General features: G+C 36.1%; 1 protein-coding gene and 1 pseudogene across 2 annotated transcripts; both read right to left on the bottom strand.

The window, feature by feature from the left end:
- Window positions 1-32,709: 32,709 nt before the first annotated feature.
- LOC131069130 (glycine-rich RNA-binding protein 4, mitochondrial) lies at window positions 32,710-65,615 on the bottom strand. 2 transcript variants are annotated; one of them, XM_058004465.2, is made up of 4 exons: window positions 65,228-65,615; window positions 33,536-33,604; window positions 33,287-33,393; window positions 32,710-33,191 (listed from the first exon to the last, which is right to left on the bottom strand). In XM_058004465.2, exons 1-4 carry the CDS (start codon window positions 65,349-65,351, stop codon window positions 33,057-33,059), a joined length of 435 nt encoding a protein of 144 aa, XP_057860448.1. In that variant the 5' UTR covers window positions 65,352-65,615; the 3' UTR covers window positions 32,710-33,056. The 2 variants fall into 2 exon arrangements, with proteins under 2 accessions (XP_057860448.1, XP_057860449.1); XM_058004466.2 differs by having other exon boundaries at window positions 33,287-33,366.
- Window positions 50,842-50,960, bottom strand: LOC131069152 (5S ribosomal RNA; annotated as a pseudogene).
- Window positions 65,616-72,089: the final 6,474 nt, after the last annotated feature.

Below are 72,089 nucleotides of genomic sequence, written 5' to 3'. Positions count from 1 at the left end.
ATGAGGCAACTTCTACAAGAAACTAGCATAGATACATCTAGTAGTACAGTGCTTGAAACATCTGCGCAAGAAAACATGGTGACAGATATAGGCTTAACACCAGCAGATGAGGCAAATCCTTGGTTACTATCAATACTTTTGCCAAGGGAAACAACTTCAGCTCCTCCATTTGAGTCAAATGAAGAAAGACTGCAAAGATTGATACTGGGCTTAAGAAGGGTATCCACACTACAAAGAAGATCTGTTGATTTACAACAAACTCAGTTACAAGAACAAGAGCAGATGAGTGAAACAGAATCAGAAAGTGAAACATACATAGAAAGCATCATAGATTCTCATGACTATGAATTTCCATCTAATAATGAAGACAACCCACCACCAATTTATGATGAAGACACGTCATATCATAACCAAGTATGCATGATATCAGGATCTTCTATGATAGTAGGAGACAAAGACTTACCCCTTATGCATCCATGCTTAATTGATTGGGGGGGAAAGGAAAGCCACAATTATATTGGTTTCAAAATGATGAAGCCATAGCTGAATTCTTGGGTGCAAGGGACAGACTCCCTTCTAATGATCAGAAAGTTGGTTATGCAGTAGATTTGGAGAGAACTGCATATTTTGGAGAAGCAAGTTCCTCTCCTAATCACGACAATGATAATAAAGAAGAACACAGAATGGATTCTCTGCCTATTGATAAAGAATAGTCAACATTATTGGTAGAAGAAACTGAGGAAATCAACATCGGTGATGCTGAGAAAGTTCATAACATTCACCTAGCAAAATCCCTAGATCCAATAGAAAAAGAGAAATTTATCAAATTCTTTAATCAAAGCCCAATCAATTTTGCATGGTCTTATGCAGATATGCCTGGATTAGACCCTAAATTGGTCTTACATCACTTGTCATTGCTTCCAAGAGTAAAACCATGTAAGAAGAAGCTCAGGAAGATGCCCCCTCACATAGCCTTGTTAGTCAAAATTGAGCTAAAAAAATTGTTAGATGTGGGTTTCATTAGGCCCATAGACTATGTTGGATGGATTTCAAATCTAGTCCCGATATCCAAGCATACTGGAGGTAGTGGGATCTGCACCGACTTCAAAGATCTCAACAAGGCTTGCCCAAAATTTGACTTTCCACTCCCCAACATAGACATCATAGTGGACTTGACAGCTGGAAATGAAATGCTATCACTCATGGATGGTTTTTCTGGTTATAATCAAATCAAAATTGTACCAGAAGACCAACCTAAAACAACATTCACTTCTCCATGGGGAACATATTGCTGGAATGTGATGCCATTCGGCCTTAAAAATGCAAGTGCCACTTATCAAAGGGCAATAACCACCTTGTTCCATGACATGATACACACAATCATGGAAGATTATGTAGATTACTTGCTAGCAAAGTCCAACACAAGGGATAGTCATCTATACATATAAGCTAAGATCTTTGATAGACTTGAGAAATATAATGTAAGACTCAATCCAAAAAAATGTATCTTTAGAGTAACATCCGGAAAACTCTTGGGCTTCATTGTATCCAATCGCGGCATTGAGATAAATCTAGAGAAAGTGAAAGCTATTTTATACATGTCATCACCTGCTACACTCAAGCAACTCAGAAGTATGCAAGGAAGATTACAGTCAATAAGGCATTTCATTTCCCAATTAACAGAAAAGTGCCAACCATTTCAACATCTTTTAAAGAAAGTTGTTACATTCAAATGGACACAACAATGCCAAGAGGCATTCGAGACACTAAAAGAATATTTTTTTCCACACCAATCTTGGTTCCGCCTGTACATGGGAAACCATTACTCCTGTATATAGTTGCAACAAACTCCTCCTTAGGTGCTCTCCTAACATAGCATGATGAACAAGGAAAAGAGAGAGTTGTGTACTACATCAGTAGAACACTCATTGGGTATGAACTCAACTACACACAAATAGAAAGAGCGTGTCTTGCAGTATTTTTTGCATTACAAAAACTGAGATATTATATTTGAGCCATAAAGTATAGCTCATTGCACAATTTGATCCACTCAAGTACCCGATGAATAGAGCAACATTAATTGGAAGACTTGCAAAGTGGTTCATGATACTCAGTGAATTCGACATCGAATATGTCAATAGAAAAGCCATAAAAGGACAAATCATAGCAGACCAACTTGCAGAAGCACCCTTACAAGATAATATCCAATGGTGATAGATTTTCCAGATGAATCAGTATTTGCACTATCAGTACAAACACACTAGAAATTATTTTTTGATGGTTTGCATACAAATCATGGTGCAGGAGCAAGAAATCTGTTCATAACACCTCAAGGAGATTCAATTCCCAAATAATTTAGGATTAGCTTCCCTTGCACCAATAACATTGTTGAATATGAAGCCCTTATGGTAGGACTACGCACTACACTACAATGGAAGATCAAGGACCTACAGGTCTTTGGAGACTCATAACTTATTATTAATTAAGTCAATGATGATTAATATACAAAAGATGATAAGCTACAACCATACAAATAATTGGTGGAAGAATACAAGAAACACTTCACCAAAGTCACATTTAAACAGATATTGTGGGTGCAAAACAAGGCAGCAGATGCAATGGAAACAGTAGGATCTCTCTTGGATATGCCAAACGATGGAACTCACTTTGAATTTCAAGTGGAACAACTCATTGTCTCGGCCTATGAAATGTCATCCACTGAATATGTATGTGTGATAATAGGACCTGAGTCCCCATGGTACAGAGATCTATATGTGTAGCTTCATGATCAATATATAGCTCTCACTCTTTCACATAATCAAAGAAAGGTACTCATTCGACAATCGTCAAAACATTCAATTATTGCTAACACTTTTTACAGAAAAAGTGTAGATAGTAGCTTACTCATATGCCTTGATGTTGAGGAGGCACAAATCGCCTTAAAAGAATTTCATGATGGCATATGTGGCGCACATTTTTCTAGACCTACTCTAGCAACGAACAAGTTATTATTGGCCTACAATGGAAAATTACGCTTACAAGTATGTCCAAAGATGCAAGCAATGCCAAATACATGGGAATCTCATCCATGCACCTACCCAAGATCTTCAGCCAATAACATCACCATGGCCATTTTCACAATGGGGATTAGATCTTGTAGGGAAAATAAACCCTACCTCCTCCAACAGAAATATGTTTATCCTCACAGCTATAGAATATTTCACAAAATGGGTTGACGCAATCCCGATGACTTCCACAATAGGAAAGCAAATAGCTAAATTCATTTTGAATTATATTATTCGCAGATATGGAGTACCAATGTGCATTGTAACTGATAATGGACGACCCTTCAAAAATCAAGAAGTGAGTGAACTTTGCGAACAATTTAACATCCAACAACATTTTGCAACACCTTACTATCCCCAAAGCAATGGTCAATCTAAGGCAACAAACAAAACTATTTTGAAAATTTTAAAGAAAGTTGTCAATGACAGTGGACAAGATTGGCATCTCCAGCTAATTCTGACTCTCTAGGCTTATCAAACTAGTGTCTGCACGGCAACTAGTACCACACGATTCTCTTTGGTTTATGGTGCAGAAGCTATTTTGCCTATCGAGATAGAATTGCCATCCCTAAGGGTCTCTCTAAAAAACATTATCTCAAAAGAGGACTATAGAGAAGCATGTTTGCAAGAATTAGAATCCCTAGACGAAAAATGACAAAGCAATCTGAATCATTTGCAAGGATACCAAAACAAAATGAGAGGAAGCTGCAACAAAAGAGTCAACCCATGTTTCTTCCAAATAGGAGATATCATTCTTAAAGAAAATCAAAGGAAACGCAAAAAACCAGGAAAATTTGAGCTTAACTAGTCCTTTTGTCATAACGAAAGTAATTGGAAATGGCACTTATCATTTGCAAATGATGGAGGGAGATTCTCTCCCTAATCCCATCAACAAAATGCACCTAAAAAGCTATTACATCTAAGGGTGGGTTCATTTCAATTTCCAGTATTGCATTTGCATATTTCTTTACCGCAATGCATATCATTATTCCATTCTCATATAGTTGCATCAATAATTCAAGATGATTGTCTAAGTCATTCACCTGACTACACTGAAAGGAAAGAAGGTTATCTCGTTTCCTAGATACTTGTTCATGAAGTCTTTAGGAGGTCTTTAGTCATTCATCTTCAACGTCACCTTGTGATTAAGCTTTATCCTTGGTTGGGTAGAAGTTTCACTATCAAGTCTTGTTAATCAAAATTTATCAATTGCTATATCTCACACATTAATCAAAAGCTCCAAGTCATTACAGATACCTAGTTGGTCACGTGGCTAGTGAAAAATCCAATATCCTGCTTCAATGTTGTTGTAATTGTCATACCCAAGTAGGTTTCATTACTTACAAGTCAAGGCAAGAAAATAAGAAGAAAAAAAAGTATTATGCCAATATCCATCTCAAGGCAACATAAACAATGATATATAACTAAAATATCATGTGCGATTAAAGCTTGACTATGGGAACATGCAAGTAACTCCATCAGGGCTATGGACGCCTGCTGACAATGGAGCAATATTTGAGAGATTACGGTGTATAACCTCATCGAAGCCCTAAAAGCTTGCTGGTAGTGAGGCTCTATCTAGGTTGCTTTTGAAGTCAGAATAACTCATGTAGCTATCCACATAGGATTCCAAGGGTCTTTGATGGTTATAAGAGTCAAAATAAACTCAATTGCACACACATGGGCAAAAGAAGATCAAAATTTCAAGAATTGATGGAGAAGTTTCCATGCCTCCATTCATAAATCTAGGTTACATAGTGTGTTAGGTTGGATGGTCTAAGTCTTTTGAGAATGGATTGAACTTCTATCTCTGAAATGTTTCGCACCTTTAATCCAATTAGTGCATTTCAAAATGAAAGACACACACACTCATCCTTGTTCTAAAAGGAACTGCATTCTTGTCATGCATCCTACATTAGCATAACTCATATCAAAAATTCATTGTCGCCACATACATGTTTCATATCATCATCATAGGTCTCCACTTGGGGGCATAAATGAAAAATTCTAAAAAAATCAAATAAAGTCCTAAAAAACCCCTAAAAATCAGAGAAAGTCATGAAAAAACCCTAAAAACAGATAAAGTCCTAAAAAAATCCTAAAAAAAAATCAGATAAAATCTTGAAAAATTCTAAACATTCAAATAAAAGTCTTGAAATACATCAAACAAAAACATCGAAAAATTCAAAAATCCAAAAACATTCTAGAAAAAGTTTTGAAAAAATCAAAAATCAGAAAACATCAAAAATCACAACAAAAACATTCAGATATTGATCCTAAAAATCCAAAAACATCAAAAACTTGTAATAAATTGTCTCGCAAGAATCAAACTCCCTTGCAAATATCCAACAAACACTTCACACGAAGTTAAACAAAGGATACAACTATCTTGTCAAAACATCTGCAATCAAGCTGATCAACTATCTAATCTATCGAATCACTATCAAACTATCAACGTGATCAACATCTTGTTTTAAACAGAATCGGTACACTCAAAACCAGACAAGTCAGTCTTAAACAGGGTCCAAAACGTTTCAAACCAGACATTATCAAAATCACATCAAACATATAAAAGCAAAGGCGCAGTCGGTCTAACTATTGAGCTTTGTCTATTTTGGTTGACTCGTTTTATCAAATTGGCGAAGATAATTGTTTTTGGCTACTCAAGGATGTCCAAAAAGTGACTAGAGGAGCCGTGATGGGCATGATCCTTTTCTTTGTTTTTTATTTGTGGTTTGAACCAATGAAGTTCTAGGGCAATTTCTCTAGTGGGTGTCTGTGATAGGAGCATTCAGCTTGTGAATGCCACACATACCTCGACCCCTAGTATAATTCCCAGAATGGAGGGTTCGTTCCTTGTCTGTTATGTGTTTGTTTCTTTGCAATTAGATGTCTATATATCTTGGTTCCTCATACCCTGGTGTAATAAGCTCCATTGTTACATAAGAAGGCTCATTGATGATAATGTATTGCACTATGAATAAAGAAATGAAGACTTTCTCATCAAAATTCTATCAAATCATCTCTATCATATCTAAATCAAGAATAAACAAAGGTTGATTCAATTGATTGATCATTTCATATCTATTCTATGTCTAACAACTAATAATTATTCCAAATTCATAATTTTCAACACCTATTTTGATACACAAAAATAAACATCATCACATCATCACATTACATTTTCATATATATCATTTCATAATGTTAGTATGTTGCATTATAATAAGAATTTCATCAACCATTATACATCGCAAAATAAAGGTACATCACATCACTGCATGATACCCCATTCACATTGCATTCATCATCATAATAGCATAAAACACAATAAAGAAACATTATACCATGAAGTTCATCATCAAATAGCTCATCAAGAATGCCTATCATATATCATATAGAAATGTGTCAAAATACATTGTATCTACAATATCAACATCAATATCAAATCTCTCAACCTATGTTGCCTCTATCAGTAGGTGCATCTCGCCTAACTCCAGTCTGTCCTAATGGTGCCTTAGGTGGACCCATCACTCCTCCATTGCTAGTCTATCAAGAGGTAGATCGACTCGATCTTCTCCCCATGAAAGCACTAAAATGAGGCTCCCTCTGACCCTCAAGAATAGCTCTCATAAGCATGCCGATAATAAATAGCCTCTTGTGCAACGGCAAAATATCTATCAGCCTGGCTACGTGCCTCTGTCACCAGCCCAAATAACTAATCATATACATCCATGGTGATTTGAGCTCTCCTAACTGCCTCATCCCTCTCCCTCTGTAGTCGATCTCTTTCAACAGCTATCTGATCCCTCTCTGCAGTCAACTCCTCCATTGTCTGTCGATACTGATCTCTATCCTCCATCCGTCGTTGTCGCTGCCGCAAAGTAGCGACCAGGTCCTCTAAACACCTAATCGACCTCTCAATCCCTCCTCATCTCCTCTCTCCGTACCTCCAGACTCCACAGCCTGGGGCATCTCCACATCATGTCCATCGTCCCCACCCTCATGCCCATCGTTGCTCGATGAGACTGATCCTGACTCATCGCCCTCATCAGAACTGCTCATAGATGCAGTCTCTCTGCTAATATCCACATCCTCCTCTCCACTATCCACCTGCTCTGCAACTACTTCTATCAAATCTATACCACCTCTACCTCCTCCATCTATCCCCCCACCTCTCCCTCTCCCCCCACCTCTCCCTCTCCCCCTGGGACCCCTTCCATGTCTAATTTGTTGAGCACCAATAGGAACTATCGGATCTGTCAAAAGTATAGGCATGTGTTGTATCCACCATACACTATACTGTGTTGTGGACCCTGGATCTGCTACCCCAACATGCCATCCCCATAGAACATGAGCAAGAGCATCAAACTCAATAATAGCAACATGAGGTTGCATGCAAGCACCCCAATCACCAACATCTTGAGTAGTGTGAGCAAAATAAGTTGTCACATCCGGAATACCATGTATCTCCCTGAATTGTCTGAGTACACGACCAGGAAGGTGCATGTCAATAACCTTGTGACCACCCATGTCTTGACCAATAAGATATCTCTATTGTCAACAAAAAGGAAGATGTTGGGCATCATCAGTCCAACTGAGGCAAGTAAGATAAGGTCTCCATGAGAAATACTGTAAGATATCAATCTGATGACACCAATACAAGATGTTACCCAATGCCCTATGTCTCACACCAATAGTGTACTCGAAATCATATGGCTGATCTGGCTCTAAATCAATAGGTAATGCAGGATGGAAGATAGCTATGTGCTCCCAAGCCCATGTCTAGAGCAAAGTAATGCCACATCCAATTGATTTCTGTTGCAAGTAAACAATCCCATGCATCTGATGATACAAAGTAGCAAGAAGACAAGGACCCCAAGCAAACACACGTCTATCAATAATTATATCATGTATGACTCGTCCCCATCCAACAAGAAAACCATGGGTACGTCTATCAGGAATCAATAATCCAATAATAATACAAGCAAGAACAATGGTGAGATCACCATAATCAAAATCATCCCAACGAATCTCATAACGACCACGAATATGTAGATCCTGCTCCTCACACTCGAACGATGTACACAAAGCAGAAACACCATCATGACGATCAAAAGTAACTCGTGTACCAAATATCGGAATGTGTAAGATACGCCACACATCCTCAAGTGTGATGGATGCCTCACCTATCAGTAGATGAAAAGAATGTCTCTGAATGCTACTACTCAATCAAAGCAGTAATCATGGTCATGTTGGTCATAACCTTAGGAAAATGTGCTATGTAATACAATCCAACCTGTCGTAACAAAGCGATATCATATGGATCCAACTCATGGCGTCGATCAAGACCATTTCGCCTCATCTGTCTAGCAAGCAGTACTGGATAATGTACCTGCATTTGGAAAACAAAAAAATGAATCAATTACATCATCAAATTATCAGGATGCATAAGAAAAAATTGCCTTTACTATCAAATGCGGCATGCTTATATCAATTGTGAAGTAAAATTATCAATTGCGTAATGATTTTAGCAAATGCAAATTACTTTTAGCAAATGCAAACCACAATTATCAAATGCGAAGCAAAACTTGCAAATGTGAATCAAGAGAAGCGAGTGCGATGTAAAACATCAAATGTGGTACATTAGCATCAATTGCACAATAATAATGTCAATTGTGGCAAAGTCAACAGTCAAATGTGAAATTCACATAAAAGTACATATCATCAAACGATTGAAAATTTTGAAAAAAAAAGACAAAAACGAGCAATAAATCATGCAACTCACCATGCCACCAATGTCGGGAGGTCTTTGATAAGACCGCACTCGCTCGGATAAATGCAGCCTCGCTCTGTGACCTGCCATTTCGCTCCAAGGACACTGAAAGCACTAATATCTTTAAGGACTTCTTGCAAAACAAAATAGTGCAAATGAGCTCAAATCAATACCAATCTTTAATTTATAAGCTCAAAATTAGGGTTTTTCTCAACATAACGCCTGTGGACCCCTTCAACTTCAACGCACTTGTAGACATAGCAAACGAGATCAAAACCATTTCAAACTTTATATTATCACTATCTAGTACATTTTTGGGGCATACTGGAGTAGTTTTCTTTTTTGTTTTCTTTGAAACAACATCATTCCGACATTGTATCAAAGAGGGGAAAATGTAGACACCTAAAAATATCTCGTTAATTCTACACTAATTATTCGTCTATTTGATTAAGTAATTCTTTAATTATTTAATTAAACTAACTATTTCTTATAATCATTGCCCTTCAACACTTCTAATTATTCTATTTCTATTCTCAAATCATTTTAATCAGTTAACCATATCTCAATTATTAATTAAATATCAATTGTTTAATTAATTGCGATTTATTTCTTCGTTAAATAATTTTTTATTATTTAATTAATTATATTTCTTAAGTTTAAATAATTTCATTTAAATCATTTTAATTAATTAATTAAATTCCTCCAAATCCCCAAATTATAATTCCAATTATTTCTATCTAATTTCATTTCATTTTCCCCAAATTCAAATTTCATATCATTTCATCTAATTTCACATTTCCAAATTCATATCACTAAATCTAAATTTCATTTAATTTCATGTGCATTTCAGCATTCGAATGACCAAATTCAATTTCAAATTGAAAATGAAAATCAAATTCAATTTCAAATTCCTACTGCACATGCTATATCAGAACTAATTGATCAAATCAGTTGTCTAATCAATTAACTCATCAATCATCATTTTTAACTCGAAATCAGTTTTTTATGACTAATTCATCAATTCAGTTATCTCCCTAATCTATTCAGTCTACTAATCAATCAAATGAGTTTACTAACCAATCTATTGAGTTCACTCTCCAATCAATCTTGTTAACAGATCAATCTATTGAGTTAACAAATCAATCATGACTAGTTCACTAATCAATCAATTTTAGTTATCTATCAATCAACACTTGAGTTCTATTTCTCACCTCCTTTGTGTTGAAAATCTATAAATTAAGCATCATTTTCATCAATTCGGTCTAGCTTTTTCAGAATCGCGGTCTCCAAAGTATTTGTATGCAGGAAATTGGTGCAATACCTGAGAGCCACCAACCACTCAAATTGGAGAAGCACAATGGAAGCAAAGATGCAGAATGAGGGAGTTTTTATTTGAATTCATTCCTTATTTCATATTGATTTTCATTGATTATGTTTGTTTGTTTGTTAATTAGTTAAGAATTGGTGATTCATTCTTACTTGCTAATTAGGTTAATAATACACATGACATTCAGGCGTAGAAACAGTTAGAATTAAATCATATACATATAAAATAATAATCACAATGTCATCTGCACTATGTTTAATATATAAATTTGGATCATTCTTACTTCTAATTAAACCTTGAGAGAGAAAGAATGCATTTATCTTAGAATACCATTCTCTAGGAGATTGTTTCAAACCATAAATTGATTTCTTTAACTTGCAAACTAAATGTTTATTACCTTCCTTAACAAAACCGGGAGGTTGAGACATAAATTTCCTCATGTAAATCACCATTTAGAAAAGCACTTTTAACATCCATTTGATGAATATACCAATTCATATAAGAAGCTAAAGCAAGAACAAGCTTAATAGTAGGCATTTAAGCAACAGGAGCAAAAGTTTCATTATAATCTAGACCTTCAATTTGAGAAAAACCTCTAGCAACTAATCTAGCTTTAAACTTAGTAACTTCATTATTTGTATTCAATTTAGTTTTATATAACCACTTACAAGAAACAAGATTTTTACCTTGGGGTAAAGGAACTAAATCCCAAGTTTCATTGGCAAGCAAAGTATCATATTCTTCTTGCATAGCTTTTTGCCAATGAGGATGATTTTTAGCTTGCTCAAAAGAATTAGGATCATTTAAATTCATAATAGTAGACATCAAAGCATAATTACAATAATTTATTCTTCTAGCCTTAAGTTTATCCATTCTAGCTAAATAATCATCACTTTCTTGAATCAAAGTCTTAAATCATTTAGGCTTCTTTTTAGAAGTAATAGAATCATCACTAGAAGAAGAATCATTAGGAGTAGAATCATCATGATCGTCATCACTATCACTTTTAAAAATAGATGCATTAGGAGTAGGGTTGAGAGGAGGAGTGTGGTTTAGAGAAGGAGGTGTGTCCTCCACAACCACAACCTTACTTTCAACAAATTCATTATCCTGCACATTAGAACAATCATGAATACCATTTTCAGCAGTACAAACATCTCTAGAAACTTTAACTTTGTTAGTGATAGGATTGTAAACTCTGTATGCTTTAGAATGCTCATCATAACCAACAAATATATATGGAGAAGATTTAGAATCTAATTTGTGTCTTTTTTTTTAAGGTTTATGAACATAAGAAATGGAACCAAAAATCCGTAAATGCTTTAAATTGGGATTTCTACCAGACCAAGCTTCTTCAGGAATTATATCCTTTAAGACTTTGGTAGGTGTTATGTTAATAAGATAAGTAGCACAAGCCATAGCTTCAGCCCAAAATTTATAATCCATATTCTTAGCATGCAATAAACATCTAGCCATTTCAACAATGGTTTTATGCTTCTCTTCTGCTACACCATTTTGTTCAGGTGTATAAGGAATAGTAAGCTCATGTTTAATACAAAAATATTTCAAATAACCATTAAATACATTATTAACATATTCTTTACCATTATTAGTTCTAAGGATTTTAATCTTAAAACTAGATTGTTTTCAACAAACATATAAAATTTAGTAAAAACATCAAGAACTTGATCCTTACTATGAAGGAAATAGATCCAAGTTCTCCTCGAAAAATCATCAACAAATGTAAGTGTATGCATTGATCCTTGGATGGAGGTATTCTCCATGGGTCCCTAAAGATCACTATGAACGAGGTGCAATTTATGATTTGCCTCCATGATTGACCATGAGGAAATGGCTCCCTATGCATCTTACCACTCATGCAACTTGTGCCTACAATCTTAGAAGGAAAAATGCTAGGCAATCCATCTACCATGTTTTCTTTTTGCATCAAGGAAATATTATTAGAATTTATGTGGCCAAGTTTTTCATGCCAAACATTAAAATCAATGGTAGTAAGCAAAGAATACTTTGAACGAGCAAACTCATTAAATTTGAATAAGTTGTCATTGTCCATTTTAGCATTAGCAATAACTTGGTTATGCTTTGGATCAATGATATAACACATATCCTTATAGAATTCAATCTTATAATCTTGGCAAACCTTAGCAACAGCAAACAAATTTGATTTTAATTCAGGAACACAAAGAACATCATGTAATTTACCAGTAGGAACATTGGCATCACCAATAGCTTCTACTTTACAAGTATAATTATTAGCAAGTTGAACAAGAATATTTGAAGTATCAAGATGCATAGAATCAAAAATTTCTTTATGAGAAGTAACATGTTGAGATGCACTAGAATCAATAATCCACTCAAGAGGCTTTGAAACATTGTAACTACAAGTAAATGCATGATGAGATGAATTACCATTATGATTACCTTTCTTTTAATTAGGTTTATGTTGTTGGTTATTTTGATTATTTTAGTTCATGGGATTTTTACCATTTTGCTTATTAAAACAATTATTAGTCACATGACCATCCTTACCACAATACGTACAATGGGGCCTCTTAGAATAATTATTCTTTTAATTATTATTAAAATTGTTATTATAGGATTTAGAATGAAATTTATTATTAGAATAATAATTATTATGATTATTATTGTAGACACATAAAAATTTCTATTAATTTGTCCTCATTTAATTTCAAATTTCTTCGAACATCGGGCAAGTCCTTATTATTACATTATTATTTCTCCATAATTCATTATTCATAATTTTCTTCTTTTATTATATTATTATTAATTTATTACCATTTATCCATTAAATTTATTAAATAAATCATTTATCATATTCATTTATACGCCTTCATACATTCACCTTATACACATTTCTCTATTTACTTAATAAAACCCTTAAAAATCCCCTCCTACCACTTACCATTTCCCACTTACCATTTCCCATTTACCACTCATCTTGCATTATCCCACATTCATCCCACAACATGAACTCGCCCGAAGAAATTCTATTTAAACAAGCCCCTCTCTCCTATTTGAGGATCTCATCTTTATGCGTTGAATTTATGCCAGTTTGCATTCCATTATCTTGACATCTTATCCGCTTTATTTGCATTCTCAAATCTCCATTTTCTCATAGCTTTTTGCATAAGTGCTTCTAAGAGCAAATATATCAAATGTGAAATCTTGAGGAATAGGAGTGCAATGGAGTGAATTTCTGTTGCATGCATGTGTGTTTTAGCTTAGATATTTTCATTTGCATGTGTGTGTTTTGTAGGTACTTCATTGTTGGATGTTGGAAGATTGAATCTTGTATTCAATCCATTTCCTCCGGTGGGACCAAAATAGTTTGTCCCCTTTGTTGTTCTGATTTTTCGCTTGATAGTTGTTGTTTATTTGTCCTGATTGAGACTATCTTTTGAATATGTGTATTATGTGTATTGTTCATGCTCAATCTGATATGGTTTGTGTGCTTTGTCTTGCTCATGTGTTTGCAAATTAAAACAACTCCAATACTTGATTATGGTTGTGTTTTGGACAGATTGTGATATGGTTTCAATTTAGTTTATATGCCTTGTCTTTGCATCCCTATTTTGCAAGTTATATACGTGAAGCATACCCCATAATGCAATCATGGCATTTCCTAGAAGAGCATTCCTTTGAGGCGTTTTAAAATCAGTTCACACATATTTGCAGATTTGAAATAGTTCATATGCCTTCGCATTATTTAGTCTATGTTGTGAACAGTTCACATGCCTTAATGGTTTATTTGCCAGATTCTTTCCAATGCATACATCTGTGTGAGGCGTTTGTTTTTAGTAGTTTGTTGCATCCTTCAAACACGTACTTGGTTTTTGCATAAACATTAAACATTTGTTGCATACATATTGATGTCTGGTACATTATGTAGATTCAGGCGTTTTTTTTTCTAGGTACATACGTTATATTTGAGCTGTTTTTCTATTTAGCAGTTGGCTGCTCTCTCCACACAACCCTCTTCATAGCTCACACATTCATACATTTATTTCTCAAAACAATTTCATCCTTGATCTACCATCCAGTGTTGCATTCTGCAGAAATAATTTAAATGCCTTGTTTATGTTCCATGTTTTGGCATTAAGCAAAAAAAAAAAAAAAATTACACTAAAATCATGTCTAAGCTATGCTCCACAAATTACATGCGTGTCTGCAAGTTCATTGATCGAATTCAAATAAAATAAAATAAAAAATCTTGTTTTGAGCTTACGTGGGTTGCATAACTTACATGGGGGTTTCCCTCCCTACGTTTAGTTTTATTCTTCTTTATTTTTAGTTTAAAGTTTCTCTTTTTTTAAGATTTAGTTTAGATTTATGTTTTAATTTAGTTTGACCTTTTAATTTTACTTAGTTAGATTTTAGTTTAATTTAGTTCTTAATTTTGAATTTTGTTTTAGATTTAGTTTTGTTTTTGTTATTTAGATTACTTTTTAGATTTAGTTTTTGTATTAGTTAGTTTAGTGTGTTTGGTTAATTTAGATTTTAATTTAGTTGTGTTTAATTAGATTAATTTGTTAATTTAGTTTTAGATTTTTAATAATTTATAATTTATATGCCGTTTATTTAGATTAGTTTAGATTTTGTTTCTTTTTGTTAATTAGATTTAAGGTTTGATTTTGTTATTAGATTTAGATTATTGTTAATTAGATTTGTTAGTTTAGCTTGTTAGCGTGTTCTTAGTGTGGGTAGTGTTTGGCATTTTGATTGATTTTTTTTATTTTATTTCGGAGCCTAATCATTGGACTTTTTGCCTTGTGCAAGCTCACTCTTATGGCATCCAATCTCGTGTGTCGAAGGCAATATTTTTAAACTACTAATGTCATTTGATGCAGGGCGCATGTCGAAGAAATGGTGATTTGAAACAGATTGTCTGATTTTTTAGCTTAGATCACATTTCGAATTGGTGCTTTAAAATTAACCAGTGTCTTTTGTGTTTTGAGCATTAGGCTCTTTTGTGTTTACCTTTTAGAGGGCCTGCCTCCCGAGAAGCCCCTAAGGCTCGGTGAGAGGGAACGACCCAAGTGGTAATGAGCTAAAGCCAAGCTCTTCCGAACCACTATAAATAAATGTGTTTGTGACGAAAGTTGCAAGCAACGAGTGTTGATTAGTTCATACCGACGGCATGTCTCCCCATAAACCCTATAGAGCGCAACCTCTATAGGCTGGGAGCCTTCCTTAACGGAGTGTACGCCGCCGCATGTATGGCCACTCGAATGGATGCCCTTACTAGACACCTTTTGTGTTAGAATCCAAAATCCTTCTAGTTGTTGACGCAGGAGGTCGGACCTCTGAAGCGGCTCACATTCTTACGGTTCTTAGTAGAGATACAAAGTTCGCCACGGGGAGTTTTCGTGGAGACTGATGCTTGGCTGCCCCGGAGAAGTGAGTGTCGAGGGTGGAGCCAGTGGGGTCAAGCATCTAAGTATCCACTCTGAATTGCGTAGCTCAGGGTAACCCCCCAAATGAGATTCAACAACTATTGTCTTGGCCAGCCTTAGGATTGTGCTTGAATGTGTTTTTATTGCAAAATCAAACAAACATTCTATCTGCCATGTTTTCTGAATGTGTGCACAAACAAACAAGAACATTTCATAATCAACACCACACTTGAAATTGAAACACATCACAAAAACCTTGGTCTAAGATTTGAAGTATCCATCCACATTGTAAAACAGCATTGTCCTTAAACGTTCAACTTGTGTTCTCAAAAAAATCATCTCAAATCTCTTGAGACATCGCTTTTGAAGTTCTAATCTTTTAGGTCCTCACATAGTCACATCATTCTAGTTTCCCATACCCTTTTAGATCTTTGCATAGTCTTCACCTAGTTGCACCTTTCATCCTTGCATATCTTATTTAAGCATACCTAGTCTTTGCATATCCCACCTAGATCAAACCCATAATCTTTCCATAGCCTTCCATCATTCCTTTAGGACATAACCTTAAACCTTTCACAAGTTCATTGGGTCATTTCATCATTGGTCCTAGCATTTCATTATTATTTGCATACCAAAATCCAAAAACAAAAAAAATCAAAAATCCGAAAAAACCAAAAAAAAAAAAAAAAAAAAAACATTGCTTGCACTTAGGATTTCTCATCTTAGGTCTGACATCAAATTTTGATCATCAACCCCCCTTATCACTTGAGGTGCATATCATAGTGCAACTCAAACCTCACATTGCAAATATTTTTAGGCCTAGAGTATCCTTAGTCCTTGCATCAAACATCCTCATATCTCATTTAGGGTTTAGTTGCAAATCACTTTCCTATCATATAGATCGCATTTTGCATCAATCCTTTAGCACATTCCCATCTCAATCATGTCACATAGATTACATTTTTACATTGATCCTTATCACATCCTAATCTCACTCATATCATATAGTTCCCCCCTTTGCACTTTAGGGTTCGCATCACATCTAGTCTCATACATTGTCCTAGGTCAAAGATCAAAACTATCATAAATATCCATGGCTACCTTGGCTCAACAAATTCAAGATCTCAAGAGAGAAATATATGACATTCAAATTCAACAAAATGAATCAATGACCCCTTTTGAGAAACAAATTCATGATATCAACAGTGACAAACTTCAAGGAATGCTAAAATGACTATATATAAGGTGGAACAACAAATAATTGAAAATCAAAAGCCAAATCTCAAGAAAGATCACATGAGTCCTTCACCAAGAAAAGAGGACATTTATTCCAAATATCCCTTAGATAGACAGTTTGCACCTTTGGGGCAATCTATTGAGTCAGCTTTGAAAGAGCTTCTTGAGCACAATCTTATCATATTGCCTAACAAGACTACATGGGGATGTGAATTTTTGAGCAATTATTGTGAATATCATAGAAATAACAAAAATAAGACTTCCGATTGCATGGAATTAAAACATAAGATTCAAGACCTCCTTGATAATGGTATCATTGAAATTGAAGATCCTAATGATTCACGTAAGGAGAAACTAGATGTCATTACCAAACATGATCAAAATAATACACCTATGTCTAGCAAGGCTCCATATGTGGCCTCCATCTCTTCCATGATGCCTTCATCTCCTAAAACTTTCTCAGCAACAATCCATACCATCACCTTTAAACAATGAACCTAATGGTGAAACTTCTCATGTTGACTCTCAAGGGCTATCAATAGTACAAATCCATGCTAATCCTTTTTTTCATACAAATCCTTTATACGATTTAGATATCTTAGATCTAATGCCATCATACACATCGATTCCAATCATACCCACTCTAGAAGGCCCCATCCAAAATGCTTCCCCATTATGCGAAAACATGAACACCTCCCAGGAATCGCATATCAAAATTACTACCCCTTCCTTAGAAGTGGCTCCATGTCAAGAGGATAATCTGAAAAATGAAGAAATGAGTTCTATCATAAATCAAGATCAAGACACCAAAACTCTCCAATCCCATCCAATGGTTGAAAAAGATCCTACCTCCCTAGAATCCCATGATGATCCCCTTGTACCTTTCTATTTCTTGCAAGATGATCCCCTTCCATCTCAAGAGAGAAGCATCCTTCCAAATCCTATTCCTAATCCACTTCCTAAGCAAGATCATGATGCCTCTTCCACCTTTTCAAATGGTCCTACTCAAAATGAAGTGTCAAACACCCTTCCTACTCTATACAATGGTCCTCTTCCATGTCAAGATCAAAGTATCTCTTTATTCCCTTGTCATAATTCTCCATGTTTTCCTCGAGATTCCATCATGCCCATAAAGCCCTCACATGATCCTATCATTCCTTGCAAGCCACCTCCACCTCAAAATGAACTTGCCTCTAGCATCAAAAGTAAAAAGAAACCCTTTGTTAAAAAGATCTTCCAAAGCATGCATTATCAAAGAAAAGGGTTAGACATTCATGAACATGGTATATTAGAACCCCCTGATATAAAAGAAAATCTTGATTATACTAGCTACATGGCTCACTCTCAAGATGTTAGTATCCCTCATAAATCCTACATTTCTCCAGCTTCCCCTTCCCTCCTTCCATCTATTTTAGGTCCCTATATCCCTCCATCCCTTATGCGAGATCAACAAAGGCACACATCTTTGAGCACCTTCCATCCATCCAAAATACCTTCATATCATTCTTATCCATCTACGCGTTCTTTTCCTTCTCCAAGCAATTTGGATGCCAAGCATAAAAGTCACGAGTCAAACAATCCACATGCATTTAAGGATCAACATGTCCCATCTAATTGACATGTAAAGACAAAGAAAAATGTGATCCAAAAAGAAAAAGAGATATAAAAAAGGCCACAAAGGCCCATTGAGCAAAAGAAAGAAATTTCAAAAATCATATGGGTTCCTAAGGTGCTTGTAGAAGCAATGCATTCCAAGGGACTACAAAAGAAAGAAATTCCAAAACGCCACAAAGGCCCACAAAGAAAGAAGAAAAGTCAAGATGTGTATGGCTTCCCAAGTATTACATCGAGACAATGCATTCTAACGTATCACAAAAAAATGAAAAATCAAGAACCATGTGGATTCCCAAGTCGCTCGTACAGGACTTGCACACTAAAGAAAAATCAACATTGGCATTCAAGTTTGCTACCCCATCTTCTCCCACATCCACTATCCTAAAACCTATTTCACCTCCTTCATCCATTTTGGCTCCTTGTGTCCTAAAATCTACATCAACCTTTCCATCGAAATCACAAACTTCAAAATCCACTATTCCTCCACTAGCCCACCACCCCTCAAGGTGCGTGCCAATGTTGATCTTGCCAGTATTTCCATCCAGCCATGCACAATTCTTCCAACATCCCATCCATTATCCAACACCTATGTTCTATCCTTCCATCCCTCTTATATCGTCCTTTGCATAAATCCTTATAACCTTTTTGTCTTATCATCCATTTCATCTCCCTTTACCATCACCCTATCGACATCTTTGAGCATACCTTCAATAGCCATGGATCATTATAGAACATCTTTCAAGGATATTATCTAGAGAACTTGATTCCTGAGTCATATCTCCTATCAAGTATCCATCATCTTCCAATAGTTCGAAAAAAGTCAAAAAAATGAAAGAAAGAAGTCAAAATGAGAAAAAAAGAAAAAAATGAAAAATAAGAGAAAAAGAAAAAAAAAAAAAAAAAGTGAAAAATCAAAAAAAGTAAAGAGAAAAAAAAATTCGTCCATTGGTGAAAACCTAGCAAACAGGCGTCATGTGTAATTCATTATTTTCTTGCACTATTCACTAGGGGCAAGTTCCATCTGTGTGCATCCATCTATTATCCCTCATCCTCCATTATCCCTCATTCACTCTATATCCATCCATATCCCTTTTTCCACCTTTGATCTTGACAAGGTTAAGATCTTTACAGGCTTTTGTGTGTCCTATCTATTGCACTTGATCCACAGCCTTAAGCTCCTATCCATTATTTTGTCCATTGCTTGCTTCCATCCATCATTACCCCCTTTTGATCTTGCTTATCATATCTACCTCCTAGCCAAATCTATCCCTTGATCTTGATCCGAACTAAGGACATAAAATGTAACAAACCTCTTGACATGGTCATTTCTTTGGATCATATGACATTAGTTACACCATACCCTTGCTTTATATTGCTATATCTGATCCTTGAGCTTGAATTAACATGCTACCCTATTCTAAGATATTCCTTGACAACCACATCAGCTTTCTCCATCATTCGCTTATCCATTCATGTCCTATTCATTCATTCATCCACTCAAAATCTCTTTTACCTTGCTAGACATAAGGGGAAAACATGAAAAAATCATAAAAATCATAAAATGTCCTGAAAAAAATCTTTAAAATCATAAAATGTCCTGAAAAAAATCTTTAAAATCATAAAATGTCCTGAAAAAAATCTTAAAAATCATAAAATGTCCTGAAAAAAATCTTAAAAATTATAAAATGTCCTGAACAAAATCTTAAAAAATCATAAAATGTCCTGAAAAAAAACTTAAAAATCATAAAATGTCCTGAAAAAATCTTAAAAATTATAAAATCACCTGAAAAAACCCTAAAAAACTAAAACATTCATAAAACCCTAAAAATCATAAAACTCCAAAAACATGCAATAAACATTGCGATGACACAAACACTTCGGACAAGCATGCAACTTTGGAACTTCAACGGACTCATGATAGGACGAGACTTAAATTGAGCAAACAGGACAACATCTGATCAACTTATACACCCGAACCCATCAACTGTGAACAAAAAAAAAATCATTCGACATGAAACATATTGTTTGCTTATTTTTTCTTAGTTGTTTCTGATTTTCCTTTTTGGTGACATGTCTTTTAGCTTTTCCAGGATGTCTTTGACTAGAAAGGCGAGGATGGGGCATGTTCACTTGTTTGCTGCTTGCAGGATGTTCTTTAGGAATATGACGACACGTCTTAGGACATGATCACTTAAGATCATTGAGGACATATTGGTCTGATACACACTAAGGCATTCCTTTACTGTCTGATATGTTTTCTTTCTCGCAATTGGTGTGACTGATTCATTTGGATCTAATTTATATCCAAATGATTTTTTGTCTTTTGCCATAATAAGCTCGATGATGATACAAGCACTTAAAAAGCACAAGAATTATCATCACCTTTCATAACCTATTTCTCATCATTCTTCATAATCATCACTTTTCTCTTCTCATCCTCCTTTTCATCTATCTTTTTCATCATTTCTTTCATCATCTTCTTCATTCTTCTTATTGCAGTGAGATCGATCAAACACTTTATCCAACCGATGCATGTCTTTGAATCTTTAATCTCTTTTTCAACCAACTTGCTTCGTGCAATCTCAATGCCCCTGGAGTCAATCAATCAATCAATCATTGGATCACCTTATCTTGCGCTAGCATCAATCCCTATCAGCTTAATCAGCTCAATCAGCTTAATCAGCTTATCAACCTGACTATACTATTCATTTCCATCAATTGTTCAGTTACGCCTCATCAACTGTACATTTCCATCAAATGTACATCTCAATCTAATTACTTGCACAATATCAATCATCCACTCTTTCTCTCCCACGATCTATCGAGAGACCAATCTCTATCAATCTGTTCGATCAATCTCTCAAGGGGGCATAACCAATCAATCATCACCCTTACCAAGACACCTTTGGGGCATATACATTTTCTTTGAAACAACGCGACATGCTGCATTGTCTCAAAAAGGGGCAAAATGTAGACACATAAAAATTTCCATTAATTTGTTCTCATTTAATTTCAAATTTCTTCGAACATCAAGCGAGTCCTTATTATTACATTATTATTTCTCCATAATTCATTATTCATAATTTTCGTCTTTTATTAAATTATTATTAATATATTACCATTTATCCATTAAATTTATTAAATAAAACATTTATCATATTCATTTATACGCCTTCATACATTCACCTTATACACATTTCTCTATTTATTTAATAAAACCCTTAAATATCCCCTCCTACCACTTACCATTTCCCACTTACCATTTCCCATTTACCACTCATCTTGCATTATCCCACATTCATCCCACAACATGAACTCGCCCAGAGAAATTCTATTTAAACAAGCCCCTCTCTCTTATTTGAGGATCTCATTTTTATGCGTTGAATTTATGCTAGTTTGCATTCCATTATCTTGACATCTTATCCGCTTTATTTGCATTCTCAAATCTCCATTTCCTCATAGCTTTTTGCATAAGTGCTTCTAAGAGCAAATATATCAAATGTGAAATCTTGAGGAATAGGAGTGCAATGGAGTGAATTTCTGTTGCATGCATGTGTGTTTTAGCTTAGATATTTTCATTTGCATGTGTGTGTTTTGCAGGTACTTCATTGTTGGATGTTGGAAGATTGAATCTTGTATTCAATCGATTTCCTCCATCTACAATTATTATTGGATTTAAAATGATTATTATGATTTTGATTTTTAGACATAAAAGCATGTTCACTACTTTTAAAAGTATCAAACTGAATTAATTTAGCTTCATCTTGACGTAATAAATTACGAAAAAATATCATAAGTTAATTGAGTAGCTAAACTAGGAATGACAAGTTGAGCATGAATATTAGTAATAAATTGTTGAAATTGACGAGGAAGACATTTTTTAAGAATAAGATGAATTAAACATATATCAGCTACTGTAACTCCTAAACCAATTAATTGACCATTAATAGAATCAAACTTTAATAAGAATTCATCCATGGTTTTAAAATCCGTATACCTGAGATCTTCGAGTTGATCTTGAAGTTGAATTTTTTGAGATTCATTTGAGCTATTATAAGTTGTTTTTAAAATTTCTCATGCTTCATATGCTTTTGTACAATTTCCAATAAGAACATACAATTCAAGAACCATCGAAATGCCAATTAAACCAAGTGCTTCCTCATTTTGAGTCTTCCATCTATCTTGGTCGGCTTGAGGAGCAGTTGAAGCAGGCTCTGAACTTTTATCATTTGCAACATCCAAAAGGTGCTTGAAATGAAAAATAAAGGAAATGTGTGTTTTCCATGAATGATAATTATTGCTATTTAATTTATTTCTAGGAATTAATGTAGACATGATAGCAAATGAAAAGTTTAGCGAAAAATAATACCCCCTTATGAAAATAAAATAAAATATTTCCCTTGCTTGAATAAAATTGAATTATAATTAAATACTACTTTTGTTAAAATAATAACAAAATAAAAAATAACTTTAAAAAACTTTATTAAAAGACTTTACAGCTTTAATAATAAAACTATTGAATTTTAAAAGAAATATATTTAACAAGGAATTTTATTAAAAAAAAATATTTATAAATTTTTTTTTAAATAATAATATAAAAAACAAAATTTTATTTATTTAAAAAATAAACTAAACCTTTTTAAGAAGACAATACTTATCTTAAAAAAACTAAACTTTACTTTACTTTTAAAGAAACATTAAAGTAAACTCCAAGGTATACGAGTATGAGAAAAACTTGACTTTTGAAAAACTTTATTTTAAAACTTGCGTGAAATTAAAGAATGCAGAAACAAATAAAGTTATATAAAGCGTTATGAGGAAGATATATTAAGCGTTACCAGGAGAGACGTGAAAAAACGGTGAGGGTAGAAAAGGCAAACAATGCATGAGCACTAGCAGAAATGAAATAACAAAAGAAGGAGCACGCACAAAGGCGTTATGCTCAGAGAGATAATGAATCAGCCTCAGTCTTCACGTTTTCGAATAATGGCAAATGAACCAGAAATGATACAAAGATAGAGGCATTAAATTTTGTTACAAGGAAGGACTGGAGAGACGTTTCAAGAGTTGCAGATAGATGAAACAAAGCAATAGAGACATTTAATGCAGATAGAGAAAGCGAAAATAAAATAGCAATGCTACGAAATTTCAAGTTGAGCAGAGATAATACGAATAAATTAGATATGTCGTAAGAAAAATAATTTCTGTAAATAAAGATGTTAGGACTGAATGGCAGATGCTCAAAACAAAATGAACCAGAATAGATGCAAGTGAAATAAAATTTTAGAACCTGCAAACGAACAAAGAATGTCTTGGCAGCAAGCCTTCCAAAACAAGATAGATAATATGGGTTTGGCGGCAAGCCGACCAAACAAATTAAGGAGGCTGAGTTTGGTGGTAAACCTTCCAAACTAGTCACAAAAAAACTTAAACCAAAGAAATAACTTTGGTGGCATGTCTTCCAAAGCAAAAAAAATACAGATTTAAAGCAAAAAACCTACACAATAGAAAATATTAGAGAAAGAACTTCTTCTCCTCTCAAGAATGTCTTCAAAAAGGTGAGCTCCACATAATGGTAACCTTCACCAATCTCAACTTAAAACAAGGATTAGAACCTACTTTGATGCCATGAAAGGAAATACAAGAACAAGGAAAGAAAAACAAAATCCAAGTAAGTTTATTGATGAAATAAATGTTACCCAAGAGAAATGCGGAAACTTTGGAGCAATCACCCAAATGTGAAGAAAGAAGCACAAGAACTTTTGAAAGGGGAAAAGAAAATAAAAACCCCTTGTGTTATTGTGAATGAGGCAATGCCTAAAATGTGTGTGTGTGTGTGTGTGAGAGAGAGAGAGAAGCTCTTTACAATGACATCATTAAGAAGAAATGAAAGAAGAGACATCTCTTAAATAGAGATGAGGAGAGGAGTTACAAAGTAACTCTCAAATCTATGAATGCCACCATTCATAAAATGTGTGTGTCGTGTGTCCACAGCCTCTTGAGGAGGAAATCTAATATTCCTTAATAAATGACTTGTCCTCAGACATGTACTAGAGAACAAATTACATGTAGGGATTCCAAAGGAATATCCTAAACTAAATACAAATCAACCTAAGCCAAGTAAAGATTAAATATTCTAACAGTTTCCATAATCCACTTTCCTTACTTTTATGTTTTCTCCTTTATGTACTTTCAGGTTAAAAGTACACAGAAATTACAAATACCCCCATCCTATGAGGGAGATGCCCCTCTCAAACGTAGAGGAAGATTGTGTTTTTTCTACAATCTCTCCAACTATTGGTGCAATTGTCACTGCTCTTCTAGCAAACAGGGTCAATTTCAAAAAAACAATCGCAGTGACAAATCTGTTTAACAACACAAATACGACTACACAAGAAGATCAAGCATTGACATCATGAAGGCAAGAAAGATGAAGGTGGAGTGCAAGTGCAAAGGACAAAATCAATGAATGCATCTCTCAAACAAATAGTTTCAGAAGAGTTAATCAAGGTTAGAAGATTATGCAAATGGGGAATATGAACCATCGCAATCATAAATGAGCTTGGCAATGTTGAATATCAAGAGATATTACCCCAAAACACAAAGACTTCTTCATGATGATCTACAAAGAAGCAGGCTGAGGTGGTGACAACTCACTATCCAGCAATCAAGAAATCAAAGTCAACATGTCCAAATTTGTTGAACCTAGTCAAAGAAAGATGGAAATTATAATTCATTTCCTATTATTCTTAGGACGTGTAATCAAACAAATGTACTTTTCTCATTGGTCAAAGAGGAGTTAGCTTCATCATGTAATCTTGGCCATTGATTTGGATTAGATCCAAGCTATTCATTTGTAATTATAAAGCTATATAAGGCATAGCCTTCTCATTTGTAAAGGTGAATAGACAATAGGTCGATAGTTGATCATGAGCTAATAGTTCAATAGTAGAAGAATAGTTGGCTAAGTAGGAGTAGAGTAGAAGGGAAAGTAGAAATCGTTGCCAAGGCTTGATGGAATAAACATACTACTTTCATTGAAGATGTGGTGAATCTTCATGTGTTATTTCAACATGTTGCATGGTTTCTACATCTCAAATTTCAATTCAAGTTTTAGTTAAAGTTCATTAATTTTAATGGAGAAATGTGATGATATATGATGAATTTCTTGGTTCATACTTTTTGTGGTTTGATGATTGTAAGCTACAATGTCAACTTAGCCTTAACCCTGTTATTGTGGCTAAGTTTGATTATGAGTATTTGTCAAAGTTACGCCAATATTGGGTATTTGTATGAATATTTGCAATAGTGAAAATCATTCACTACCTTAGGAGATCGCACTAGTTTTGCGTAGTTGTTGTTATCATGGAGAAGCAAAGCTTGGTTTGAAGGAGTTTGTCTATCAAAGCATTATTCATTATCATCATTGACCTTAGGGGTTAGATTATAATAGATTCTCTAAACCCTTTCCCTTTTGATATTTCTTTGCTTAAGAGAAGTTAGTTTGCAAATTCTAGTTGCGATTCATAAACGTAAGTCCCTTTGTGATATCTATATATCACATCATTTCAATTGAGTCTATCTAATTGCATTGTCATGACCTAGTTAAAGAAACCTTGGAGTTGCCTTATTTACTCACATTTGTTTAGCATATAAGGTTTTATTGTTCAAGAGAGGATAGAATACTTAGTATTTTATTTTGTGTTTGAAGTGTGTAAAAACACATCAATAGAATTGGTGCTAGGAGGGTTGAACATTGGATTGTACTATTTAATATTTGTTGTAGAATCATCAAGTGGAGAAGTTACCTCAAGTTTTTTATATTCCACCCTCCATGCTCAACAGAATTGGTGCTAGAAGGGCATGAATACATGAACATCAAAATAGTTGAACGTGTGAACACCAGAGTCTATCATGATCAAGTGGAGAATCTATGGGGAGTCATCAAGTGGAGGAATTATCTTCTACGCTCAAGAGAAGTACCACAAGAAGGAAGGCGAGAATACTAGATCATCAACTACATTTGCATGATCATGTTCAAACCAACCGCAAGCTGGAACAAACATGAGATTTTCATCCTAAATTTGAGATATGTTAGATCTCTTACAAGTTGAAAAAATCCCATAAAAGTGAAAATTTTGAAAATCCAAAAAAATATATAAATACAAAATACAAAAAGAGATTTCTCAATGGATGGGCGGTCATTTCATGTTTCTTGTTGCCAAGACAAACTCCTAGTTGATATTGCTCAGATTCATAAGGATTTGAAAGTGCAATTACACCCTAGAAATTTGTCTCAATTTGCATTATCAAGGAGGTGATGTATTCATGAGACCACTAAGCATGATGAGCTGAATTGTTTAACATTTTTCTCAATAATAGAGTTGGTTTTATAAGGAAAAATATTATTTTGGTATGTTCCCAAACCAAGGGTATTGTGCATAAAACCCGATGATTTTAGCATGGGACATGATCCTTTCACAAGATTCAAACTAAGGATTGAGAATCAAATTATTCTTGGTAATGCATGGCTAGAAGGCATATTGCTACCTCGTTGGTGTAGGATTCATCACCTCATTTAGAATTCACTAGCTCAATATGTGAAGAATCCATCCACCATGTTAAATGTTAGTTCGGATTATTAGAGTCACCAAAGGAATGCTTTACAAATAGAATTTGGAGTGCATGTCTTGAGCAAATTAGCCCAACATCAAAAGAACAAAGCATTGCAACATCATCTGATGGTGAAGGAAATGAATCACAAGAAGAGCACATAATTAAGCTTAATGATCACAGCATTCACGTGGATGATGATTTCTCGTGTGTTGCACCAAAAGAAGTCTTGGAGGTGAAGATCAAAGAAGCAGTAGAAGACTTTCAAGTGAGAAAGATAGTTGTAATATCCCGGATAATTTTTTTTGTTTTTTAAGTGCAATAAGAATTACCAACAAACACATAACCCATTAAGGTTAGAAAACATAATCTCAAAGCTTGCTGAAAATGCAACCCTTCCACTTTCTGATCACCAAGTGCCCAATGTGGGAAGGTGAGAGCATACGGTGATAAGGGGTACGTTAGCTCACAAATCTATTGGAAATGATAAAGCAAATATAATACTGGCTAGCAAGCCAACCCCTTCTGCTTATCCAACGAACTTGGCGGTGAACCAGCCAAGAGAACAATATTGCAGACACAAATCACTCTACCACAATATTTCAACGAAGACCGAATTACCAAATTACTCAACTAAACTACTTATGCAGCGAGAGGACCATTACAACCAACATCACTCGGCCGCTTATGCAACGGGAGGACTGATGCAAACACAAGCATAATCGATGAAGACGTTCATTCATGTATTGTTAAAATGCAAGAATTGTTAGACAACTTAGGAGAAATTGAACAAGATGATAGAAAGTTGTTACAATGGAGGCCAGGTATGAAGAGCAATTCGAAGTGGTGCTAAGTCCATTGCTAAAGAATCAAGAAGACTAATAGGTGAAATGTTTCATGCTTATTTTCAATTTGAATATAATTTTCACCATGAAATGCTAGCTAATGAGTGTAATTTTGATTTGCATGTTTTGAATGTGAGTGGGATGATACATCATCAACTTAGACCTCCTAATGAATTGGTGGATAGAAACAAAAAAATTCATTCAAGGACGAAGATCACTAGGTTGTTTCTTTCCTTGACTCTAGTTTTAAAGATTATGAGTTTGATTATGGAAGTTTAGGAAAAACTTGCATCTGGATAAATCATGGACCAAATGAATTGCCTCAATTGATAATCTTGCGAGAGGTGTTGAATGAATATGAAAGTTGCATTATAAGAATTCATTTCTCTGAATTCAAGGATAAATTTGCAAAACTTCAAACTGTGACTTGCGTTATGTTACTGTTAAACATATTGAGAAATCATGTGAGGTTTTGTATATTTTTAGGACTTTTGAGTCTTGTTTGTCATAGATGTTTTGTACATAGCTTAGAGTAGATTTTATTTTTCTGTGTTTTAGTTTGGCATACTTTTCTTAAGCCCAGTTGTTAATATGCCTTGAGTCACTTGGCTCAAGATTGTTCAGTTGGCTTAGGTTGTGTGGTTTCATTTCGAGTAGTTTAGTTTAGTTTTTTTTGGTTTGGTTTGCATAATTTAAGTGTTCCTTAGTTTAGGTCATTTAGAGTTAGTTGTTGCTTGGTTTTAGTTTCCTTTGTAGGGGCTTTGTCTGTGAGAAAGGTGTTGTGTTGTTTTCGCATGCACTAGCACAATTTTGATCTTACGTTCGGTCCATTTCCTAGATAATTATTTATGTTCTTTAGAATCCAAGGTTATTCTTCTCTAATTTATCATTTGGTTAAGATTTGTCCTTGAATTGGAAGGTAATCACCTATTGTGTCTTGACACGGATATCTTTCGATTACTATATCTTTAACACATAAATAATTGCTTTGAGTCGTTGTGGTTTCTTAGGAGAAGCCATGGCTACTGAAAAATCTTAAATCTTGCTTCAGTGCCACTCCAATTATCGAACTCATATGAGTTTCATTGCTTATGAGCCAAATTGCAAAACGTGAAAAAAAAGAAATGTGAGAGAGAAAAGCAGTATCAAAAGAAAGAAGAAGAGAAAAGAAAAAAGAAAAAAAGATAGAAAAATGAATAAAAGAAATATCAAAGTATTTGGCTCTAGGAAAATGTGAATAACTCCATCGGAGCTATGGACACCACATGGACACCTAGATGGCAATGGAACAATATCGTGATATTACAGCAATAACCTCATCGGGGCTATGGATACTCACTGGTAGCAAGTCTCTATCTAGGATGCTTTTGAAATTAGGACCACTCACATAGGTCATCACGGTGGATTCTAAGGGTCACAATGGTCTTATGAGTTGTAATGAATACATTGGCACACAACTAGGTAATCAAAGATGAAGTACCTTGATCCAATTTGTGATTTTGCTTCCCTTTTGGGTAAATCTCCTAGTCATTTGATAGGTTGGGTTGAATTATCTAGAGGTTCTAGGTGTGAAATGAGTCTTTATCTTTGAGAAGTTCAAGAACATTTATTCAAATTGGTGCTAGATGTTGTGACGTTTTCACACATCACCCCATTGCAAATGGGGACCCCTCTTTTCACTAGCTAGGTTAGGTGTTTTGGTTAGTCTAGTGTTCTCTTGGCAACATTTTGTGGTCTTTAGCCTTAGAATGAGAGGGTTTCGTATTGACGAGTCCAATAGTGGGTCCAAGATTGAGAGAGAGGTCTTGAAAGATGAGGTTGTGAGATTTCTTTCTTTAGTTGTTACAAGGGTGGCATTGCAAGGTCCCCTTGCAATTTCGTCCAAATATTGCCTTCTTTGTCTCCCTGAGTTGCATTACAAGAGTTGCCTATGTTGCAAGTGCCAAAAGTGGTGAAGTGATGAAAACTATGCATGAGCACTGCACAAACCCGCCATCCTTGCATATGTACTACAAAATCCCTATTTCTTGCATAAGTACTCAAAATCCCTATCTTATGCATGAAGTGCTCAAAATTCCTATTTTATGCATGAAGTGCTCAAAATCCCTATTTCTTGCATGAAGTGCTCAAAATCCCTATTTCTTGCATGAAGTGCTCAAAATCCCTATTTCTTGCATGAAGCGCTCAAAATCCCTATATTATGCATGAAGTGCTCAAAATCCCTATTTTATACATGAGGATCCTCAAAGTCTGATTTCATACATGACTACTTGAAATTTTTGGTTTCATGCATGACTTGAACAAATTTCCGATTTCTTACATTAGCACATGAAAAGTCTGATTTTGTGCATGACAAGGTAAAATGTTTGATTTTATACATGAGCATATGAAATTTCCAAAATTGTGCATGCATAGCTTGAAAACCCGAAATTGTGCAAGAAACACTCTAAACCCCGATTTTATACATGCAAGGGTCAAATTTCTGATTTTATACATGAACCTCCCTTAAACCCGAGATTATACATTCAAATCCCGATTTTGTGCATGGCAAGGTAAAAGTTCCTATTTCTCACATGAAGACCCTAAAGTTCCAATTTTATAGATGGGAAGGTTGAAATCCCGACTTTATACATGAGAACCCCATATCCCCAAAAATGCATACTTAAGGAGGAAAATTTCCGAAATGCACATCAAAGAGTGGTAAGAGTGTTTTAATGATGTTGTATTTGTTGATATTATTTAATATGAAATGAATTGGTCAATAAAAATCTGACGTATGCTAGCTTCCTTTGTCAGGAATGATGGATGCGAGAAGCTGGTAGCAAAGGCTCTACAACATTGCAAATGAAGGGATCAAAGCCTATACAACATTGCAAATGTGGATGGAGGATACAACTACAACCACACATGAAGATTGAGCATTGACATCATAAGGCAAGAAAGATGAAGGTGTAGTGCAAATGCAAAGGACAAAATCACTGAATGCATCTCTCAAACAAGTTGTTTCAGAACAGTTAATCAAAGTTTGAAGATGATGCAATTTAGGAATATGAACCATCACAATCATACATGAGCTTGGCAAATGTTGAGTATCAAGAGATATTGCCCCAAGACACAAAGACTTCTTCATGATGATCTACAAAGGAGCATGCTGAGCTGGCAACAACTCACCATCCACCAATCAAGAATTCAAAGTCGACATGTCCAAATTCATCGAACCAAGTCAAAGAAAGATGGAAATTACAAGTTATTTCCTATTAGTCCTAGAAGCACATGTAATCAAGCAATTGTAATTTTCTCATAGGTCAAAGAGGAATTAGTTATAACTAACCCTAATTAGGGTTTCATCATGTAATCTTGGCCATTGATTTGGATTAGATCCAAGCCATTCATTTGTAATTAGAAAGCTATATAAGGCATAGCCTTCTCATTTGTAAAGTTGAATATACAATAGGTTAATAGTTGATCAAGGGTTAATTGTTGCCAAGGCTTGATGGAATAAACATACTACTTTCAATGAAGATATGGTGAATCTTCGCATGTTATTTGAACATGTTGAATGGTTTTTACTTTTCAAGTTTCAACTCAAGTTTTAGTTAAAGTTCATTGATTTTAATGAAGCAATGTGATGATATATGAAGAATTCTTCGGTTCATACTTTTTGTGGTTTGTTGATTGTAAGCTTTAGTGTAAAGTTAGCCCAAACCCTGTTATTGTGGCTAAGTTCACTTGTGGGTATTTGTTCAAGTTGCATCAGTATTGGGTATTTATATGAATATTTGCAATAATGAAAATCATTCACTGCCTTAGGAGATCATATCAGTTTTGTGTAGTTGTTGCTATCATGGCAAAGCAAAAGCTTGGCTAGAAGGAATTTGTCTATCAAAGCACCATTTATTATCATCATTGACCTTAGGTGTTCGATTAGAATAGATTCTCTAAACCCTTTCCCTTTTGATATTTCTTTGCTTGAGAGAAGTTGGTTTGCAAATTCCAGCTGCGATTCATTAATGTAAGTCCCTTTGTGGTATCGGCATATCACATCATTTCAACTAAGTCTATCCGATTGCATTGTCAAGACCTAATTAAAGAAACCTTGGGGTTACCTTATCTGACCACATTTGATTAGCATATAAGGTTTCCTTGTTCAAGAGAGGATAGAATACCTAGTATTTTATTCTATGTTTAAAGTGCATAAAAAACACATCAACAATACTCTCTAGTGAATCCCTTAATAAAGAATATGCTGAAGCTTCTAACAAATAACCCATTCAAAATTTGGTTGGCATTAGTGCATCTAACTTAATTTGTTTGACAAATAATGTTTGGGAACTCTTCTTTCCAATGATGAATGCCAAAAGTTTTATCTATAGAAACAATGCTAGAATTGTTCAGATTGTTTACAATATGACTGAATTGAAACGTTATATGATGCAAAAGATGATCCTAGAAAATCTAACAGCAAAAACAATGTTAGAATTTGTTCAGGTTTTTTACAATATGACTGAATTGAAACATTAAATGGTGCAAAAGATGATCTAACAAAATCCAGCAGCAGAAAATTGGTCAATGGTACAATTTCTATTTAAAATGCTGAAGATAGGGGTGATGACATTATTATTTGCTCTCTGTGAAACAAATTGTCATACAATGGTAACAACTCATGAAATGTCAGCTTGTTTTTACTGATACTCTTTTTATTCATAAATGCCGTTAACAAGATCGGAAAAAAAATGGAAAAAACAATTGCTGTAACTGAAAACTTCCCCACTCCCTGGAAATTGAGAGAAACAGTGTATGATAAATGAGTATGTTATTTGTTCACACCCACATACAGCATATGTTCTATTCCCTCACGGTTATGCAAAGTAAAAGATAAATATACCAGAGCAATGCAATAATATATTGCACCAGAAATTAATCAAACTTTCTCTACATTAATCGTAGACATTTTCACTTAAAATTACTACTTGCATACAATCATGTCGATGATCTTGAAGATGCATTCCTATTACATCAGAAAATTACCTGCACTCTGACAATAATAAAACTAGAAATAATATGATGAATGCTACATCACACTCTAGCACAATCCAAGAATTATGTGCCAGTAGTGTTTTGCAATAATAAAACATGTCAACCTTCTCAATCATCCAAACCTTCAATAAATGTTTCTTTGTTCAGACTTGAAGGTGGTCTTGCAGTACCTTGGGGAGCTCCACCAATACGAAGTGGTCTGCTATTTGGAAATTCCACACGAATATTTCTTCCATCCAGTTGCTGCAAAAACAATTGAATTACCCATTGAATATAACACAATTCTTTAATGCTGACTTTCAAGCATTGAACTTTATATAGAGGTAGGAGAAACCCACCACCCCATCCATTTCTTTTCGAGCATTATCTGCCTCTGTTTCAGAAGCAAATTGCACAATTCCACACCCCTTTGACCGTCCTGTATTTAGATTAACCAGCACTTTAACTGCAGGCATTATACATGACTTTCAGAAGCTATCACATACTTTCAAACCAACTTTCAATTGTATAGCAATTGAGCCAAATAAGTGAACAGTAAATAATATTAGCTGGTTCCCTTTGACCATAAGTTTACAGTATGTTCTTACCTTCAAGCACTTCACCGTAACGAGAGAATGCATCTTTTAAAACTCGCTCATTTGTATCGTAAGAAAGCCCTACATTGCATCAAATGGGTAATTAGTGTAAGGCACTTTTCCAATCATGTAGCCTTTCGAAATTCCACACAATATATTTAAGTGTACATATTGCGACAAAGTCACTACATCATTTTGAAAACCACTCCCAATTTCTAAAGATTTAATATAAAATACAGATCTCTACTTTTGAAGTAAATGTGAAATGAAAGCTAAGATGGATACACTAAGTTTCAAATCTTTAGTTTTCTCCAGTTAAGAATGGGAACCTTCCAAAATTTGCCCAATTATTATATCTGCAATCTATATGAATCAGTATTTACTATATGTTACAAGGTGCATCTATCATGTTGTAAGGAGAGCAATAAGAAAGGCATCAAGCTTGAAGTACATCAACTCTTCTCGATAAAGTTAAGATTGTATTTAAAATAGAGAGAGTACCACATTGTACAGATTCGTGTAACCATCTCAAGATGGTGCATTTTTACAAGGAAATGAGGGGTGTTTTATAGCTATTAAACAGAATATTAACGCAAATATAGATTTGCTCTTTCATCATCACGCTAAAACATCATGCTAAAAAAACAAGCCAAAAGCTACATTAAAACTTTTGTGATCACAATATGCTTAATAGGGAACTCCCTGAGAAGGAATAGTTTTATTATTTTCCTCCATAGCCTACCAGTTGAGGTTGACTAGAATGGATTGGGAGCTAATTATTGCAACGGTCCAAGTAGAACCCCTCACTCTGGTGTCAGTGGAGCTCGTAGCATAAGCTACATGCCTTTATATGCAAAGGTCAGTCCTTGCCAGCTTCTGCTGCATATTAGCAATCCTCATTTTGCCTTTTCCAGATAACAGCAGACTCTCAACAGCTCCAAGTCTTTTGTTGATGTTGATGCATGAAGGTTTCCATTAACTCAGGCCCTCTTGGATCTTTGTAATTTCCTGATGTTTTTTAACACAATGAAGTGACTTTCCCAAGCAACTCTCAAGATAGGAGAAGTGAACCCCCTTTTCTTTGATGTTTCTGTCGAGTTTCTGCAGAGTGGTGGTCATTGCTATTACAGCAACAATTAGAGGTGGGATCACATTTATGAATTTCAGAAAATTTACTCCTTGAGGATTCAAATTACAAGTTTGGTTGTGCGCTAAACAGAGGATCGCATTCCATGGAAACTGTTGGGGAACATGAAATTGGAGGGCAGAATTTGGAGGGTGTTATATCCACTCATTGTAGGATAATGAAAACCTCAGGGAATGGCAAATCTGTTAAAGGTGGGTGTCAATGAAGACCTAGCTTTTATTCTCATCTTATAGAGCTCGGCTACAGAATAAACTTTAGATGTGGGCTGAGTTTTAGGATAAATAGGAGGGTGATTGACTTTCCAAAGACACAAGGAAACAGGGATATCGATCAATACTAGAGTAAGATTCAACTCCTACTACTACACATGCCTGAGTTTTGAGAATAATTGCTGGAAAATCCTTGTTGTAAGTGCTTCTGCACAAATCTCCTCAACATCAATACAGAGAAACTCTCTTCCCTTTTGCTCAAAGCTTTCACCTATCGCTTCCTTCAACTGGGTGTTCATGTTATGACTGCCTTTTCTCTTATTTGGCTCTTCTCAAGTAAATTTGCAGTGTTTTGTTGCCACTATCACCACACTTTCATTTGAACTGCCTAAGGTTCCTTAGTTTTGCACTTCTCTTGGGCTTCATCTTTGTGAGAAAATAGTTCCACACTCAATGCCATCCTCAGGACTTGATTGAAGGAACTGAAAAGATTTTTCACAAATCCAAGAAACTTAACTGGATGATGTGTGTGCCACTGTCAGAATGACATTGTCGAATTGCAATTGTGCATGCGTAGATGCAGTCATACAGTTGGGGAGTGGATGCATGCATAAGAGTTGTATTGCTAGGGCTTGTATCATGATATTTCTTGAGTTGTCTTCATCCACCATTGAATCAAAAAATAAATAATCCAAAACTTTATCAACACAAATTCACTTGAAATTAAATTCATTGTTAACAGAACCCATACCAAGATGCTGTTCCATTACTGTGACAATAGTTATAAACTCAGAAGAGGAAATATTGAAGACTAAGGATGAAATTATCTCCCATGGATTCTTTTAATCTCTGATGCTGTACACGCAACATCAAACCATTCCCCAATATTGATTGTCCTAAAAAGGGCAAACATATATGCAAGGTACATGCCCCTGACAAGGAAGCTGTTGAATGAAAATCTAATCAGCACCAATGAAGTTAGGGTTGAGATTATAGTTGTATTTATTAATGTTTAACTCTTTTACTGTGGTCATGCCTCTAGAAAGTGTGAAGTTGGAGAGGGCACAAAAGTGAAGGGGATATGAGGGTCCTATAACATTAGAGTGTTGATGTTTAGGAAGAAACCTGACTGGAAGAGGGATATAAAGACATGGATGTATGGATGAGTAGCTTGAGCATAGATATTAGAAATATTATCAAAAATGTGTGAAGTTGACAAGTTAAAAAGCGAGGTTAGAAGGTGGGCCTCAGATACATGTATATAAGATGAATTTGTTTAAGAGGGAGTCAAAAAGGAGCCAAGAGTGGGTACCAAAAAATTAAAATGTAAGTAGAAAGTGTTTTTGCATATAAAGAATGAAGTGGCAATTTAGAACATTGGGAAATAGAAAAAAGTGCATGTCCAATGATCCATGTGAGAGTATAGGGAGTGGATAAGGATGGGATCATAGTTTAAAAACTCAGAGATATACCAACTTGTGAGTAATCATAAGCTAAACCAGTCCAGCAAGTTGCTGACAATTTTCAGCTACTAAAATAAATAAACTCACCAGGCACAAGAACATGACAATACACCCATAAAATGCCCAGAACATCCAATTTTTGCATTTTCTCCTTTGAGACTTTGACCTAACAATATTGTGGCTAAAATGTGTTCATTTCCAAGTGATTTTGAGCCATTTTGAGTGATTATGGAATGAGTTAGAGAATTTATCAACTGCATTTGAAAGATACATAACAGTTGTTTATTGTAATTTGTCTCCTTTCATTCTAGCATTTTATCACTGCAATTTTTTTATTTCAATTACTTCCTAGGGCTTACATTGTTCAATGTTCAATTTTTCTGATTTTTTCCATTCTTCTAAGGATTTCTTTCAACTTTTTATCAGATAAATGGCAGTGGCAAGCAATAGAAGTGGTAGCAAGGCTACAGAGTCCATTTGGAAGCATTATGCACAAGTTACAAAAACAAGAATATTGGTGTGCAATTATTGTGGTTACATATAAGCAAAGGCATCCATCACCTAACATTTCACTTTGCATTGATCATTGGCTAAGATGTGCAGCTATGTAATGCAGTGGAGAGTGAGATACAAGAGAGATTGAGGCTCTCCTTGCTTTGTATGAGGAGAAGAAAACAAAAGAGAAGAGAACAAATAAGGCAATAGCAACTATGATGAGTTCTCCTCCAATGCCAAAGGCTGATTTAGTGTACTTTTTCATTGGCCCACAGATACAGGGTTATCTTACTGCAGATAGTTCTGGCCGGCTTTAACAATCACAAGCACAAGATTTCTCTATTTCTCAATACTGCTAGTGGGCAACTTTCACCAGAAACTGTTGTGTGGAATCATAAGGGAGCAAAGTTGGCATGTGCCGATCGGTACTACAACAACAAATCATTCAATGTTACAAGGAGCCCCATTGGGAATCACTGGTCAATACATTGACTGTAGCAAGAGAAGGTTTCAAGGCACCAAACCCTTCTGATTTGAGTGGGCTCTTGTTGGAGAATGTTGTGAAAAACACAAAGGTATTAGTTGAAGAACAAAAGAGGGTTTGACAAAAAAAGAGTTGCACTATTTTTTCTAATAAGGGATGGATAGCAGAAACCACATGATAATTAACTTCCTTGTGGCTTTAGGTGGCCAATTGGGATTCTTTAAGTCAATTGATGCCTCTAGTTAAGTCAAAAATGTTGGGACACCATGTAACATTTTCAATGAGATGGCGAAGGAGGTGGGCACGGACAATGTTGTACAAGTTGTGATGGCAATGCAGCAGCATATGTGGCAACTAGGAGACTACTTGAAGTGAGGCACCCTACTATTTTTTTGAGTCCTTGGGTAGCCCATTCCATTGACCTTACCCTTGAAGATTTAGGAAAATTTAATTGGTTCAAAACAATGGATGACGAAGCAAAGAACATTACAAAATAATCGATAACCACTCTTGGGTGCTTAAGCTTGTGAATCAAGAGCCACATGATTTACTACCAATTTCATTACATTGCAAAGTATTGCAGCTTCGGTAGCATCACTTAAGTGGATGTATTGAGTGCTAGGTAGTTGACTCTCCTTAGTCAAGAAAGGTCAAAGAGTAGAGGATCATGAAGTCTATTATTTGTTCTCCCAACACATGGATGAGGTAATCAAGTGATCTGTAAGCTACAATGAAAATTCCATGCACAAGTAATAAACATACAATTTTAATCTGTGGAAATTAACACCGCATACTCTGCCAATCACCTAAACTGAACTTGCAAATATAAATAAGAGCAAAGCATTCACCACAAAATGACAAAGGATTTACCCTCAAGAAATCCAAGTATGAGGAAAAAAAAACTCCAACAAATAGTGAGTTACAAACTCACTCAAAATCCACAACTTCAATGGTATTTACAATCATAGGCCACTTGGGCATATAACCAACCTAATTCCTTGAGAACATAGGTCCTAACGCTAAGCTCACTCACAACTCTTACAATTCTATTAGCCTATACAATCTGCTTGCTCAATATGCTTCTTGAATTAACTCTAGGATAATTTCAATTTCCAATAAAAGATATAGTCCCATATAATTTTGGGCTTCAATTATAGACTAATATGTACAAACAAACCATAAGGAAAATCAAAAGTCATTAAAAGTTGAGGTGGTCAGCATACAATGCTCTATTTATGCTTTGTTAATATGGTTGTGATCGACTATGTATTAATTGTTTGTCAGCTTTCGAGTAGTTATATGAGTCAATTGGTAGGGGGTTTTGTTCTACTTGGCCTGTGTAATGACCACTGCTTCCAAATGAGTCATTTGTTGAAGACCATTAGCCTATTTTAGGCAAAGTAGGGTATTTTTAGGGAATAATCAACTAATTAAATTTTAATAATCCTAAGCTTCTCTGGATTATTTATATTTAATTAAGACATGAACTCATTCAAAGAGGGGAGAATTTGGAAATAAAAGTGCAGATCTGATTGTGAAAGGTTGTGTCCCCTTCAAAGGACAGAAATAATGAAAGGATGTGTCTCTTGCCAAATGGCATACATGATGAAGAGGTGTGACCTCTCCCTCACATTGAAAGATATAAAGAAAAGGAATCAAAAGCATCTAGGGAGATCACCATTGATCAGATCAGATCAGAACTTTTATTAAGTTACAAGCACAAAAAGACCTGAAGAAATAAGAATCGAAGGATTCAGATTGGATTCTATAAGATATTAAATATTCAGCAGTTCGTCTGATTACCACAATTTGCTAATTTATTATATGTAGAATGAATTCTTTCATATGTTCTGAATATACCCAATCATGGTAAGAGAAGGGAGGAGAACAATATTTGGGAAACTACACTTGGGTCAGAAACTCATGCTTCTGCAATAACAAGGCATCGCGTATTCTCTGGAATGTATATCTACATTTATACTTTATATTCTCATAGCATAATTTGGATTACCCTGTAAAACAGCGGTGGTATATTCTGTAATAATAATATGGATGCAATCAAATATATGATGTAATAATACATTAATTTCTATATATAAACAATTAGACACACCCTGCAATAATCTGGGAATTGGTAACAATCTAAGTATTGATAATTATTTAAATTGTCTGAAAACTGATAATAAACTGAATATTGAAGAACGAACCTGGACATTGCTAATTGTTTGGTAAATGATCTGGATACTAATTAACACGTGGAAATCGATAACAATCTGAGTATTGTCCAACAGATTTGGACACTAGTAATTGTCTGATAAATAATCTGAATGCATGAATGCTGATAATAATTTCTATATTTATAACAATCTGAACAAACTGAACCAATTCATGAGAAGTAAGGGGAACTATTATAAGACACCCTACATGATAATATTAGGTAGGGAGAGCTGTTATAAGACACCCTACATGATTATATTGGGTAGGGGGAACTGTTATATAAGACGCCCTGCATGACTATATCGGGTAGGGGGAAATGTTGTATAAGACACCCTACATGATCATATTTGGTGAGGGAGAACGCAGTTAAGGACACCCTACCAACTACCAAGTATGACTTGATTGAGGGAGTTAGGACACCCTATCAAGTATGGTTAAGGGAGAATGGTTGTTGAGGACACCCTATTGAGTCATCCGCCCTAACTCACTTTGTTTCGGATACTTCTACTTATGATCCATGTTTCTTTACATTTATATTTATCTAGCGTTCCTTAACGTTAACTTATTTATCATAGTTAGCTCTCTTTGACTTATGAATCATAGTTAGTCTTCTTGTTTTACATAGTTAGCCTTCATTTTATCATGATCAGTTCATTCTTTACTTTATGTTATAATTGCTAGACTATTTCCTAACTTGTTGCAGGGTAAGAGTTAAAGGTACTCCCTGTTGTAACCCTCCTTTAACAACTAAGAATTATAATCTATGGTAAACTAGGGACATTACAAGTGGTATCAGAGCTTTGATCCTGCCATCCTGCAGGGTAAAGATGAATCAATAAATCAATCTAGTCAATAAGAAGGAATCTAACAATGCGTATTCACATGTATGCTCCGTGTTTGCATATATCCAAGTGTATGCCTCGTGTATTCATGTGTATGCTTCGTGTCTGATAAGTTTCCAGCACACGGGCATGTATACTTTCTACACATGGGCATGTATTGCTTAAGTAAACGATGTAATATGTTAATAATGAAATAACACACATTAGTTAAATCTAAATGCAACTTATGATGTAAGTTATAACCACCAATGTAACTTTCCTGTAGAATAATATATACAAGCATACATGTGTTGAAATGTGATAGCTAGATCAGATTATGTTGATTAAATTTTAATGTTGCCTAAGTGGCAATTAAAATTTAATGTATATTGTAATAGCAACAATATCATGAGCAATTACTTGTAAAGTATTGGGTTGGGCCCAATTAGAGAAAATCATGTAACTTGTAGTTCAATTATAATCCCAAATTTAGGCGCCAATGTAAAGGAATAAAATATGAAATCAAGTTGGCCAAATAGGTCATCCGACTTGGGCAAGAAGATGATTGAATCTTGTATATAACAAGACTCAATCTACAAATCCAAAGATAAGCATTCCATCATCAGCGAATATTTGCTTTGCTATAAGTGGTCTTCTACCAACGGATTTGTCATCCTAATTAATGTGAATCTGTTCTTGTGGCTGGGCGAATTAGTGTGGAATCTAAGTTGTGAATCTACCTTATATCTGGGCCAACTATTGATCATTCTGAGCTTCATTCCAGACCCGAATCTGATCACCCTTGTGGAGCAGACTTGTGCAAATTATGGGCGACTATGTTGGGCGATATTGAGTTGTCTAACTCACTAATTTAGAGCAGCGATCATCCTCTTTTGTGGTGCCGAAACCCTACTTGTGGGATCAGCGAATTAGGGCCTGCAATCAGTGATTTAGATTGGGCAAAGCTCTGCCCTAGGTTGGTGACTTAATCAGATAAGTGACTTGATCTTCATTGTACTTGTAATTTGCTCATGATTAAAGGATTTTGATCTGGACTTGATGCTGGGTTTTTCCTCCAAGAGGGAGGTTTTCCCAGGGTATTCTTGGTGTCTTGTCTCTTTTGTGTGATTGCTTTGTGTTATTTCTAAGTTATATCTAAATCTGATCACTAAAATTAACAACATGCATTGCAGTGTGTGCCATCCAATTCTCTTAAATTCAATGCATTCATTCTTTAGACACCAACTTTGACAATCAACTAGCAAGTACTTGGCCATTCCATAATTTGGAAGGTGCAATAAGCTTCTGAAGCAAAATATTCTCCAAATATTCCAATGCTGGCTAGTTAGAAAGGCAAGTTCTTGAGCAAAGCATTGAAGGCTCACACTCCTAAAATTTATTGCACAAGCTCTTCCCATTTACCTCTTCTCTTAATTTTAAGCTCCAAAAGAGGTGATCTCTAAGATCAACCAAATGATGAAGACTTCTCTTGGCAAGAAACCTTTAAATATCACAAGTTTCAGATTCTTTTTTGGGACAAGGTTTATAGACCCATCACAACTGTGGGTGCAAGCTTGAGAGATAGTTAAGTTTTGAATGAAGCATTGGCCACTGCAGTGGCATAGCTTCTCTTTGTTAATTTTAAGCAATCACATGTTAATTTAACCAATTTGATTATAATCAGACTGTGTATAAAGTTATAAACAGTAACAGCAATAAAACACAAGACACCAATACCCTAGGAAAACCTCCCTCTTGGAGGTGAAAAACCCAGCCTTTCAATGTGATATGTATTATCTCAAATATAGACAGTTTACAAGGCAATGACTTATCTCAGATTGCAGTTCAAGAAATCAGTGATAACAGCAGATGATAAGGCGGAGCAGCAGATGTTTGGATCCGATTTGCACAAGAGACCTTGAGATGAACTTTGACAACTTCGCTACAATCAACCTTGAAGAGTTTGCATAATCACGTTGCACAAGTTCGCATTAGGAAGGATCACTGCTAGGAGAGCAGGTAGGAGAATACAAAAATGAATGTGTGTACAAATGACTTCATCTTGGAGTAGTTATATATCAACATTAGGCGCTAATCATCCTCAAGTCGGCTTGCATGAATAATGTTATATTGTTATTGTATATTTCTCACGTTGGACATTTGGGTCCAGCCCAATAGTTATTGAATTGCCTTTGCACGTTACATTTTGGGCCCAGCCCAATGACACATTGTATTGCCTTTCCACGCTACAGTTGGGTCCATCCCAATAACACATTGAGTTGACTTCCACGTTACATTTTGGGTCCAGCCCAATGACACATTTACATAAAAGATAATACAAGTGTATTTTAATTGTCATTGACAACATTAAAATACAATAGGTGTCTAAGCTAACTACTATTTCAACACTCCCTCTTAGGTAGGGAGGATAACTACCACATGTCATGATCCATTCATGACTTTCATCTTGCATTGCCCGCAAGAGTGAATGTATAAGCTTCATAGAGTATACCTACAGTAAAACACATAAATATCATGAACTCATTTCATGATGTCCATATTGCATTGCTCGCAGAGGATGGACCTGTTGACGTGTTTTTTATGACTACTTCGAACACAGAATAAAGTTGCCTAACGGTCACTTCACTCTCTTGATCAAAGTGCGATTGCATGCTAAGATTGCAAGAAGTTCAAACAATTGACTCCAAGGTTCCTTCAATGCATGGACGTGACTCAGTTGGCTGATGTCATTGCTGGTAATCCAAGGGGCCTTACATTTGCATCATTCCTTCACTTCTTTGTTGTGGCTGGAACTCCATCATCAGATATGACAATTCTGCGATGTTGTTGCTTCTACTTCAAACGGACTGAACTGGAATGAATTGGAAAGTAAAGGGGAAAGGGTTTAGAAGGATCTAAATCTACTCCTAAGGGCAGTGATAACAGTGAATAGTGCTTTGGTGGACAAATTCCAAATAAACCAAGCTCTGCTTCGCCAAGATCAACTACAACTTCGCAAGAACTGGTGCAATCTTCTGGGGATGCTAGAGGATTTTCAAATCGAGAAAGTACATTTGAATACCCAAAAACGGCGCAATCCAAACGCCCATCTACAATCGAACTTAGCACAAATTTAAAGGGTTCAGGCTAACTTTACACTGCAACTTACAATCAGCAAGATGCAAAAAGTATGAACCATGGAAATTCATCAAACACCATTACATTCTCCATTGAAATCAAAGCACTACAATACTTCTACTCTAAGTGAGGAAGGTGAAACCACGCAAGCTTTAAAAAAATAACTTAAGTGGACACCATCAAAGAACAATGTTTCACTGTTATTATCTCAAAACTTATCGCAACAATTTCATACAAAGCTCCCTCCTTTACAAATGAGGGGGGTCACCCCTTTATATAGGCCTTAGGCCATGATTACATGCAAACCCTAATTAGGGTTTTCCCTAAAAGATTCTCCACTCAAGATGCAACAAGGTGGGAATCTCAAATCAATAACCCATCATGCCCATATACAATTAATTCAAAAGTACCCAAAATAGCATCCATTGCGCATTAAATGCACCACCTCCTTCAAATTCACCCAACATGCGTTGAATATTCATCCATGCAAAAATCACCTCATTATGTCATAAATGCTTCATCATTTCCTCATGCGGCAGTTGCATGCAAAAGGAATCTGCCATAAATTCAACATGCAAAGATCGGGATGCCATTTGGTCAAATATTCCGGTAATGAATGCGCCAGTCTACTGCCACGTGTTCAATAGATCCTTGCCATGCAAGTGGACCCCACCGTCGTATATCTGCTCCTGCATATCTGGAATTGTTGGAGAGGGAAAATTCAATTTAGGAAGAATTTTCTTTAAGTCTCCTCAACTTTCCTTGCTTGAAGAAGGTTTTCCATCAATTTTCACCATCTCCTATTTTTTAGGAAAATTTCCAAATTAGGGTTCCACGGTCCAGGAGAGAGAAAATTCAACTACGAATCCAAATCTGTAAAAACTTTTGAAACTTGGATGTGATTTGATGCCCGAGAATGGATTTTTAAAAACTTTTCTTGGGGGCAATTTCTTGTTCAGTTCATCCCTGATTCCTTCCTTGCCTTAAAAATTTTATCTTCAATTCATCCTTGGGTGTGATTTCTTGTTGTGAAGGAATTCTCCTTTCGAAAGAAATTTGTTCCTTACCCCGAGGAAGGAAATTCTTCATGCCTTAGCCAATTTTCATGATTTCCAATAACTATGTCCTTAAGGAAGAAATTTCAAAGACTTAGTCAATTTTTCACCTTTCCTGGAATTTTGTCCTAAAGGAAGGAATTTCTGACACAACCCAATTTTTTCACTTTCTTGGAATTTCTTCTTCTTGGGCGCAATTCCTCCCTGAGGAAGAAATTTTGACTTGGTGGAGGATGCAATGAAATTTGTGAATCCTCCATGCCTCCTTCATTTTGGCGCCTGTCCTTCATCTTGGGCGGAATTTTGACTTGGTGGAGGATTCAGTGAATTTTTGAATCCTCCATGCCTCCTTGGTTTTGGCGCCTGTCCTTCATCTTGGGCGGAATTTTGACTTGGTGGAGGATATTTATTCTTTCCTGCTCTCCATGGATACCTTTTCTATAATCACTATGCAATGGATTTCTTCATTTTTTATGAATTCCTTGAGGACCTCATTTCAGCGCCTTATTCATGCCTTGGGCGCTAATCTCCTTTAGGCATGGAATTCTAAACTTTCTCCATTCTCCTTGAGCACTCCACTTTGGCGCCCTCTCTTGGAGTAGGGCAGAATTTTCACTAAGTGGAGGAATTCACAACTTTTTTGTGAATCCTTGAGACCTTTTTAGCGCCCAAGTCCAAGGTTGGGCGGAATTTCACCACTGTGGAGGATTCATGAATTTCCAAACATTTCCTGAACTGCCTCATCTAGCGCCCAATCATTTCCTTGGGTGGAATTCTTCATGCATGGAGGATTCTGATGCTTTTCACAAGTTCCAGGCTCTTCGTCAGGATACATATATGAAATATAACATTTAAGTATAAGAACTTATACTTTAAGTTATATTTCATATATATTGTCAGGATGTTTGAGAGTGGTTTCAGGTCCATAGGAATCATAATGCAAATTCTAGTTTTTGGAAGATCTTTAAAGTTTTCAGACTTGTCAAATTTCAAGCCATTTTCGGATCAGGATGACATTGGTGGATTGATGTGAATTTCTGGACTTGGATGATTTTGCATGCTTTCCTCTTCTAGAATAGGAGTTCCAAACTTTACCATTTTTTGATCCAACTTGTCTGCCTTCTGACTCTTCCGGATTTAGAAATGGTCTTCAGGAACGTTCAGTCTTCAGCGTCTTCAGAGATATTCAGCTTTCAGTGTTTTCCTGTGAAGATCCTGCCAAAAATAGATTTTCCCAAATAGTAAGTGTTTCAAAATGTCAAGGTTTGGGCAAAATAGGTCAGAAAAGCACTTACTAAAAATAGTAAGTTTGATTTTTGGCAAAATGAAGACATTCCAGGACTCAGAAAAATCCCTAAAAATAGGGACTTTCTAAAAATAGAAAGTTGCTCCGTTTTGGCTCAAATTTTACTGGGAGGTTCCTTGAAGGGTCCTAATTCCAGTCGTCTATTCAGTTTCTTCAAAACCCTAACAAAAACCCCTAAAATCTAGGACAAAAGGCATAAACCCAAAAAAAGACAAAAAAGGCCCTAGACTTCACCAAACTCACTCAAACGAAAAGCAGATTTAATCAATATGACCCCCAAACACTTGCAAAGCAGAGAGAGTGACGAGACTGCTATGAAAAGACCCCAAAAACGCAAGCCAAAAGACTGGGAGGGCCTAAAAAGAAGGGGTTCCCCATTTGCAATGGGGCGATGTGTGAAAACGTCACAACAGGACCCACCTTGCATTTCCCGCAGAGGATGGGCCCACCTTGCATTGCCCGCAGAGGATGGAAGAGGTATTACACCTCAACCTTCTCCCAGAGAAGGACATGCTGTCACCTTGCATTGCCCGCAGAGGGTGACTCCACCTTGCATTGCCCGCAGAGGGTGGAAGACGCAAACTGAATTGCATCACTAAGATTGAGACTCCCTCTCAATCAATGTTGTGTTCTCCACCATTCCAAGCTTCTCTCTGAAGTACTCAAACTTCACCTGAGCTAGAGGCTTGGTGAGAACATCAAAAACCTGTTCATCAATGCTGATATATTCCAGTTGAATGGCACCTCTTTGTGCCATATCATGAATATAGTGATAATGGGTTTCCACATGTTTTGACCTGTCATGAAACACGGGATTATTAGGCATTTTAATACAACTCTGATTATCACAATAAATAATAGTGGATTCCTAAGATTGTCCAAACAACTCAGCAAGAAGCTTGCGAAGCCAAACTGCTTCTCTAGTTGCCACACTTGAGGCAATGTATTCAGCTTCTGCAGTACTTAATGCAACTGAGGACCGTTTCCTACTAGCCCAAGAGATCATAGCGGAACCCCAGCTGAAACAGATTCCTGAAGTGTTTTTCCTGTCAGTAACACTTCCAGCCCAATCAGAATCAAAGTAACCTTCCAAGTTGATTGTTGTGTTGATTGGATACTTCAGCCCATAGCCAATTGTTCCACGCAAGTATCTCAGAATGTGCTTGGTTGCCACCAAGTGAACATGCTTTGGTTGGTTCATGAATTGGCTAAGTGCACTCACTGCATAGCAAATATCTGGTCTTGTGTTGACTAAATACATCAAGGATCTAATCAACTGCCTATACTCTGAGAGATCTGCAAAATCAGAGTTAGATGCAGAAATACTCAACTTCTTCAAGTTAGTTTCCATAGGAGTAGACATAGGTTTACAATCCATCATACCAAATCTTTTCAATATATCAATAGTATATTTACCTTGACTTAGAATAATTTCATTAGGTCTTTGCCAAACTTATAACCCTAGAAAGTAATGCATTAGACCTAGATCCTTCATTTCAAATTCAGTAGCTAATTCTTTCTTACACCTAACGATGAGACTATCTTCACTAGTTAGAAATAAATCATCAACATATAAAACTAGAATTAGCATTTCACCATTAAATACTTTAAAGTAAATGTTAGGATCAGCATCATTCTTATAAAATCCTAAACTAGCTAAGTACTTATCAATTCTTTCATACCAAGCTCTAGGAGCTTGCTTGAGGCCGTAGAGAGCTTTCTTCAATATGCACACATGAGTCTCTCTATTATGAATCTCATAGCCTTCAGGTTGTTCAATATAGACTTCTTCCTCAATAACACCATTAAGGAAGGCAGTCTTTACATCCATTTGATGTAATTTCCAACCTTTGGCTGCAGCAATAGCTATAATAGTTCTAATAGAAGTATATCTAGCAACAGGAGCAAATGTTTCTTCATAATCTATGCCTTCCTTTGAGAAAAAGCACGAGCTACAAATCTAGCTTTATATTTCTCTATGCTACCATTAGCAGCATGTTTAATTTTAAACAACCATTTGGAAGAAACAACAGACTTACCTTTAGGTTAGGCACAACATCCCAGACATCATTCTTGATGATGGATTGATACTCTTCGTCCATAGCTAACTTCCATGCTTGCTGGTTCATAGCTTCTTCTATGCTGGATGGTTCAGCCTCAATGATGTTGCATATCATTGCAACATAGTTAGGGAGCTTCTGAGGTCTCTTACTTTCTCTGAAAGTGCCACTAGGAGCTGCAAACTTTTCTGCATCTTGAATTGTGCTTCTAACCCAAAGGGGTCTTTTCTTGCTAACTGCAATATCTCTAGGTCCATCAGTTGGAACTAGAGGCTCAGGAGGATCATCATGCTCAATAGGTTCAGGAGGCTCAATAGGCTCCCTCTGAATCTCAAGGTTAGTATCAATGTCCATATCTTGATTATCATTAACTTCTTTATCATTATCAATAAGAGAACCTTTAGATTTCTTGAAAGCAATATTTTCTTCAAAGGTGACATCCCTACTTACCTCAATGTACCTTTGACCAGGAATGCAAATGCGAAATGCCTTGGAAGATTCACTATATCCAACAAAGATACCCTTCTTCCCGTAAGGCTCTAACTTAGTCCTCTTTTCCTTTGGCACATGAACAAAGACAGGACTTCCAAAGATCCTTAGGTGGCTGATATCTAGTTTGACTCCTGTGAAAGCTTCCTCGGGAGTTATGTTCTTTAGGACACGGTGAGGACATCTATTCTAAATGTACACAACAATCTTGGATGTTTCAGCCCATAAGAAGATCTGCAGGTCCTGATCATGAATCATAGCTTTGGCAGCTTCAACAATGGTTCTATTCTTTCATTCAGCTACACCATTTTGCTGAGGATTGTAGGGAACACAGAACTCCCTCTTAATTCTTGTTTCTGCACAAAAGTCATTGAAGCTACTTGAGGTATATTCACCTCCATTGTCAGATCTTAACACTTTAATCCTTTTACCAGACATATTTTCAGCTAGAGATTTAAATTCTTTAAACCTACTTAACACTTCATCAAATTCTTTAGATTTTAGAAAGTAAATCCAAGTCTTTCTAGAAAAATCATCTATAAATGTAACATAGTATAGAAATCTGCTAAGTGAAGGAACGGACATAGGTCCACATAGAACAGAATGAACAAGTGCTAATTTTTCTTTAGCTCTACTTTCACTTTTATGAAATGGACTTTTAGTGTTCTTACCTAATGCACAACCTTTGCAAGCATTATCATGAGATTGATTAAGTTTGGGCATACCTTTAACCATCCTTTCAAGTGAAGGAAGTGCTTGATAGTGAAGATGACCAAGCCTTCTATGCCATAGCTTGCTAGATTCAGGCGCTTCATGAATGAGTGCTCGAATGGGGTTAGCTGAAAGCTTATACAAACTATCATATCTATTTCCAATAACACGAGTAGATTTAATACTAGATTTCTTAGGCCATGCAAGTACTTTACCCTTAGAAAATGCTATTTGATAACCTTTATCTTCTAGGGCAGAAATAGAAATTAAATTCCTCTTAATTCCAGGCGCAAATAAAATATCACGAAGATGCAAGGTCATACCAGATTCTAAATTTAAAGTACTACCAAAGCCTCTTACCGAATACTATGCATCATCACCAATTACCACATGAAGATTGGACTCTTTCTCCATCGAGTCTGAGAGATGCTCTCGATATCTCATGATGTGTCTAGATGCACCATTGTCGATCAACCAAGTGTTGCTATCGGTTGGCACATTGCTGGAAAAGCAAAAAAGAAGAGATAGTCTTCATTATCCTCTGAGTTTGCAACTTCATTCAGGTTGGCCTCCCCTTCTTTGGCATAATGTCCAAACTTGTCGCATCTGAAGCAACGGACACGTGAAAGATCCCTTGGCTTCTTCCTTGAATCGAAAGCTAGAGGTCTGAAGTCTCTATCTCTTTTGAAGTTGTTCTTCTTCCAATGGCCTCCCTTCCTTCTAACATGCTGAGATGCAAGCACATGTTGATCTCCTCCATGAGAGCCTTTATGCAGTTCTCTGGCAGCTAGGCGAGACTCCTCTTGAATGCAATCTGACCGGAGGCAATCGAAGGAAGGGAATTCAGCTCTTCCACTTATGCTTTAAATGAAGGGATCCCAAGAGTCAGGAAGACCATTCAATGCAATCATGACAATATCCTTGTCCACAACCTTGCTTCCAATGGCGCTGAGTTGGTCCTTCAATTCTGAAATCTTCATGAAGAAGGACATGACTGAATCTCCTTTGCACATTCTGACTTGAAGAAATTGCTGCCTCAATGTGAGTGTCTGGCTGATGTTGTTGATCTCATATATCCCTTCTAGATGTTTGAACATCTTTCGAGCTGTCTTCAATTTGGAGATGACTGGAACAAGATGATCCTTCACGGAATCAATAAGGAACTTCTTTGCTTTGAGAGCATTCTTCTTGAATTGCTTTAGCTCTTCCAAATCTGAAGGTTCAGTCAGATCCATATCTTCCACAAACTGTAACAGCTCTAATTCTTCAAGTGCAAGAAGGACACGAACTTTCCATGATGTAAAATTGAGGGCACCTTCAAGTCTATCCTCTACTTTCAGACCTGTAACCATCTTGCAAAACTAAAACAGCAAACTGAAAGTGAAGGGCAACTAATAATCTGATTATTTGAATGAACCTAAAGCTCCGATACCATGTTAATTTTAAGCAATCAGATGTTAATTTAACAAATTTGATTATAATCAGACTATGTATAAACAGTAACAGCAATAAAACACAAGACACAAGACACCAATACCCTGGGAAAACCGCCCTCCTAGATGTGAAAAACCCAGCCTTTAAATGTGATATGTATTATCTCAAATATAGACAGTTTACAAGGCAATGACTTATCTCAGATTGCAGTTCAAGAAATCAGTGATGAATGCAGCCCTTCATTAACAGCAGATGATAAGGTGGAGCAGCAGATGTCAAGATCTGATTAAGGGTGCAACACCGGGACTTCCAGAGAGGTCACCCATCCCAGTACTACTCCGGCCCAAGCGCACTTAACTGCAGAGTTCTGATGGGATCCGGTGCACTAATGCTGGTTGTTTTACTGCAGGTATACTCTATGAAGCTTATACATTCACTCTTGCGGGCAATGCAAGATGAAAGTCATGAATGGATCATGACATGTGGCAGTGTTGACGTGTATTTTGTACACAATCATACACAGAATAAAATACCAATAGGTATCTTATCCTCTCTTGAGAAAATAGTCTCTAACTGCTGAAGATCTGCAAAAAGGATCAGTTAGATGGACTCCAAGGTTCTTTTAGTGGGGTCTCCACGTGTGGATAAGCTCCAGTGGTATGATGTGATTTGCTGGAATCACAAGGGGACTTACATTGAACTTCCGATCTGCTTTGCTGGACACAGGCTCTTACTAACTTAGATTAAAAAAATGGAAAAAGGATAAGGGCGAAGAGAGGATCTAATCCTAATACTAAGAATGTAGGAGCAATGATTTGATTTTTGACAAAACTCTAACTAGATCTTGTTTTGACATCAATGGAACATCTACACAAGACTAGTGCGATCTTCTAAGGGAGCTTTATGATGTTCAAATCATCACCGCAGGCATAGATACCATCCAAGTTGATGCATATCAATGAAGAGGCGACAAATTGAAATTGAGCTTAAGCTGAATGATTCCAGTTGACTACGCAAGGCAAGTCTGCAATCAACAAACTGCTAGTAGTATGGATGTACGAATTCCACCATCAATCAATCACATTTCCTCCATTCATCTAATTATCTACCATCTAAGATTGAAGACTTCAACAAGAAACCATGCAAATTGCAAGAAAACGACATATTTCACCATTACTTCAATGAAAATGGAGTTTGTTTACAATCAATGGCAACAATTTCTTGCCTTGTCCTCCTATTCTACTCTAATTGCTATTCTATCAACTATATTCTAACTCTTCCAACTATTTACAACTCTCTCTAATCATCTAAAATTCATTCCTTACAAAATGAAATGCCTGGGCTTATATAGTGCCCACAATACAATTTGATGGCTTAGATCAATTCAAGATCAATGGCCAAGATTTTACAATGAAAACCCTAATTAGGGTTTGTTACAACCATTACATAACATTTAATGCTTGACCAATGATAAAATTGTATTGCTTGGACACATGTCCCTTTTAGAAAAATCGACCAATGGAAAGCCGGGGTAGGTACATCGGAGTTTGTGCCACCTTCCATGAGTTAAGTACATTGAATCTGGACATGCTGAGATGGACTTCACTGATTGGAGAAATGATGACTAGGACGCCACCTCATCTGACACTTGAAGCTTGCTAGATATTCAATTTGATGTCGTTGAGAGGCTATCTTTAATTAACTCTTGTTCTAACTCCTTTTGTCCTTGATGTGCAGGATGACGATGTACCTCGCCTTGGAACGCTGGATTGAAAGAGGTCGCCCATGTCCTGGCTAAGACCGTCCTGGCGAAGACCATCCTGGATCCGGCTTGATTTTCCTTGAAGAGACCTCCATTTGATGCCTACACAACATTTCAAAATTAGTACCATGATTTTGCAATACATAACATAAATTAGAGAGCAATTTTTTAGGAAACTTAATGATAAGTCCTTTATTAATCATTTCCTAAAAAAACGATTGAGCTAAGGAAAAACAAAATTTCAAAATTCAAAATTAAGGCAATGACAATCAAAATTCGAAATTAAAACAAGAGATCTTGCCATACCTTACTCGAGAGCTAACTCTAAAATGCAAAATGAATAAAATCGCCTAGGCAAAATTTGAAATAAGATGGTCTTGATGTGATCTTCAAAAGAACGTTCCTCTTATCAACTTCGCCACCCTTCAAGTCTTGGACGTGATCTCTAATGCCTTGGCAAATTCGCTCAAGTGGAAACTTTTAGATTCGCACCACCTTGGATAACCTTGGCTTGACGTAAATTTTGAGAGACTTGGCCAATATAATCAATATCGCTCTGGTCCCTTCCTGAGGGACAGGAGCGAACTTCAAGTTTTTAAGCTTGTCCTTGCGTTCTTCAACTTGCCATTACCTTCAATGCGTGAAATGACGTCCCTTGATTCCTCTTGGTGGCTTGATACTTGTTAAACTTCCAAAATCTTGGTCTTTATGGAAATTTCGCTCTGGTCCCTTCCTGAGGGATAGGAGCGAATTAGGATATTTTAGAGCAAATCCCTCAATGTGGCGATCCTTGTAACTTTGTGCTTGATGGAGATGCTTCGAAACGTCCTTGGTACCTTGTTCTTCGCCTTGGAGTGTCCTGATCTTGGAGGGACGGCAATATAATCATCATATCGCCCTGGTCCCTTGGAGAGGGACAGGAGCGATCTTGGCTTTGTATGCTTCACTTCACTTTGCTAGCTTCCAGATTTATATTCAACGGGTTCATAATGCGTCCTTCCATTTATCCATGCCTTGGAATCGGTCGTAATTTGGCGAGAAAATCATCTATAACAAAAATCGCTCTGGTCCCTTCCTGAGGGACAGGAGCGAACTTAAGCATTTTGGTCCTTTGTTGACGTTTGATAATCTTCAATTTGTCTTCAACGGGTTCGATTGACCTCCTTTCTTGCCTTCGAACATAAAATTTGCTTGATCTTTGCCTAGATCGTACCTTATGAAGAATTTCGCTCTGGTCCTTCAGTGAGGGACAGGAGCGAATTTGACCCTCTAGGCAAAACTTCATCATCTCATTGTTTTTGATCAAGTCTGGATGCTCTATCATGCTCATTTCGTCCTTCACCATGCCTTTGATGTCTCGATTCGTCCAAACAAGGTCAGGAATGGCTCAACTAAGCATTTTCGCTCTGGACCCTTGGTGAGGGACACGAGCGATTCGCCTTGGTCCCTTGGAGAGGGAGAGGAGCGCATTTCGCTCTGGACCCTTGGAGAAGGACACGAGCGAAATTTGACTTTTCGCACTCTCGATCAGGACAATTTTAATGGAATATAACATTTAAGTATAAGTGACATTTCCTTCTATGTTTCTTCTTTCTTATACTTTAAGTTATATTCCATATATACTTTCAGGATGTTTGAGAGTGGTTTCAGACCTCCAGGAGTTATATTGCAAAATCTAGTTTTTGGAGGTTTTTCAGTTTCCAGACTTAGTCAAATTTCAGGATCAGGGCATTCCAGACTTAGCCAAATTTCAGGATCAGGACTTCACTCAAGCCGGACTTGCTATCCTATGTGATCCCCTGGGCGACGCTTCAAGTTATATTCATTTGATAAAATGCACCTCTTTGGACCTTTTCACATCGTCAAGACGTTAAAATCTTGCAAGGACAAAGCAAAATTGGATTTGTAGCTCCGGTCCTTCACTGAGGGACAGGAGCGATTTTTCCCCTGGAGGCATTTCTGTGTTCATGAAAATCTTCAATTTATATTCAATGGAAAGATCTCGCCTTTCTCCATCACTTCCAATTCGTAATTCATCTTGACCCTGCAAGAATAGTAAGATATTTGAAAACGAGCTCCCGTCCTTCACTGAGGGACAGGAGCGATTTTGCTCCTACAGGCCAAAATATCATGATTTTACACATTTTATCACTTCACAAGGCGAAAACAAATCATTTGAAATGCCTAGGATCAAAATTCAAAAAAGTCAAAATTTGGTCAAAAATATTCAATTGGACAAAAATTCACATTTCATCTTCAACACTTAGACAAATTTAAGCTCTGCCTCAACATTCCAATTGAAAATTAGACCATTCTGGCGAATTCATTTCATTCAAAATTTGCATTCTAGAAAAGGAAACTCAAAAGCCCTCAAAAACGACTGGATTTTGGTCCGAAAAGATGGTAATTAGAACCCTAAGGCTTGACCCTAAATCCAGACAACTAACAAACTAACAAAACCCTAAAAAAGCAAAGCGAAAACGAGCAAAACGAGCAAAAAAAACAAACATGGGTCCCCATTTGCAATGGGGCGATGTGTGAAAACGTCACAACAGGCAGTTATCCTCCCTAGCTAAGAGGGAGTGTTGAAATAGTAGCTAGCTCGGATACCTATTGTATTCAATGACAATTAAAATACAATAGGTATCCGAGCTAGCTACTATTTCAACACTCTTTACAAAACTAGATCAACCTTGAAGGAAGATGTTACAAGTAATGATGTTCCAATTCCATTTATTTTCACAGCATCTGATCTCCCTCTGAGCTCACATGTCTCAGTTTTAATGCTTTGTAGGCCCCTCGTTCACTCCAATCTCAGCTGTCTGGTGAGAGATGGCAGTCTAGGGGTCTGTTCAATAGATTTTCTTTTTGGAGGAGGGAAACACCTCTACATGAGTGGTTTTCCTTTGTTATTTTATACTAAGCAAAAGGTTCATCTAGGGTCATAAGTCAAAAGATACCAGGTGGAAAGGAGCACCCCATTAGAAAGATGCTAAAATTGGATCCCTCTATGAAACCTGTTTCCTCTTTCACTTGCTCAAATTTCCACTCCTCAAGATCACGTTTGGTCTCACCACTTACCTTGTACTAATGAAGAAGATAGGCTTATTTGGAATAAAGATCCTTATAGCTCCTCTAAAAGTTAAATCAGATTAAAATCCTTAGAAGGCCCACAGAAGAAGTTATGACTATTTAGAGCACCAATGGCCTTCCAAAAACCACAGACTCTGTTGGGCTCACCTCCTCAAACCATTTATTAACTTTTGAAGAAATTTGTGGACAAGGTATGTGGGGGCCATAAAAATGTGTGTTTGGAGGCCATTTAGACAGCTGACCATTTACTTCTCTTTTGCCTGTTCGCTTTTTAGAGCTGGGACTCGGTGGTCACCAAGATGGGTTTTTCTTAGGTAAGATCATGCTCTGTTCTATCTACTTCCCTATACTAGCCTCATAGCAACCTGACCACCAGCCTCTATGGCTCCTTCTTCTATGTTGGTCCTAACACCTGGAGAGAACACAACAGCCAAAAAAGTAAGAATATTTCGTTCTCAGCAGAGCAAATCTGTGTAATAGTTGAGGTGTCTATTTCAGAGTATCAACTCTACTTTCAGAAATTTGAACAGAAGTTTTTGAGCTTGGGATAAATGGGTCCTTAGGAGACAGAAAATGATCAATGTTACCACCAGTGAAAGGATTAGTGGTAAAAAGAAACGTGCTATTAGAGATTCAATTAAGTGGGCCCCTCCCCCTAGTGATCACATGAAGCTCAACATCGATTGTGTCCTGCAAGGTAGCCCTTGTCCCACAGGTCTAAGTGGCATTCTGCAATGGAGTATAAGTTGATGTGAATCCTTACTGTTCTAAATGATCAAGAAATGAACATCAAAGGAAAAGCAGTAGCTTTGATAGAAGACTTTAAACTTGCTTGTTGTTATGGTTTCACAAATGTCGTCGTGAAAGGGCACTCATGGATTATTGCAGGATCCATGCTGCATAGTAGCCACTCTAAGTGTTACCTAATTCTTCATAAAGTATGACTTTAGCTTAACTTCAACTCTATCCTATGGAGTCATTGTTACCAGGAAGGAAATACCAGAAGATTGACCTACATAATGGCATTGATTTCTTGAACTTAAAAGTAAGCCTTGCACCATTGGTATGGGTTAATGTTTGAAGCTTTAATTCGAAATATTGATGAAGATATTAATTGTTAACCTTCTCCTTGTCTTTTCACAATTTGTGAGAGACACTTGCTCTCTCTTGAGATGCTTGTATTTCCACATCTCCCACACTTGACTTTCTATCATGCATTCTCGTTGTAGCAGAAGAAACAGAACTTTACATTCATCAATCTGCTTCTATTTACGGAGATGTGGTCTGGTCATTAACTTGTTTCTTTTGTGGTTTTCTCCTCTGCTTTTAGGGTAAGAAGCTTATGCTGCTAACAAGAGTGGGCTAGTTAGCCACGGATTCATTCAGTGTGTCTGTTTCTGGCCTGAGAGAAGCCTTTGAGATTACAGATGCCTAATCTGCTGACCTTTGTTTATGCAGTTTTAGGAGAGGCTTTCTTTATGAATGGCACTCCAAAAAGGCTCTTTGAGTACCATCTCCATCACTCAATCAAGGATTTTGACACAGCAACCGGCTACTTCATATTTTTCTCCTGAGACCTGGTCGTTCCTTTGTTGCACCCATGCTTACGGACACAAATAATCTCTTCAAAGCTAGAGTTTCTAAACTTGAAGCTGAATTGGGAGCTTGGCAAAGAACTAGAAGATATATGGTGAATATCTTAGCAGCAGTTAGAGCCCATGGTCTCAATCTACCCATCTTCAGGTCTTGGTGCTATTCAGGGCAGGCAATCATTAGTACCATCCTCATTTCCAACCAAATAGGGCCATTCACATCCCAAGGAAGGGGGCTAGTGCATTGTGAAACAGGTGTAGAGAGCCTTGGTGGAAAGACTATTACAACAAGGTTTAAGAAACTATGAGAAAAGTGTTGTGTTGCAAACATGCACACTCCATTGCAAATGGGGACACCCTCTTTTTTTGCTTGTTAGCTTAGGGGTTTGCTTAGTTTTGTGTTGCTTGGCAGTGGATTTTGTCTCCTAGCTCCGAAAAGGAAAGTGAGGTTTTGACAATCGAAATGAATGCATAGGTTAATCCATGAAGCAGGTGTGAAATTCAATCCTTGGATAGGCAAGTCAAGTCAGGAATTCCAAGTCTGGGATAAGGACTAAACATGCAATCCAGCATCTAGACTAGGAAAATTTGTTGCTTGAGATTAGAAATGGGCAATTATTCCAGGGAATGAAAATGAAATTTGTCCAAATTTAAGACCAAGGGTAATCTCCGATTGGAAATCTAAGTCCAAGATCCATAGATAGGCGACCTTTAAGACGAGGAAGTGTAGAGCAAGATCATGCGGAAATTCACAAAAATTAAAAGTTGCCAAAATGCAAGAAATGATGTCAAAGTTGTCAAGTAAAAGTTATTAGGACGAGTTGTAAGGAAAAGTGAAATTTAAGAAATGTTGTGCGGAAAAAACGGGAAAAAATTCAAGGAATGTGATATCTTCCTTGTCAAGGTCGGATTTTACAACCTTGACAGGAGAGGAAAATAAAGGAAAATTTGTGAAAAATCCTTTGACAAGGTTGTAATTTCCATAGAAAATTCTTGGTTGAATAAGGAATTCCAAGTTTGAAAGAAAATTTGCTAAGGGAATTGTGGAAATTGTTAATGAGATCCAAGGAAAATGAAGAAATCCCACCTTCAAGGCATGGAAAATCCTTCTCCAAGTCACAACTTAGCAAAATTCCTTGTCATGTATGGAAATGAAAGATGTCGACTAGGAGATAACTCAATTCTGATTTGTTTTATTTCAAATTCAATCTTTGACCAGCATATTGTAGCTTGGGGTTTTGAGGAGGCTTCATGTTTTAATGCGTTTTGGGGGGTTTTTGAATGATAGAAAGAATAATGCAATTTTGGAATTCAATACAAGAACAAATTACAGCTACTCAAATTAAATTTCAGAATGTCGGATTTATTAATAGCAACTAATAAATGCAAAGAATTAATAAAATTCAACACTAACATGTCAAATTGGCCTACCAGGGGTACAACGCCTTGCCTGGAGGGCTTCTTTATTGACTTTATTGAAGGGAAATGCTGCTACAGGAGCTTCTAAGGTGTTCCAACAGCTCCAAAGGTATTTATTCTTCAAAACAATAATTATCAAAAACAATTGAAGGGACGAATAGTTGATTTGGAGCTTATTCTGAAATCTTGCCAGGAGAGATCACCAAATTGACCCTATTTTCCCCTCAAATTTGCTGATATCATTCAAATGTGCCCTGAATTCACATGAGATCATTGATCTGCCCTAGTGACCTCCCAACAATGATTTTCCAACCAATAGCTGCTGCTAAATTCCCTTTATTAATTTATTTGCATCCCACAGGCTGATTGGGATGGTACGGCTGACTTAGGGGAGGTACAGCTAGCATGAATAAACAATAACTTGATGAAAGTGTCAACCAAAGTGCTCAGATCTGATTATTAAACTGTAACCTTGCTGTAGCTACTAACAAATACTGGTTTTTGGCCCTTATTGGCAAAATATGAACATCCCAGGCAAAATCAGTAGCTTAAATAGGAGAGGGATTTCGTCCTCTCACCCAAATCTGAAGGTTTCCGTCTCCAAATTCAGTTCAGACACCTACAATAGATGTTGTAGCCCTGCAAATACCAAATGGCTCTCAAAAATAATAATTTTTCAATCATAGATGTGCAAAATGAGCTCCCAAACACCTTTTATTTTCAGCCCAAACCCTAATTTCGAATCAGGGTTTCATTTGCCCTTTTTAATTAATAAAATAACTTTATTTTATTTGCAAGACAATCCTTTTAGATGTTTGATTGGCTAGAGGGGTCAATTATTCATTGAATGGGGTCAAAACCACTTAAACCAACTCCTCCAAGTTGCCACGCCTAGGAAAGGTGTTATGGCTTTTATTTAATAATATAATAAGATAAATGATTAATATAATCACCTTTTAATTATTTAATTAACTTATATTTCCTATTTTATTCATCAAATGCTCAAATAAACTCAGAATTGTAAATTGATCAAAGCCACCTGCCTGTGGATAATGCCTGAACCACATAAGCCAACTAGTAGTTTTCCCCTAAAATCTAGGAGTGCACCTAAAAAGTAAGAGACTGGACCTATCAACCTGAAATTGAATCCCAATGGTCCTCCTCTGCTGTGTGCACCTCTGGAAGGTCTGTCAATGAACTGGGAGTTCCTCCTAAAAAATAGGAGCACCTCCTAGAAAATAGGAGATGCACTCAAAGTCTCCAAAACATTCCCAGAGGTCTCCGGATGCCCCATAGACCACTCCTAGTCAATCCCCAAAAAATAGGGATCCTTCCTAAAATTTAAGAAACTATCGTCAACTGCTCCAAACTACCTAAAAGGCTCATGCATGACTCTCTAAGCCCCTGAGTTGGTTCCCTCCACGCTCTGCTGGCCTACAGGAACCAAATAATAGACCAACCTTGCTAGAAATGTTGTTACTAAGGAAGGGCAAAAATTGGGGACATGACAATTATGTGCTCTGAATTTCCTCTCCAATATGGAAATGCACTCCAAATTTCCTTTCCAATATGTATTTGTGGTTGCACCCATCATTTCCCCCTTTATGTCGAAATGCGCCCTCAAATTTCCTCCTCCATGTGGAAATGTGCTCATCATTCCTTGAGGGGTATGAAATCACGCCCATCATTCCTTGGGCAGAGCTAAAACCCACTCAGCAGTCCATGGTGATATGAAAAATGCACCTATTGTCCTTGTATTTATACCAAAACCCGCCTAGAGGAATGCAAAGCAATCAGATGGCCGACTAGTGTGAAGAATCCTCCAAAAACGTGTGTCAAAATAATAAAATGCAAGCACTCAAGTGCATAATGCTAGCCGACCTTGAATGGAGGTAAGATGATTTGAATTTGAATTTAAAAAGGAATAATAATACAAAGCTGGCCGACTTATTGAAAGAGAAGGTCAATCTGTCCCTTAAACACATTTAAATAAAAGGCCAAAAGAAACCATTTCCACATCAATTCCATTCTGTTCCAAGGCAAATTCAAGAAGACCAGATCAAAGTGAATTTCAGGCAGAGATTGCAGTGAATTGCAAGCAGAAGTTAAGGCAAATTCTCATTAAAATCAGGTCTAAGACCAATCAAGGCAAATTGTCAAGAAAATTAAGACATTGCACATACAGACTTGAACAAATTCTTTCACTAGTTTCATGCATTTCCAGATTTGAAGCAAGAATTGCAAGTTTTGAAAATATCATTTCCAGACTTTAAGTGAAGCTGTTTAAGGGTGAATTTCGGAGATTCCAAGGTGCATTTCCAGATTTTACAAGGGAAAAGTGCCATTTCTAGATTGTAGGAAGGGTTTTGTGGAGCATTTTTTTATGAATTGATGACATTGTTGGTGTTGTTTCACAAGTTTCTTGAAGATTAATTATCATGAAGATTCCTTCGAGTTCTTCAAGATAAATTGAAAGTGCAAGGCCTTAAATTCTCATTTTATCATATTGCTTGCATTTCAATAGCATAAGCATTTCATCTATAACTATAATTCAAGGTAATTCTTACACATCAGGATTGATATAAGAAGTTGAATGGCATATCAACCTTACAAAAGGACTTCGCCATGTGAGGGAGAGCAAGTCATTCAAAGAAGTGAAAGACTCAATACATTACAACATGAAGAGTATAACAAGAAGAATTCAACTACCTTGAATGTCCTTTGGAAATCCAAGATCAAATGAAGGAAGTCAACAATGCAAGACAAGATCCACATTTCAAAAGGAGGACATCAAGGAGTTCAGGACCAAGAATGTCCAAGAAAGAAGAATTTCACAATTCCAGGGATGCGGATGACAATGCGGAATGAAGGCATCACAAGAAGAAGGATTCCAAACATGAAAATGAAAGGTGCAAGATGAAATGATCAAAGAAAATGGATAGTTTCAAAAGAGTCAATCAAATTTAGAAACTTGATCAAGATGATGCAATTTGGGAATATAAGCCATCACATCAAACAATTGGATGATGTTGAGTATCAAGAGATATCTACGCTGATGTGGCACCTAATCATTCTCAACCAATCAAGTGATGCCACATCGACATGTCCAAGTTCATTGAATTGACTCATCCAAGGAAGATCAAAGTGACATGTGGAATTACATTTAAATTTTATACCTTGCCACACCTCACTTCTCATTGGTTTGTTCAAAAAAGGGTTGTGTCCAAAGTTGTGTAATCATAACATTGGTCAAATATTAAATGTAAGTGGTGGTAGTTGTAACTACCCTGCATTAGGGTTTTAGTGTTCAAATCTTGGCCATTGATTTCAAATCAATCTAGGCCCTTGAATTGTAATTCAAAGTCTATAAAAGGCTTGGCCTTTTCATTTGTAAAGGTTAATTAGGAAGTAGTAGAGCAGAATAGATTAGAGTAGGAGGAGACCTTTTGCGGAATTGTTGCTAAGATACTGCCAAAATAACTACAAACTCATTGAAGCTTGGTGAGCACATGTTGTTTTGAACGTTAGCATGGTTTCCTACTTCTCGAGTTAATTTTAGATCAATCTAATGGAGTTCTATAGTTGAATTGAAGACATTGTTGTTGATTTATGGTGAAACCTCTTATGTTCATACCACTTGTGGTTTGTTGATTACAAATTGCAACATATGGTTAGTCTAAACTTATTTCAGAAGCTTAACTTCAATTGCTTATGCTCATTGATTCGCATGCTTATGGTGTTAATGTGTATAAGTGATTTGAAAATCATTAGCATACCTTAGAAGATTGCATCATCTTTGTGTAGTTGTTATCTCATGGCGAAGCAAAGTGCGTGTTGTCGTTTTATGACATCCTTGGTCCATCAATGAGAACCGATCAAAGATATGTTTCATGCACTAGCACTGCCCCAATTGATCAAGGACAAAGCCAATGGTCATGAAGTGTTAAGTGTTGTCTTGTCAGGAGGCAAGTTCCAAGCTTTTTCCTCATGACCTTGGGATCCCAGAACCCCCAGGTTCCAAGCCTTTCCCTTCATGACCCTGAAACCCCAGAATCCCCAGGTTCCAAGCCTTTTCCTCATGACCCTGGAATCCCAAAGCCCCCAAGTTCCAATCTTTTTCCTCATGATCCCAGAATCCCAGAACCCCCAGGTTCCAAGCTTTTCCCTCATGACCCTGAAATCTTGAAACCCTCATGTTCCAAGCCTTTCCCTTCATGACCCCGGAATCTCGAAACCCCCAAGTTCCAAGCCTTTCCCTTCATGACCCCAGAATCCCAAAATCCCCAGGTTCCAAGCCTTTTCCTCATGACCCCAGAATCCCCGAACGCCCAGGTTCCAAGCCTTTTCCTCATGACCCTGCAATCCCGGAACCCCCAGGTTACCGACTCCTCTCCCCTTGCGGCAGGACCCAACATTTGACTTCTGATGACTTGCGACACTTCCAAATGACGTGATCAACACTCGAGGCTCTTAATGCTCCACCAACCCCTACGACTTGTCTACTTTCATTCATGGAGCTACAGGGGCGCATTTAATGTTTTTGCAGGGTTGCCATCAAGTGGAGCCCAAGGCCATGCTTATTTATGGTTACTTGATGGCCTTCATGTCAGAACTGCATGCTCTAACTTTGGAATGTCAGACAATTTGCCTTCTAGAAGTACTTTTCTTCTTGGGATTGCCTTGTCAGGGTATGGCCAAATTGCTTGCATACACATCATGTCAGGTCTGCGCACCTCCTTGCCCTAACCTGACTTACATTCCTTTGTGCATGCCAAGGTCAAGGTTTCCTCTCCTTGACCATTGGTCTCTCCTCTGCGACCTGTTTGCTATATATAGGTTGTTAAGCCTCATTGTAAAGGGTTCTCTCCCTGACTGGCTTGAGCTATTCTCTGCTCTTTCACTTCTTTGAAGATTTGTATATTTTCTTGCGTTTCTACAATTGTAAGTTTGGCCATTGGCTTGGGAATGAATTGAAATTATCATTCTTGCCTCTCTTCAACTTATGCAAGTTGTGTATGTTTCCATGTTTCACAAGGTTGCTGAGTTGATAGCTCAGCAAGGGTGCAAACTTTTGTGACAACAATGTGGTTTGGTTTCATTAAGTCAATAGTAATCTCTTGCTTGTTAGAAATAGAGTATATTTCTAAACCCTCATCCCTTTTGCATTTTATTTCAAAGTCTTTGTTAGGATTAGTTTCAAGAACTTGATTGCCAAATCATAAGTTATTCAAGTCATAGAGCTTAGAATTGCTAGAGTTTTCCTTGTGAAATAAGCAATAAAATCCTAGAACAATTGTGTAAGTCCCCTTGTGCAAAACAGCAATACCACATCAAATACATTCAGTCTATCCAATTTGCATGTCAAGACCTAACTATAGAAACCTTGGGGTAGCCTTACTTGATCACATCATTTAGCATATAAGGTTTCCTTGTTCAAGAGAGGATAGAATAATTAGTATTTTATTCTATGTTCGAGATGTCATAAAAAAACACATCAACAAAAAGAATAAGCAATTGGAGGGTGGCAAGGACTTGTGGGTCGTTGATAATGTTTTGACCGCTTCGGTTGATGTTTGACTATGGTTTTATATATCAAACACGTAGTTTTTGTCTTCTGCATTGCATGCTTTGTTTCATGGCTATGCTATTTGAAGCAATTATAATTTATGGTGATTGTTTTTCTTTACTTTGAATCCTTTGTTCTTATAGCGACCAATAATAGCTTTTGCTCTTCTACTGATGAGTTTAATATTGGTTGTAATCTCTGTTGCTGAGGTTTTTTATGGGTTGGGCCCAATAGAACCATATATATATAAAAAAGAAATACTCAAATTAAGTACCAATAGACTTCCTGTTATAGGTTCTTACATGAGTGGCATTCACCAGACTGAAAAAAAAAAGTGGGCTTGAGACCCCAAAGTTTGGCATTGGCATTAGATTATATTGAAGATTAGAATCTAATAAAAAGAAATTGATGAAATCAAATATCACAAAAAAATCATGTGGAACGACCATGAAGTTATTAATATGAGGAAGTTGAAGTATTACAAAGACTACTAATCCTAGTTTGATTGATTAAAATTATTTTTATTACATTATAAATTTGACGAAAATAAAGATAATTATAATTGGAATTAATACTTATAATATACATTACGAAACTGGTTGTTTGACCTACCCTAAATGCTTTGAGATAAGTGAATTTGTAAAATTTGTAATACTAATAAAGTAGGATAAACACAACATCCTTTAAACTTGCCCTACCCTTAACAATGTTTGAAGCAAATTCACTCCATTTTCTAATTCAGATAATATACAACTTCTTTCTAATGGGAAATCAACGAAGTGGATAATTTAATTTGTACCATGTCCAAATGCAAAAATGATCTGATAGAAGAATCGTATGCTCATCTCTGTTCATCATTATATATGAATGGTTACTACCCTATATCTCTTTTGTATTCTAGGTGTGTTTGGTTCAAATAAACATGAAAAAAGATATAGATTGCAATATCAATACCAACCATAAAGACAGTGCTTCCACCTATGGAGAGTTGTACAATATAGTTGACAAAATGGAAATAATTACTAGCAAGGCTTCAATGATGCATTGTCCAACCAAGAGAAATGGCATGTCGCATTGGTAATTACTAATTACATAACACATTAAAATAAATCCTACAAGACAATTTGATTTAAAATAACTGTATACGTACATATGTATAAGACAAAAACATATGACCATAACAACCAAGTGAAAGCTAATTGATGATAATAATTTTTAGCATTAGGGTTAAATTGGAACTTGCCTCCAATGAAGAGTTGTGAATTTGTACTCAGTTCCCTTATTGGAAGAAGTGGGAAATAGCCACTGCTAGCGATAGTGGCGCTCCTGCCTCCAAATAAATATCTCAACCGTAATACAAGAGCCATGTTTATCCTAAGTTACACCAAAGTGGTGACTATCTATGACCAAAAACAAACAAGAGGCTCTTTTAATGTAATTTGAGAATGAGATGGCGAGGAACACGAGCTTTGTGAAGTAAATAGCAAAAGGATGTTTCGTCTGAAACAAACTTGCAGTGCGTCAAAAGAGAAGCAATGGCTTCCGAACGAGGTTTTGGAGAAAACTCTCTAGTTGTTTAGCGTTTGTAGAAGCCACTTTTGTTACTTTTCAGAGAATCAGGAAGCTTAGTATCCTCGTTGAAATGATTAGTGTCAAAGTGATGTATTTTTATTATTTTAATGAAAAGAAAAATTAATTTAATTTTAATGTTATTTTATTTTTTATTTTTTTAAGTTAATCTTTTATTCAGAGTTTGTTTCCCTTTTATCTTATTTTTAAATTTAAACTTTTGTTTTCCTAAATTAATTGTAATGAACAGATTGAAGTATAAAATATTTCAATTTATATGTTAGGGTGTTGTATAAAAGTGCAAATCCTTATTTATTCGAGTATCTAAAAGTTATAACTTAGGAGCAATCTTGAAAAGCATCAATGTAAATCACATAACATCAATATTATCTAGGTATACTATACAATTGTTTGATGTCTTTGATCATTGCTACACACCATGTGATCGGTAATAGGGTTTGACCAAAGGAGCACAATCCTAATCTAACAAGCTCATCAATGGTATTTATCAACATCACCTATTTTTAGACATAGGTTGCAAACATAAGGCAAAAAAATTATTGAAATCAAGTTTCATTCAGTTCAATTTTGTGTGCAAGTTTCAAATCTACAAGTGTAGAGGTTAGTTATATAGGCATAAAAGTGAACTAGAATGATAGACATTCATATTGTTCATCCAATGGTAATCATGTAGCAATTTCCAAATTTTTAATATTGTTACCAATAATATATTTGTGTATTAAAGACCAATAGCTAAGCATTTACATTACACATGCACCAAGATACTCCTATGTGTCACCAAAGCATGTTGAACCATTCTAAACCCTCTACCTGACTTACATGATACAAACTAGAAACGCATTGTCAAGCATACACAATTTCATGTAAAGCAGGAGCATCTATTTTATTGATTTAATATTGTCACAGACATGTGTGTTAAACCACTCTAGGTATATCTTACTATATGATGCCTCTCTTTAAAATTACAAGGGCATATATAAGTTCCTCTCCCCTATTGTTGCCTAAACTATATGTAGAGCCATGCATATTTTATAAGTTAAAAAATTGCACTTTAAAGTTAACTACCAGTCACACGTATATGATATTATAAATATATCTTTTATGCATGATTATTTATAACTATTTGTATGCATGCATGGAAATTATGTATTATTATCTATAACTAAATGATAAATATAAAGAAAATACAAAGTGTTACATTAAAGTGAGAGCATTCAATCAATGCAATCTTATGGTTTGTCGTCAAAACACAAAATGATATCAAATAAATGGGATAATCAAAACTCAAAATTCATTCCATTGGAGTTGCTTCCTTCCTTGGTATATAACTAGCTCAATGCACAAGTTCAAATGCATCTATGAGAACCTCAAGGAGAAACTCGTTATTTTAACCTACAAGACTAGATGTCAAGCACTCGTTTATTGCTAAGCTTGTTGTATTACTATCCAAAGACATCATTATCCAATATTGTTAATTGTGTAAGTTTCTCTTTAGTTATTTCACATTACTTTGTGCACCCTTACTAGTGTTGCCCAAGAGGGGTTTTTAGCTCTTATGATTGTGCTCATTATCTTAGAAGATTATGAGATGGGTGTTGTCTTATTAAATGACTATCCCGATGGGGCTACCGCTACCTGTTTTCTTGTTTATTCTACTACAAGTCCTATTGAGGTGGATTTTGTGATAGGCTTTGTTCCTATAGGTCCTATAGAGGTGGACTCTATGGTAAACTTTGTTCCTATTGGTCATATTGAGGTGAACTCCTTGACGGGTTATGTTGTTGATGATCCTATAGAAGTGGCTTTAGAAGTAGAGTTTACAAGGGACTCGACTTTGACATGGTGGTTTTTGGTTGGAATTTAGTTTATAGTTATAGGATAGTGTGTGAGGGCTTCTCAACTCAAGTTTTCAACTACCCTCCTTATCCTCTTGGTGTGGTCGAGTACTTTTTTCTTCTATTTAAATTGGCTTATCTCTCTCTCTCTCTCTATGAGACTATGGTGTAGTACATATCTCTTCTCTCTTCTCTCTTCTTATTTATTTAACCTCAACTAATTATTGATTAAATTCCCTATTGTATTTGGGCTCTATGTTGTCCTATTCCTTGTTTGATCCCATCTCAGTTCAAGGTGTTCTAATAGGTCTAAGGTTTCAGGATGTCTTTCAAACCCCAACAATTCTAAAAATGAAACCTAAAATTCAGGGTTGAGACCTTTGTCTCCCATCAGTTCGTTGCTCCAATCAAAAGATTTTTGTCAACCTCACTCCTTGTGAGACTCATTGTTTTTGCATCATAGCGATTGGTCTTTTCTTTTTTTGTCTCCTTCTTTTGCCTTAATGGTTGATATGTTTAGGTTTTGAACCCTCTCCCATTCTTATCTAATCAAAACATTATGATTATCCCCGTGTGTAGATACAACTTCCAACATGGCCCTTTTCCTGCCACTTCCTTTCCACTATTTATGTGTTGTCATTACTACACCTATTGCTTCCCTTGATCTTCTTATGGAATATGGTGGGCATAATCCCTTGTGCTTTGAGCATAGTTTCTAATGTAATACAATTGACTCTCATTAAATTTAGTGTATACCCTCTATACTTCAAAGGATGTTTAAATACTTTTTATCTCACCATATGCAAATAATCAAGAAATATTTTGAGTGAGTGCATGTAATGATGTATTGTATATATACCTCAATTACTCTTGATCAATCATGCAAGGAGATAAACCATGATTCATGTATCACTGCATACTCTTTTATAAATTGTGAAATATCTCCCATAAAAGGCTTCGACGTGCACACTGAGCACCAAGAACAACCCTACTGGATTTAATTCATTAAGTCCATTCTTGTATTTCAATTATTAAATATTTATTATTTAATTAATTATCTTCATTACTCTTCTAAAGTCTTATTTGATTAAATAATTCTAAATTATTTAATTAACTATCTTTTCCACATCATCTTATCTTGCCAACTCATTTCTATGTGGCTAAAAAAATTATTTTTTTCCTTTTTATTCATTAGTTACATTTAATCCCTAACCTCTACTCCTAGTCAAGAGGAGGAAGACACTTAGTTGTCCTCTTGTTAGACAGTTCAAATAACCGGAAGACAACTGAGAGGGGGGCGGTGAATCAATTGTCACAGATTACCAGAATCTTAAGCAATTAAAACTTTAATACCGGAACCCAAAATATTAATACCAGAAAGCTTAAACCAAATACCGGAATAGCAGTTAAACCAATTAAGCATAAACAATAATCAGAAAATAAATACCATCCACATGAAACCAAGATTTATACGTGGAAAACCCGGTAAAGGGAAAAACCACAGTGGGAAGCCTACCCAGAGTAAATTACAATTGAGGGACCTGCACTTGCAGGAAGGCCAACAACCTAGAGTTCACTTCTCATCACAAAAGGAGTCTCACTGACTACATATAAATCTAGACTACGATCCAGAAAAAGTGTTGAACTACAAAGATAGCATCTCCTATGCCTAAGTACAGTTTCGGTTAAGCTCAATACCGGAGGAATAAATCCTCTTACATAAACCCAATTTGATCTCCAATGATCGACCAAATCCTCTGCCTGAATGATATTACATTATTCGCACTATACATTATAAGTTGCACCAACACCACTTGTGCATATCATCAAAGATCTTCATCAAAAGCTCTATTGATGAAACCCTCGCCAAAACCACAAGCCAAGCTTCCAAGCAAACATGATAGCATTCGATCACTAGACCAAAACTAACTTACTAAATATGAACATGAGTATCATGAATAATCCAATTCAATAATAAAACCATACCAGAGCCTACTGAATCATGTCGGATCCAAACCAACCAGAAACTACTCAATCTACCAAGCCCAAAAGGGTGTCGGTAAAGCATCCAAACAGATAGTGTTGACAACAATGACAAAACATCAATGCAACACATAATCAATTCCTCCAAATGGCCAAAAAAATCTCCCCCTTTAGTATTGATGGCAACACTAGATGTGAAAAATATCTAAGTACCAAGAAATGCCAAACAAGTCTCCCCCAATGGAAGACAGCCAACAATCTCCCACATACAGATGTAGTAATGAAATTATGAAACAAAGACCAAACTCCCCCTGTGAATGATATCTCTGTAAAGCTCTGAATTATACATATATCTCTCCCCCTAATGTATACAACTCCTTAAGTTTTCTTTTTCTTTTTCACATCAATATCTCTCCCCCTTTGACATCAATGTCAAAAATCTAACAAAAATATCAAAGCAAAAATATAAACCACTAAATCACAAAGCTGACTACTCCCCCTTAGTAGTAGCATCCCCACATTAGTGCCAAAATTAAAAATATCTCTAATAATGCATACCGGACTGATGCCAAACCACATCAATCAAGTCTCTACCAGAGGGGCAGAAACTCCCAATCTGTCTCTGAAGTACTCAAATGATTCTTTAGGCAAAGGTTTAGTGAAGATATCTGCAATCTGCTCTTTAGTATTCACATAAACCAGTCTAACTTCATTTGCTTCCACCTTCTCCTTCAAAAATTTATACTTAATAGATATTTGCTTTGTCTTGGAATGAAATACCAGATTCTTTGATATGTCAATAGCAACAGAGTTATCATAGTGAATAACTACTAGTCCAGTGCAATGCACTTTGATATCCTTCAACATTTGCTTCATCCATAAAACCTGTGTACAATTAGTAGCAACAACAACATACTTAGCTTCAATAATAGACAAAGAATTACATGATTGTTTCTTGTTGATCCATGAAACAAATTTCTTTCCAAGAAAGAAAGCTCCACCGAAATTACTTTTCCAGTCATCAACATCTCCAGCCCAATCAGCATTTGTATATGCACATAAAGTAAATTCATCAATTTTAGGGTACCACAAACCATATTCTGATGTACCTTGTAAGTATCTAAAAATCCTTTTCACCACACTCTCATGATTTTCTCTAGGATCACTCTGAAATCTTGATACAATACAAACAACATTCATTATGTCAGGCCTAGTCTGAGTCAAATAAAGCAGACCTCCAATCATAGATTTGTATCTTGTAGGATTTACCGGTGCAGAAACATCTTTTCTTGACAATTTCTCACTTGTAATCATAGGAGTACTTACTGGTTTAGAATCTCCCATACCAAATTTCTTCAACAATTTCCTAGCATACTTAGTTTGATAGATGAAAATACCTTCGTCAATTTGAGTAATCTGCAAACCTAAGAAATTTTTTATTTCCCCAATCATAGACATCTCAAATTCTTTCTCAATATTCTTAGAAAATTCGATGCATAACTTATCTTCACCTCCAAAAATGATGTCATCAACAAATACTTCAATAATTAGTATATCATCATCAATGACCTTATAATATAAATTAATGTCAGTATTACCTTTACTAAAACCAAGCTTCAAAAGATATTTATCCAACCTTGCATACCAAGCTCTAGGTGCTTGTTTCAATCCATATAAAGCTTTCCTTAACCTGCAAACCATGTTTGTATCATCTGATAGTGAAAAACCATTAGGTTGCTCAATATAAACTTCCTCATCAAGATCTCCATTCAAAAATGTACACTTAACATCCATCTGATAAACCTTGTAGTTCTTATGGGCAGCATAGGCAAGAAATAATCTCATGGCTTCAATCCTAGCTACCAGTGCAAAAGTCTCACCATAATCAATTCCTTCCTTCTGACAATATCCTTTACAAACTAACCTAGCCTTATTCCATACAACTTGACCATCCTCGTTCAATTTATTCCTAAAAACCCATTTAGTTCTAATAGCATTCTTATTTTTAGGTCAGGGAACCAAAGTCCATGTGTTATTTTTCTCAATCTGATCTAATTCTTATTCCATAGCTTTCAACCAATATTCATCTTCACATGCCTCAATTACTGATACTGGTTCAACTTGTGAAATTAAACATACCTCATTAGTTGTCAGTCTTCTTCTTGTCATTACTCCATTGTTCTTATCCCCAATGATCTGATCTTCTGAATGATTCAATCTCACATACCTAGGAGTCTTCTGACTCTGTTCCTCTTCCTAGTTCTTCAGTTACTATAGAAATCTCTGATACTGTCGGAGTAATTGGCTCAACACTCTGTTCCGGTAAATTTGCTACCGGTTCAGATATAATCATTTCCACCGCTGGTTCCTTCTCATAAACTCTGATTTGACCTCTATTTAGCTCATCCACTTTGACATTAACACTCTCCACAATTCTCTACAATCTCTTGTTATAACATCTATATGCCTTGCTTTCATTAGAATAACCAAGAAATATGCCTTCATCACATCTAGGATCAAATTTTCCAATGATATCATCTCTCTTGATATAACATTTACTAACAAAGATTCTAAAATACTTGACTGTAGGTGTATTGCCAAACCATAATTCATAAGGTGTCTTACCGGTTTCTCCTCTGATATGTACTCTATTGAATGTATAAATCGTTGTGCTCACTGCTTCTCTCCAGTAGGTAT

The sequence above is a fragment of the Cryptomeria japonica genome, chromosome 1 (assembly GCF_030272615.1).
Source record: "Cryptomeria japonica chromosome 1, Sugi_1.0, whole genome shotgun sequence".
NCBI lineage: Eukaryota > Viridiplantae > Streptophyta > Pinopsida > Cupressales > Cupressaceae > Cryptomeria > Cryptomeria japonica.
The sequence above is the reverse complement of the archived record's forward strand: the minus strand, read 5'-3'. Positions and strand labels throughout refer to the sequence as shown.

Excerpts from the sequence above, each read along its gene's own strand:
- LOC131069130 (XM_058004465.2), bottom strand. The coding sequence starts at position 65,351 with ATGGCTCTTGTATTACGGTTGAGATATTTATTTGGAGGCAGGAGCGCC. Across the intron at positions 33,605-65,227 it reads TTCACAACTCTTCATTGGAG|GGCTTTCTTACGATACAAAT; the intron begins GCAAGTTCCAAT and ends GATGCAATGTAG. Across the intron at positions 33,394-33,535 it reads TTACGGTGAAGTGCTTGAAG|TTAAAGTGCTGGTTAATCTA; the intron begins GTAAGAACATAC and ends TAATGCCTGCAG.